This window comes from Thamnophis sirtalis, unplaced genomic scaffold (genome assembly GCF_051295495.1).
Source record: "Thamnophis sirtalis isolate CommonGarterSnake01/CBP01778 unplaced genomic scaffold, rThaSir2_p1.2 scaffold_1, whole genome shotgun sequence".
Classification (NCBI taxonomy): Eukaryota; Metazoa; Chordata; class Lepidosauria; order Squamata; family Natricidae; genus Thamnophis; species Thamnophis sirtalis.
In genome coordinates, this window is record NW_028261381.1 from 183545738 (window position 1) to 183613237 (window position 67500).

At 50.0% G+C, this 67500-nt stretch overlaps 3 protein-coding genes across 3 annotated transcripts; 2 read left to right on the top strand and 1 right to left on the bottom strand.

Moving 5' to 3' along the window:
- Positions 1–9059: 9059 nt before the first annotated feature.
- On the bottom strand, positions 9060–12485 carry POLE4 (DNA polymerase epsilon 4, accessory subunit). The gene is made up of 4 exons (XM_087703436.1): positions 12235–12485; positions 11501–11585; positions 9754–9795; positions 9060–9234 (listed from the first exon to the last, which is right to left on the bottom strand). Exons 1-4 carry the CDS (start codon positions 12448–12450, stop codon positions 9221–9223), a joined length of 357 nt encoding a protein of 118 aa, XP_087559562.1. The 5' UTR covers positions 12451–12485; the 3' UTR covers positions 9060–9220.
- A 1950-nt stretch (positions 12486–14435) lies between these two features.
- LOC106548832 (excitatory amino acid transporter 5) lies at positions 14436–38624 on the top strand. Its single transcript, XM_087703444.1, is given in 11 exon segments — positions 14436–15018; positions 19713–19792; positions 27674–27886; positions 28684–28726; positions 29197–29284; positions 29287–29364; positions 29367–29417; positions 33044–33143; positions 35022–35255; positions 37337–37531; positions 38483–38624. Coding segments are annotated over 11 exon segments (1398 nt in total). The 5' UTR covers positions 14436–14841; the 3' UTR covers positions 38622–38624.
- A 23016-nt stretch (positions 38625–61640) lies between these two features.
- On the top strand, positions 61641–65219 carry LOC148049992 (C-C motif chemokine 4-like). Its single transcript, XM_087703454.1, has 4 exons — positions 61641–61810; positions 61976–62014; positions 64501–64612; positions 65018–65219. The coding sequence occupies exons 1-4, from the start codon at positions 61747–61749 to the stop codon at positions 65103–65105; spliced, it is 303 nt and encodes a 100-aa protein (XP_087559580.1). The 5' UTR covers positions 61641–61746; the 3' UTR covers positions 65106–65219.
- The last annotated feature ends 2281 nt before the right edge of the window (positions 65220–67500 follow it).

The window sequence follows — 67500 nt, forward strand, 5'->3', positions numbered from 1 at the left end:
TTGGACCACAAGGAAGGCTGAGGGCCAAAGAATGGAGGCCCTTGAACTCTGGGGCTGGAGAGGAAGACTCCTGCATTGAGTCCCTTGGACCGCAAGGCCATCCAAACGGTCAGTCCTGGAGGAGATCCACCCTGGCTGCTCTTTAGAAGGCCAGATCCTGAAGAGGAAACTCAAGGACTTTGGCCACCTGATGAGAAGGAAGGAAGCCAAAGAATGGAGGCCCTTGAACTCTGGTGCTGGAGAAGAAGACTCCTGCATTGAGTCCCTTGGACCGCAAGGCCATCCAACCGGTCAGTCCTGGAGGAGATCCAATCTGGCTGCTCTTTAGAAGGCCGGATCCTGAAGAGGAAACTCAAGGACTTTGGCCACCTGATGAGAAGGAAGGAAGCCAAAGAATGGAGGCCTTTGAACTCTGGTGCTGGAGAGGAAGACTCCTGCATTGAGTCCCTTGGACTGCAAGGCCATCCAACCGGTCAGTCCTAGAGGAGATCAATCCTGACTGCTCTTTAGAAGGCCAGATCCCGAAGAGGAAGATTTTGGCCACCTAAGGAGAAGGAAGGACTCCTTGGAGAAGAGCCTCATGCTGTGAAAGATGGAGGGAAGAAGAAGAAGAAGGAGGAGGAGGAGGAGGAGGAGGAGGAGGAGGAGGAGGAGGAGGAGGAGGAGGAGGAGGAGGAGGAGGAGACAGAGAAGGAGAAGGCTGGATGGACTCCCCGAAGCAGCCGGCATGAGCTTCAATGGACTCCAGGGGATGGGAGAGGACAGGGAGGCCTGGAGGAACGTTGTCCATGAGGTTGTGATGGGTCGGACACCACTTCGCAACTAACAACAATAACAACCAAGTGGTTGGCTGGTTTGTGTTCCTGCGGCCAAGGAGAAGGTGAGGTTGTTACGTTGTGGAGTTTTGTGAGCTGCCCAGAGAGTCACCTGTGTATGAGTCGGGCGGCCCCATAAATTGGTTTCATTAATTGATCAATGGCTACTAATCAGCCAGGGCTGCTGGGAGACCTAGGAGTTTCAGCCTGGCCATTCAGGGGGCTTCCTCTCAGGGACCCTCGGAGGGCGATGGGGACTCGGCTGCCAAGATGGGGCCGAAGGGCAGCCAAGGGGACCCTGCTCTCGCCCGGACCCTCTGCCCACCCAGACCCACGGAGGAAGCCCCAAGACTTTATGTCTGGCGAGGAAGGGGGGAAAATGGGAATTGAGTATATGGCTACAGAAAAGGAGGATGAGGGGAGACATGATAGCATCTTCCCAAATTTGAGGGGTTGCCCCAAAGAAGAGGGAGTCAAGCTATTCTCCAGGGCACCTGAGGGTGGAACAAGAAGCAATGGGTGGAAACTAATCAAGGAGGGAAGCAACTTAGAACTAAGGAGAAATTTCCTGACAGTGAGAACAATTAACCAGTGGAACAACTTGCCACCAGAAGTTGTGGGTGCTCCATTACTGGAGGCTTTTAAGAAGAGATTGGACAGCCATGGGCCTAGAATGGCACATGGTCCCCTGTTTGAGCAGCGGGTTGGACTAGAAGACCTCTAAGGTCCCCTTCCAGCTCTATTCTGATTGAAATATTGGAAGTTTTCGGGGGGGGGGTTCTCCCATGCTCCAACCCCCCACCCCCAAAAAGAGCCAAGGATTCTCAAGCCGCTCAGAGACGCCTTGAACCGTGAGATGGGCAGCAAATAAATTTGATAAATGACATTTTTAAAAAAATTTCCTTGCCTCCCGCAAGGTTCCCACAAAGAAAAGGAAAGTAGAGGAAGAGAGGATTTGGGGTGATGTCAAAGGTCATCCTCCCCCAAATCGTCAGGGAGATTTGCAAGATTTGTCCGGTTGCAGCTGACCAATGGGTCAAATGACGGACGAATAAACACCCCCCCCCCTTTGCTCTACCTCCATCCGGAGTGATTTTACTTTCAGTCTTTCTCAGATGGGTGAAGGAAGCAAATGAAGGGAAACTTGTGTATTGTGGAGGGCTTCACACACACACACAGCCTCCTCTGCAGATGGTGACTGGCTCCAATGTTTGCAAACTTTTGGAGTGTCCTCTAAGCCAGTGCCAAAACACACACACACAGAGAGAGAGAGACAGAGACAGAGAGAAAGAGAGACAAAGACAGAGTGACAGACAGAGAGACAGACAGAGAGAGAGAGACAGAGAGAAAGACAAAGAGAGACACAAAGAGAGACAGACAGAGAGAGAGAGAAACAGAGACAGAGACAAGAGACAGAGAGACAGAGAGAGAGACAGAGAGAGCAAGAGAGACAGATAGACAGACAGAGAGAGACAGAGACACAGAGACACAGAAAGAGAGAGAGACAGAGAGAGAGAGAAACAGAGACAGAGACAAGAGACAGAGAGACAGAGAGAGAGACAGAGAGAGAGAGACAGACAGACAGAGAGACAGACACAGAAAGAGAGAGAGAGAGAAACAGAGACAGAGACAAGAGACAGAGAGACAGACAGAGAGAGAGACAAACAGAGAGAGACAGAGAGAGACAGAGAGACAGAGACACAGAAAGAGAGAGAGACAGAGAGAGAGAGAGAGAAACAGAGACAGAGACAAGAGACAGAGAGACAGAGAGAGAGACAGAGAGAGAGAGACAGACAGACAGACACAGAAAGAGAGAGAGAGAGAAACAGAGAGACAGAGACAAGAGACAGAGAGACAGACAGAGAGAGAGACAAACAGAGAGAGACAGAGAGACAGACAGACAGAGAGAGAGAGAGCGAGAAACAGAGAGAGACAGAGAGACAGACAGACAGAGACAGACAGACACACACACACACACACAGAGAGAGAGAGAGAGGGAGAGCGAGAGAGAGAAACCCAATTCTCTCCTGCCTCTTGATTCTGGAATTGGCCATTGAGTGAGCTTGGGGCGGGGGGGGGGGGAAGTGTTTGTACTTCAATCAGAATAGAGCTGGAAGGGACCCTGGAGGTCTTCTAGTCCAACCCCCTGCTCAGGAAGGAGACACTCTACCATTTCAGACTGATGGCTGTCCAGCCTCTTCTTCAATCCTCTTTGATCTTTGGATCTTCTTCATCTTTCTTTGATCTTTCCTCCTCCCAGGAGGGACGGGGGGGGGGGGTGCTGCTGGGGGGGGGGGGCTTGGCTTGCAAAGGAAACTCCCCAGGGGGAGCAAAGGAGGGAATATTCCGGTTTGTCCGGATGGGCTCCGTCCCAACTCACCGTCTCCGAGGAAGACCAGCCGACTTTCCCTCTTACAACAGCCTCGCTCGGCCGGCAGGTTTCGTCCGCCTTGTGGCCAGGCGGTCACTCCAGCACCTGAGGGGGGGGACGGACGGACACACAAATGGCAGATTGACAGCCTGCAGGGCGAAGCAGCTGAAAAGCCCAAGGGAGAATTTCTCTGAACAGAAGAAGAGAACCATAGACTGGGAAGGGACTTTGGGGGTCATCTAGTCCACCCCCCTGCTCAAGGCAGGAGCCTTACACCCTCCTGGTCAAGTGTCCGCCCGGTCTATTTCTGAAACTCCCCAGGGACGGAGCAGCCGCAAGTCCAGGAGAAAAACTCTCCCCCTGATCTGCGGCTCAGTCAGAACAGCAAATATAAAATATCCTAAGTTGGAAGGGACCTTGGAGGTCTTCTAGTCCAGCCTCCCTTCAAGCGGGAGACCCTGGACCATTTCAGACACAGGGTGGTCCAGTCCCTTCTGAAAAGCCCCCCGTGACGGAGGCACCTACAACTCCTGAAGTTTGGGGGTGTCTGGGCCACGCTGTCCCCCCAAAAGCCCTTTTCCCTCCAGCCCAAAACCTATTTTCCCCTCCAGAGCAGTGTTTCTCAACCTTGGCAACTTGAAGATGTCCGGACTTCAACTCCCAGAATTCCCCAGCCAGCGAATGCTGGCTGGGGGATTCTGGGAGTTGAAGTCCGGACATCTTCAAGTTGCCAAGGTTGAGAAACACTGTCCTAACCACTGCTGGGGAATTCTGGGAGTTGAAGTCCGGACATCTTCAAGTTGCCAAGGTTGAGAAACACTGCTCTGGAGACTTTTTCCGTCCTTCTGCTGGACCTTTGACCGTGCCCGAGCGGAGAAGCCGGGCTCCCCCCTGGCCCCGAGGGAGCTGAAGGGAAGACCCCCCCCCCAATTCTTCCTTTCCCCTTATTTATTTATTTATGGCATTTATTGGCTGCCCGTAAGATCAACTCTCCCAATCGCTCGGCCATTTGATCTGCATCCGATGAAGGAGCCGGGCAGCTGGTTCATTTAGTGACCGTTTACAGTTACAGTGTCACCAACTTAAGGCCTTTCTCCACACTTAACGACCATTGCAGCAGCCCCCCACAGTCACGTGATCCAAATTAAGCCGCTGGGCTATTGATTCGTACTTACGACGGTCACTGTGCCCTGTGGCGTGTGTGTGTGTGTGTGTGTGTGTCGCTTGGCCCACTTCTGCGACCTTCTGGCCAGCAAAGGCTGAGGGAGAAGCCCAGATTTGCTCAACAGCCGTGTTAAATAACAACTGTGGTGATTCACTTAACAACAGTGGCAAGAAATTGTTATAAAAAAATGGGGCAAAACCCACTTAGCCCGTGTTTTCACTTGGCGGGGAAAACGTCGGGCTCAGTTTTGGTCGTAAGTGGGAGACTCCAGAGAGAATCCTGGAGTTTCCTACTGTTTTCCTTCTTGCAGACGCCAACCTCAAAAACTCTGGGAACTTTTAAAGGCAAGGAGTGAATCGGCCATTAGTGATTAGGACAGTGTTTCTCAACCTTGGCGACTTTAAGAATTCTGGGAGTTGAAGTCCACGGGACTTAAAGTCACTAAGGTTGAGAAACACTGGAAAGCTGGCTGGGGGATTCTGGGAGTTGAAGTCCATTGGACTTAAAATCGCCAAGGTTGAGAAACACTGGACTAGACAGTGGATGAGGGTCAATTCGGGGGCTATTTTGGTATGCCCCCCCCCTTTGCAAAGGGAGGGGGGCTCTTGGGCGGAACAGCTGGAGGAGGAAGGGCCTTTGACACCGGGGGGGGGGGGGGGACTTCTGCATTTCTGCCTTTGTCCGAGAGCCCAGGGAGGGGTTGACGTCCTGGCCGAGAGATTCCTTACAGCCAGGGAGGGGGCTGAGCTGCCCAGGTGAAGCGCCGGATCTAATCTGGGATCAGGAAGGTCATTACAGCCCCCCCACTTGTCTCCCCCCCACCCCCCAACCTGTCCTGAGCTGCTCCCTCTGGTAATCTGGGGATTTAAGGAATGGAGAAATTCTTTCACTTGGGGTGTTTTGCTCTGAGAGGTCCATTAGTCTGGGAGCAGAAATAGTTTTGAGTTCAGGCTCCCCCCCCCCTCCCTGTAAGGAGAACTTTACAGAATAACAGCACACTTGGAAGGGACTTTAGAGGTCATCCAGTCCAGCCCTCTGCTCAAGCAGGAGACCCTAGAATAGCACAGTTGGAAGGGACTTTAGAGGTCATCCAGTCCAGCCCTCTGCTCAAACAGGAGACCCTTGCAGAATACCACAGTTGGAAGGGACTTTAGAGGTCATCCAGTCCAGCCCTCTGCTCAAGCAGGAGACCCTAGAATACCACAGTTGGAAGGGACTTTAGAGGCCTTCTAGTCCAGCCCTCTGCTCAAGCAGGAGACTCTAGAATACCACAGTTGGAAGGGACTTTAGAGGTCATCCAGTCCAGCCCTCTGCTCAAGCAGGAGACCCTAGAATACCACAGTTGGAAGGGACTTTAGAGGTCATCCAGTCCAGCCCTCTGCTCAAGCAGGAGACTCTAGAATACCACAGTTGGAAGGGACTTTAGAGGTCATCCAGTCCAGCCCTCTGCTCAAGCAGGAGACTCTAGAATACCACAGTTGGAAGGGACTTTAGAGGTCATCCAGTCCAGCCCTCTGCTCAAGCAGGAGACCCTTGCAGAATACCACAGTTGGAAGGTACTTTAGAGGTCATCCAGTCCAGCCCTCTGCTCAAGCAGGAGACCCTTACAGAATACCACAGTTGGAAGGGACTTTAGAGGTCATCCAGTCCAGCCCTCTGCTCAAGCAGGAGACCCTTACAGAATACCAGAGATGGAGGGGACTTTAGAGGTCTTCTAGTCTAGCCATCTCAGGAGACCCTAGAATACCACAGTTGGAAGGGACTTTAGAGGCCTTCTAGTCCAGCCCCCTGCTCAAGCAGGAGACCCTTACAGAATCACAGAATACCAGAGTTGGAAGGGACCTTGGAGGTCATCCAGTCCAACCTCATTTCAGGCAAATGGCTGTCCAATCTCTTCTTTAAAAACCTCCAGTGTTGGACAGAGAAATAAACAGTGATGAGGAACTTCTGGTTGCCTCTGGTGCACAGTCCCACACTAGAAGCAGAGGGGGGGGGGTTTCAAGGGAGCCCTCCCCCAGTGGCATTTCCCCAGTTCTCCCCATTAAGGTACAGTCACCTGCCCCCCCCAATTAATTAAATGTTCCCCCCCTTCTGCAGTCGCCCTTTGGGTGCCCAGACTGTGGGGCCCTGGGGACCCCTCCATAGTCCCCCAAATGGGTCTGGGGGAGCCAGTCAGGACTTACCCAGGAGGCTGGAGAGGCAGGTCAGCCAGACCAGGAGCTGCATGGTTCCACCAAGGGAGGCTCCCGGCTTGTGTCTGGGGGGGTCAGTCCTGGGCATTTATACTGGGGACCAGTTGAGGAGGGGGGGGTCGTTCAGCTCTGGAGCCAACTCAGGACACCCCCCCCCCCAGGCAGGACAGGAGGGCACCAGCCCCACTTCAAAGGTCGTCCAGGTGACAGGGGTCTCCATCCCCCCAGGGGGCAGCCGGCCTGGCCCCACCTGGAGCCCCCGTCAGCCTTTCAAGTCCCAAGAAGAAAGAGAGGCTGGGGTGGGTGGGGAGTGGGGGGGGGGCTGGGAGGGTCTCTTTGATCACCCAAAGATCAGAAAAAGGGGACTTCAATTGCCCCAAGGAGCTCATGCAGATCCTCTGGGCTTCCAAGAGGGGAGAGCAGCCCCCTCCCCAGTTCTGCAAGGGGAACTCTTGTCCCCCCCCTCCCTGCCTTCCAATGCAACTCGGATCGAGTTTTACATTCTTTTATATTTTATTTTTATGACTTTATTTTCGTTTGTTTTATTGTTTTGTTTCTGTTTCATTATTTTATTTTATTTTGCTTTTTGTTTATTTTGGTCTGGCTCCAAGTTTTGTGCTTCCTGTGAAATTTCACCTGCTTATCTCAAGAAAAGGGGGCACCCCAAAAGATGCTACGGGGGGTGGGGGTGGTTAAACCAGGTTGGGGGTGGGTGGCATACAGTCTGCAGGCTGCTGGTGCCCTCGGCAGAGGCTGCATTGGCGAGACCGGGCACCAGAGAGGCCTTGCCCGCTGCCCGTATTGATGCAAATATGCTGGGATTTTACACAAAGTCGGGAACTTTCCAAACATGGTGTGTGCGTGTCCGTCCGTCCGTCCATCCGGTGGCTGCTGAGAACCAACCTTCTCCTTAATTTGCCCCAGCAGGAAAGCCAAGGGAGGGGAGTTTTAAAGAGGGGGGGGGGCTGTTTCGTCAGCCATCCTTCCTGAGCTTCTGCCTCTGTGTGTGTGTGTGTGCAAAACCCCCCAGCTGCCCCACTCCAGACCCTCCCCAAAAGACACCTCCCCACACAAACACACAGCTGTGTTTCACCAGCAATACAAGTGGAGAGTCCGGAGGGTGCAAACCCCCCCCCCCCCAATTTCCTCCATGGATTTCCTCTGGTGGGGGGGGGACTCATGGCTGGTCCCAACCTCCCCTTGCCAAGAGAGTCGGTTCCACTCCCAGGGTTAAAGGAACTTTTATCCAATCTGCTTTTTCTTTCTTTCTTTCTTTCTTTCTTTCTTTCTTTCTTTCTTTCTTTTTCTTTCTTTCTTTCTTTCTTTCTTTTTCTTCTCCCCACTCTCCCTCCTTTCCTTTCCTTCCTTCCTCTCCCTCCTTCCTTCCACTTTTCCCCCCTTCCTTCTCTTCCCTCCTTTTCCCTCCCTCCCTTCTTTCCTTGCTTTCTCTTCCCTCCCTTTTTCTTCCTTCTCTTCCTTTTCTTCCTTCTCTTCCCTCCTTTTGTTCCTTCCCCCCTTCTTCCCTCCATCCCTCTTCTGTCCTTTCTTTTTCCCATGCATTCATTACCTTGTTATCCCACGTTTATCTTCGCAAATAACAAGGCGATGAACGTTATTGAACAGACCTCCCTCCTCCTCCTCCTCCTCTTTCCCCAGCACAACCACCCTGCGAGGTCGGTTGGGCCAAGAGAGAGTAACTGAGCCAAAGTCATCCAGTTAAACCTTTCACCAAGTTAACCTTTCAGGGCTTAAGGTGGGACCTGAACTCGTGACCTCTTGCTTTCTAGCCTGGTGCTCTAACCCAGTGTTTTTCAACCTTGGCAACTTGAAGATGTCTGGACTTCAACTCCCAGAACTCCCCAGCAGTGGTTAGGACAGTGTTTTTCAACCTTGTCAACTTGAAGATGTCCGGACTTCAACTCCCAGAACTCCCCAGCCAGCATTCGCTGGCTGGGGAGTTCTGGGAGTTGAAGTCCAGACATCTTCAAGTTGCCAAGGTTGAAAAACACTGCTCTAACCACTAGACTAAAGTGGCTCTCTGCTACCCTCCATCAGGAGGGGGCCATGCCAACGACGGGGACAAAGCTGCTCCCCCCCTTCCTTACAGGCCCCCTTTCTTCCCCTATTCCTGGGAGGGGGTCTCAAAGGGTCCCCTCCCCACCTATTTTATTTGCTGAAAATGAGGCTCTTTCCCTGCAGGCAAAGCCAGGGCAGGTGGCATCGCTTTCCAAGGTTTGGAGGTGGCAGTGCCAAGATGCCCGTCCTTCCTTGACCCCCCCAATCAATTTTCCTGCCCACCTGGAGGGACCCAGCAATTGCAAAGCAATTGGAAACGCACAGTGGGTGCAGGAGGAAGCAAGCAGCAGCTGAGATGCTCGACCCCCCCAAAACCTCGTCTCCCCCCTCCCCGCTCCCAGATCTGGGCACCTGGGGGGGGGTGCAGTCCTGGCCCCCAGGTGAATTCCCAGAGAGACGCTTGGAGGGAGCCATGTGTAATGCAGGCGATCAAACGCATATGGAAAAAAATACATGTATTCAGAGAAAATGCACCACATATGTACAAATCACACAGCTGGCTCTTTGCAAAGGGGTCCTTTCGGGGAGGGTCTTCCTCGGCAGGCGAAGAGGGAGGCAGCCCCCTCGGTCTCTCCTTCCGGGGACGCGTCTTTCAAACCGGTCAGTCCAGCGTTCCTGCATAACAACCCCCCCACACACCCAAAGAAACAAAATATATTTATCTCTGAGCTTCCTTGGTTAAAACTACACAGCATTTCTGTTCTCTTTGTTATGTAGAATAGAGAATAGAGCTGGGAGGGGCCTTGTGGGTCTTCTAGTCCAGCCCTCTGGGCACAAGCAGGAGACCCTCTCTCTCTAGATAAGCTTTCAAGAAGAGGCTGGGCTGCCCTCTGTCGGAAATGGTGCAGGGTCTCCTGCTTGGGCGCGGGGGGTTGGACTAGATGACCTCCAAGGTCCCTTCCGACTCTCTTCATCTGTTAAACAAACGAGTCCTTCGTGCCCACCGTCCTGATGAAGCCGTCCAAACCTTTCCATGTTATTTATGCTCCTTTTGACTGAAAGACTTCCAATAAAGCTGTTGTCAGTTCACACAACGACCCTGCAGGTGGTTTTTCTTGGCTGCTCGGGGTATTAAAACACCACCACAAATGTTTTATTTTAAGTCAGGCAGATAGGCACAAACAGATCCCTTACCTTCCAGAAAGGCAAACTCGTCCAGGGCCTCGATGGCATTGTCTGCAGGAGGGAAAAATCGACAACAGGCCATTCAATCGTTTTGACTCCAGGAAATGTAGAACAGGATAAAAAAATATAATAGAAATGGACAGGATGACACACCAAGGAGTTAAAAAGAAAAGAGAAGAGTCGGACCATTTATAAAATTGGGAGGAGGCTGTGCGAGTGGCTGGAAAAACAGAAGCCAAAAGAAGAAATAAAAGTTTCGAAAACTACTGAATGTGCTATGAAGAAAAATTATATACTGGTATGTAAAATTTGATAGTCTGTACTATACTACTATATTATAATATAACGATCACATCATCATTAGAATTATTAGAACTAAGAAAAGGCAATAATTGAATTGTAAACCACAAAAGTAGAATATATGTGTGTGTGTGTGTGTGTGTAGTATTTGTGCTGATAAATAAATAAAGGGAGACTAGTATAGATCTATTTCAAGCTATTTAGCTCTCATCAGCTACCTATACCCTGCCTAAGATGCAATACAGCACAGGTTCAAATCCCAATAAGGGTATGGCTAGCTGATGAGAGCTAAATAGCTTGAAATAGATCTATACTAGTCTCCCTTTATTTATTTATCAGCACAAATACAACATATATATATATATATATATATATATATATATATATATATATATATATATATATATATATATATATATATATATATATATATATATATATATATATATATATATATATATATTAGATTTTTACAACCCCTGGTAAGCCCCAATTATGGGAGGAAGCTAACTGCTTCCATCATCTGTCAATCGGCTCGTCACAAGAGTCCATCACGACAGAAACCCAATATTTTTACTGTTGCCTTTGTTATATTTGTGTTTTTTTTTAATTTGTGCTGATAAATAAATAAAGGGAGACTAGTATAGATCTATTTCAAGCTATTTAGCTCTCATCAGCTAGCCATACCCTTACTGGGATTTCAATACACATACATACATACATACATACATACATACATACATACATACATACATACATATACTGATAGCCTGTGGCCTAGTAGCTAATACAACTGCCTAATATGTAATACAGCACAGGTTCGAATCCCAGTAAGGGTGTGGCTAGCTGATAAGAGCTAAATAGCTTGAAATAGATCCATACTAGTCTCCCTTTATTTATTTATCAGCACAAATATAACACAAAAATATATATATATGCGGATACAGGAAGCTGTAAAAGTATATTATCTTGTTCTGCTGTTTTATGCTTTCATCTGTTTTGTGAGCAGCCGGGAGGGTTGGGAATGTTACCACCAGGTGATGGTTCTGGCCGTGGCTCTGACCCACTCGGGGGAGACCTGGGCCACCCACAGCCTGGACAGATGACCACGGCACAAGGGAAGCCCCTTCGATGGGCGCTGGAGAACTGTGAAAGGCTGGGGAGGGGGGGGGTTGTGTGTGCCACCCCCTTACAGGGCCGCAGCTTCCCCCTCCACCCCCTCCCCAAATGTTAGGCGGGGCTCAGCTGGAGCCAAGTTACACAGACCCCCCCGGCTCCTTCTGACTCCTCACCCGGCCCTGGGTCAGTGGGAGGAGGGGGAGGACGGTGGGGTCCTGGGTGCTTCCTTGTTCTCTTGCAGACGTTCGTGACCCAGCTGGGCAACATCATCAGTGCTCGAAGGGAAGGGGGGGTTGTGGAAAGGAGGAGGAGGAGGAGGAGGAGGGGGCTGACCCACCCAGGTCCTTCCTCTGCAGAGTCTTCCTCTTCCCCTGCTGGGTGTGGAGGAAGGCGTCCTTGGAGATGGTCTCTACAAACAGCTCCTGGGGAGGCAGAAGGGGGAGAAGGCAGGTCAGCCAAGAGACCCTCAGCGGTCCCACTGCAGGTGCCGAAGACAGCGCTCCCTATTGGGGGGAGGAGAATGCTCGGGGGGGGGGGAGGCAGCGTCCAGCCTCCGAGACCCCCCACCCTGGCCGGCAAAGGGTAGCTTCAGGCACCAGGGAGACCGAGGGAGGAGGGTGGGTGGATGATACAGGGTCTCCTTCCCTCCCTGCAAGGCAGCTTCCACCTCTTGGCCCTGCTTGGCCCAGCAAAACTGGCTCCCTCCATGCAAGGTAGGCCAGGTAAGTGGTTGAGAGTCCCAGCTGGCGGCAGCAGAGCATCCCCGCAGAGGCCAACCATGGGCTTTTGGCCGCCTGCTCAGCTGGTAGTCTCGTTACTCAACCAGCTCAGCCTCTGAGCCTGAGCAAAGGGCTTGTTCCAGTCTGGTGGGGGGATCTCCGCGTGGTGCCCCATCCTATCCACCTTCGAAGCCTGCTGCGCCCTTCGCTAGCCCAGAACGAGCGAGCGGGACTTAACTGCGCCCTCTGGCGGCCACAGCAGGGAAAAGAAGCGAGAGAGGGAGAGAGCGAAACCACGCCCCTCGCGCTGGCAAGGGGCTCCTGATTGGCCCTGGAGGCCCCGCCCACTCACTGCGGCGCGCGCCAAGATGAAGACCGCCTCCTGGCTGGCCAGGCTGACGTCCGGGTCGGCCTTCACCAGCGCCTTCACGCGAGACAGCGGCAGCCGAGCCGGACGCGAAGGCCCCGCCGCTGTGGCTGCAGCCGGCGCTGGCGCTACCGGCGCTACCGGCGCTTGGAGCTCCTCCGGCGCCGCGGCGCTTCCCGCCGCCGCCACGGGCGCCGCCATCTTGGCCACCTCGGGGCTGCTAGTGCGCCTGCGCCGCCGACGCCATCGCTTGCCAGCCACGCCCCTTGACGTCCTCCTGGAGGGCGGGAGGAAGAAGGAGAGTGGGAGTGCGGGCGCCCGCGGGCGCCACCTCGCGGCCAACGCGTGACTTCGCGGAACGTGCGAACGGGGCGCCGTGGCTTGCAAGGATTTCGGGAAGAAGGGGAGCCGCTGTCCTTGCACGGCTGCGCCCACACGACGCACACGTGGCGTTGCTGAATGAACAGCCCCTTTTCCGAAATGGCATAGATCCTCCTGCTTGAGCAGGGGGCTGGACTAGAAGACCTCTAAGGTCCCTTCCAGCTCCATTCTATTTTAACCCGAGTTCTGGGTTGGAAAATGCCCTGAAGCATTGGCCCCTCTCCTACACCCGTCTTACTCACTTTTTGGAAGATTTAAGAGGTGCGGGGGGGGGGGGGGAATTCCGGGAGTTGAAATCTTTAGAACAGTGTTTTTCAACCTTGTCAACTTGAAGATGTCCGGACTTCAACTCCCAGAATTCCCCAGCCAGCAAATGCTGGCTGGGGAACTCTGGGAGTTGAAGTCCGGACATCTTCAAGTTGACAAGGTTGAGAAACACTGTCCTAACCACTGCTGGGGAATTCTGGGAGTTGAAGTCCAGACATCTTCAAGTTGCCAAGGTTGAAAAACACTGCTTTAGAAAGTCAGACAGGCTGCCCCAAAAATCCCCAAATCACAAAGGGGTTGTGTTAATTATTGTTTTTTTTTTTCCTAACCTGCTTCATACCTGACACTTTTTGCCTTTTGATCCGTTTCATCTCCCGCCGTCTCGGGTGTATAAATTCAATATATAAAACTTGGCGGAAGCCTCACCCGGGCAACCCCTGGGGCTGTTTTTACAAGCGCCTGCCACATGTCAGGAAGAAGCGCCTGGCATCTCCCCCTCTCCACCCACTTTTTCACCCTGACACTTGGAATAATGGAGGGGAACAGGAGGAGGCCCCGTTTGACCATCTTTCTCGCCACGGTTGTTAAGTGAATCATCTGGTCATTAAGTGAATCTGGCTCCCCCCCCAAGAGGATCACATGACCCCGGGACACAGCAATCGTCATAAATACGACCCAGTTGCCAAGGGTCCAGATTTTGGTCACGTGACCTTGGGGATTCTGCAGTGGTCATAAGTGCGGGAAGTGGTCATAAGTCCCTTTTTAAGTGCTGCTGTAATGGTTGGAAGTGGAGGCCCAGCTGTGATGCCAGGCTCCGGTTTTTCAGCTGCTCTGTTAGGTGCCTTTTTTCCAATAGAAGAAAAGAGAGACAGACAGACAGACAGACAGAAAGAAAGAAAGAAAGAAGAAAGAGAGAGAAAGAGAAAGAAAGAAAGAAAGGCAAGAGAGGGTGTGAAGGGGAAGAGGCAGAGAGGAGTGGGGGGGGGGAGAAGGAAAGGGAGAGGAGGAGGAGGAAGTAGAGAAGGGAAGGAGGGAGGAAAGGGAAGGAGGGTGGACGTAGAACAAAATAGGCATATGGGATGGCAAGCAAAGCAATCCCAATCATATATTCTAATTTTTTTATATGGAAAAATAAATGTTTAAAAGTGTTAAAATGTGATAAGAATAATAACTAAGAGAATGTATACTTGTAAATGTGAGTATGAGACTAAAAATGAAAAAAAAACTTTAAAAAAAGAAAGGGAGAGACAGAAAGAAAGGAAGAGAAAAAAGAAAGAAGGAACAAAAGGGATGAAACAGAAGGAAAGAAAAAGACAGATTAAAAAAGAAAAGGGGAGGGAAAGGAAAGAAAGAGGAGAAGAAAAGAAAAAATGAAAGAAAAAGGGAAGGGAAGAAAGGAAAAAGAAGAAAGAAAGAATTTTGGGGGCTTGGGGGGGCCCTTCCTGAGAGCCGAGCAGAGGCCCCCAGTGGGAAGGACACATGCCAAGCTCTTCCCATTGGGGAGCCTGCTTTGCAAGCCAGCCCAGTTCCTCTGAGCACATGCAGAGTGCTGCAGGGGGCTCAGGCCGGCTGAGGGCTCCTGGCGGCCATTGGCGTCTCTTGGCAGCTGGCCGGCTTCTTAATCCACCCGGTCTTTGCAGTGGCCGGAGGAGCCTCGCTGCCCTTCAGACCTCGCCTGCCCCCCGCTCCCCCCCCCCAATCTCATTGCTTCCAAAGTTAGACTCGGATTACGACGATGACGAGGACACGTCATGAGGGCAGGTCGCTTCCCGTTAGGCTCAAAGGCTGCAGCCGGACGATTCCTTGCCATTCCCTGCCCAGGAGGGGGGCTGCGACCTGCTGGCCTCGGGGGTCCCCTCCTGCTCCCCACCCAGGCCACCAAGGGGATGCGCCCAGCCGTGCCCGGAGGGGCCTCCTGGTGCCCTCGGTGAGACCCGGGGCAGGATGTGGGGGCAGCCGAAACGGGGCCTGCTGGGCTCCCTCTCCCTCCGCCTGGGGGGCGCCTGGCAGAGCCTGAAGGCCTTCTGGAGCGAGAACGGGCTGCTGACCCTCTCCATCCTCTCCGTGGTGACCGGCTGCCTCCTGGGGTTCCTCCTGCGCTTGCTGGAACTCTCCCATCTGGTAGGTGGGGGGGCTGGGCTCTGGGGGGGGTGCAGTCGCCCGTTGGCCCTGGCAAGGGCTGGGCACCTGCAAAAGAGCCCATGCTGGCACCGTGCTCCGTCTCTTCCCTGCTCTGGCAAACGGTTGGCTTCTCCTCCTCCCTTCTGGCACTGACGATGTGCCCTAGTTGGGTTATGAAACGTCTGAATCAGCTAAAGGGATTTGGTCCTCAAAGAAGAGCCGAAGCCTTTTAAAGCCTGGGCCTTCCCCCACTTCTCAGCAGAAGCGCCCCCTAAATCTCTGGGTCTGGAGACATGAGACCCTCTGCCCACCCACCCCCTGCAGTCACTACCACCCCCATCTCCAGGAACAGGGGGCAGAGCCTCAGGATGGACTCGAATGTGGGGCGGAAGGGTGGTCAAAAGAGGGCGCCCACAGACTGGGGCAAGACAACAGCCCCCCCTCCCCCCAGGAGCAAGGCAGAAAAAACCTTCCCAGGCTAAGCTAAGCTGGGGGGGGGGCTGCAGGGGCTTAGGAAGATGCCCCCCTCCCTGGCAGTGCCCCACTGAACTCTTCTCTCTTTGGGTCTTCCGATGAGTCGCTCTAGAGCAGTGTTTCTCAACCTTGGCAACTTGAAGATGTCCGGACTTCAACTCCCAGAATTCCCCAGCAGTGGTTAGGACAGTGTTTCTCAACCTTGGCAACTTGAAGATGTCCGGACTTCAACTCCCAGAATTCCCCAGCCAGCATTTGCTGGCTGGGGAATTCTGGGAGTTGAAGTCCGGACATCTTCAAGTTGCCAAGGTTGAGAAACACTGCTCTAGAGACCCCTCCTTTCCCGGGGGAGGCCCTGAAAGGCCACCTCCCAAGGGGCTCCCCTCTCTGACCCATCGGCCTGCAGGCCCCTGTGCCCCCCCCCACCAGGGCCCAGGCCACTCAGGGGCCCAACCTTGCCTGGCAGCCCCACAATCTCCCCGCTGTCCCGGGTGGCCAGGCATCCCATTCCCCCCCCCCCCGGGCTCTTCCTCCCGTCTGCCCCATGCCGGCTTCACGGTTGGTGGCTCAGGCTGGGTCAAATGGAGGGGGGGGGTTGGCCCACCCAGCGCTTGAATGGGAAGAGCCTATTCTGCAGTGAGCCTCCCTCCCTCCCTCTGGAGACCCTTCCCCATTGGGAGAAACGTCCTCCTGGGTTCAGTTCCAAGTGGGGGAGGAAAAGACCATGGAAACACGGAGGCTGCTTTGAAAGACGGTTTAATGGTGGACAGGAGGATCACGTGGCTTGAGATCCAAAAGGGGGGGTCAGATGCTTCCAGATGTTGGGAGGAGGAGAAAAAGAGGCAGAGATGCTGAGAGTCCCTGGTTTTATGCCCTCTCTGGCCTTTGACCTTGATCTTGTCTTCTGATTGGTTGTCAGACTCCCGGGGGGGCCATGCGGGGGCATCTCTCTAGGCTGTGCTTTGAGTCCATGTTTGGTTGAGCCTCGCTTCTTCCCAGGTGCCCCGTGGGGAGATGGGTCAAGGGCTAATCCTATCATGCCTTAATCCCATCACGCTGGAGCTGAATGGGGGAGATCTTGGTTATGTAGAATAGACTGCCCCAGGCCTTTTAATTGCCCATTGACAATGGTGGGTGGCTATTAAGAGCGAGTCTACTTCCTGCCTAAAAACATGTTTCTCCGTTTCTGATCCAGGGAAAATATAACATTCTGCCTTTTTCAATATTTCCCAGGATATTTCATTTTGTCTTAGCAGAGGGCTGGGTTTTAACTCCCTACACCCAGAAAGGGCTGCAGCCCCTCCCCTCCCCCCCCCGGCCAATTCCAAATGGCCATCAAGGCCCAGACAGAATAACAATTGGGACTTTTGAGGGGTCTCCAACCTGGGCCCCTTTAAGACTTGTGGGCTTCAACTCCAACTGAATTGAATTCCCTGGGAAATTCCCCGGGGAATTCAGTTCAATTGGAGTTGAAGCCCACAAGCCTTAAAGGGGCCCAGGTTGGAAGTCCATCCCTCGGTCCTTGAAATGGCCACTGCTTCGATGCCTTGACGCTCAATTCTTACCTTGCCTTGGTGATGAGCTCAGCCAAGGGTGCCACACCCAAAAATGTCAATTCCGGATGGAATTACCAAATGGGACGGTGTCAGAGGGTCCCAAAAAGCACCCAGAATTAAATCAGAGTCGGAGGCAAAGGATTCCTCAAAAGTCCCAATTGATGAAGAGAGCCATCTTGGCACATCTGGGAAAACCCAAATCTGAAAACTTCCCAGTTTTCCCCACCCAGTTGGAAGTTCAAGATCTTCCCCCCCACCCACCCACAAGCCCATCCCATGGTCCAGTCTCCCACTGCCACAAAGACAGAGTCCTCCCATCCAGTTCCGGTCAGGTACAGAAGTGCAGAGACAAAGGATGACCTTGGCTTTCTAGAAAGAATGTTGTTATGGCTACATAGCATCCAACTCCATAGAAAAATGCGTAGCGGAATAACAGAAAGTGTGGCGGGCCAAAGACTCCACCCCTCTGTCCAGCTAGGCTATCTCCGGACACCATGTGACCCACGTCCAAAAGAGGCACGGGGGGCGTGGTGGAAGGGGCAGGGCAGAGTGGCATGGAGCGGGTGACTGGTAACCAGTTGCATGCTTGGCACCCATTTCTTTTATTTAATCCCTTTATTTAATGGAGTTTATAACGCCAGTACTGGCCGTATTGCAGTGGCCACTGACCCCCATTAATACAGATGGTGGGACATTCATTCTGAATCTGGGTGGACAGAGACTGCAGCCTCTGTGTGGGAGCCTTCCTTCTCCATTCAAGAGGAAGAGACCCCCGGAAAGCCCACCCACCCATCTCAGATCAAAGCTGGTTGGGGGCTTTGGGGCAGTGGCTCTCTCAGCCTAAGCCCACCTGACAGGGTTGTTGTGAAGAGGAGGGGAGGAAGGAAGATTAGGGATGTCCAGAATCATGGAAGGAAGAGCCCCCCCCCCCTGCAAGAGGGGCTCAGAGTATATTATATACATTTTAGGCAGATAGGAACAAAGTTTATCCAATCAGAGGCAAAGATTCGTTATCAACGTGATCTTTGAAGCATCCTTTTATTCAAGCTCCTGTCTCTGTCTCCCTTATCTATGGAGGGTTCCTATGGCCTTGAGTAGGGGGTGGCAGCCCCCCCCCACCCTTTGCCAAGTTGTTTTTTTAGGAAGAATGCTTTCAGGATTTATGACTCCCTAGTTTGGTTCCTTTATCTATGGGGCCCTGATATTCCCCTGTAACAATTTCTTCTATGGTTTCAAGAAGGTGCCTCGCTTGGAACCCAAGGATCGAAGGGAGAGGGAGCAGTGAGATAACATTCGCAGTCCAGTATTGAGGTTACAATTTGCTATGCTAGAAAAACAACTGATTTTCTGATTTTCTAATAGAAGCAGAAGCATATTGATTCATATTGATTCATCTAGTCCAGTGTTTCTCAACCTTGGCGACTTTAAGTCCTGTGGACTTCAACTCCCAGAATCCCCCAGACAGCACAGCTGTGCTGTCTGGGGGATTCTGGGAGTTGAAGTCCACAGGACTTAAAGTCGCCAAGGTTGAGAAACACTGATCTAGTCCTTCAGGACGAGGGTGAGGTACGTTCGCCTGTTCTTGTTATACAGATGTTACCCAGTGGTGGGATTCATCTCATTTAACAACCGCTTCTCTGCCCTCGTGATTTCTCCCAACCACCAGTTCACCAAACGGCTCGGAAAGTTAACAACCGGTTCTCCGGTAGTGGCAGGAACTGCCCGAATCCCACCACGGAGTTCACCCCATCTTTATAACAAGGATAAAGATGGGATTTGAAACAAAATAATATAAAAACAGTCCCAGGTTTTTTTTTGCAAAGGTGCAGAGAATGCCAGTTCAGAGGCTGGCAAAAATGAGACAAAACTTCCTATAAGATGGATAAAAACCCCCCCTTACCCACTCTTTGCAGCCCTCCATGGGGCCCCCCCTTCCCTTTACGTGCCGAAAATGCCTGGATTTCCCAAGTTTAGTATCTGATGTGGACCAGACGCTGGGTAGATTGTGGTTTGATTGTATGGTGCTTTGTGAAGTCCCTAACGTGGGTAAATTCAGGGCCAGGGTGTGCACCTCGTTGGCAGGGGGGTACGTGTGTATGTGGGGGTCTCTGCAGTGGAGGGGGGGGCATCACCCCAATGTCTCGTCCCAGCGTTTGGAGTAACCCCGTGGGCATACAGGGCCCACCCCTGATCCTAAAGAGAGATAAATCCCTGCTTCCTTCTGATGAAACAGACCCTGCTCATCTCAGGATCTGGGCCGGGGGGGTGGGGGGCAGGGCAAAATCCTTCTGACTTTTTGCTGACAATGCCAAAGCCGGAAAGTGGGGGGGGGGAGATTCAGGTGCGGAGGAAAGTTGGAATGTCCCCAGGGAGCGACACCCTCCATGCCAACGGCTAAAGGGATTGAGAGTGCTTAAAGGAAACTTCTTAAGGAAATTCGGGTGGTGGGCTCTTGGTGGGGAGGGGGCGGCCTAGGGAGCTTCTCCAGCTCAGGAGAGCCGGCAGCTGAATGGGGCAGCAGCCCCCCCCCCCAATATGGGTACTTGAGAAGAGATTTTTTTTCCCCCTTCCCGAAGTTGCTGAGAAAGTTTTGGGCCGCAGCTGCCTTTCTCTCCCTGTGGGGCCTCCCCTTGGCAGCCTGACGTGTTTACTTTCTGCCCGCAGGAGAAGCAATATTTCTCCTTCCCCGGGGAGCTCCTGATGAGGATGCTGAAAATGCTGATCTTGCCACTCATCACCTCCAGGTGAGTGCGGCGTCCCTGGGGAAGGGCAGGTGTGTGCAGGGAGGCGGATCAGAGAGGCTCCTGGAGGGCCTGAGTCGCCCGGCCGTCTGGCGGAATAATTGCTACTTGGCGTGGAAGAACCAGCAAACTCTGCTTGGCAGCTGGGGTCACAAGTCACGCCAGCCAACACACACGGAATTCCCCTCCCGGGAAACGAAACTTTCCAATTGCAGGGGTTGAGAAGTTTCCTGGCACAGCTGGTTCTCTTTCTGTACTGCAACTATAATCCTGTGGGAAAGATGGAAAGTAAACGTTGATCTGACGCAGGGCATCTGGGGGGCACCAGGCCAAGGGCAGCACAAACTCTTTGGAGCCAAAGCGGCTGGCATAAGACTCTTGTCCGACCCCTGGGCTCTTGGAGGGGTTAATTAAGGTCCTGGATTGGGCAGTCCGGCAGAGAGTTTCTGAAGCATGGACACTTTAAGACAAGTGGACTTCAACGTAGACTTCTAGACTTCAACTAACTTCAACTAACTTCTATATAGACTTCTTGATTTCAACTAACTTCAACTAACTTTTACATAGACTTCTAGATTTCAACTAATTTCTATGTAGACTTTAGACTTCAATTAACCAACTAACTTTTACATAGACTTCTAGATTTAACTAACTTTTACATAGACTTCAACTAACTTCTATATAGACTTCTTGATTTCAACTAACTTCAACTAACTTTTACATAGACTTCAACTAACTTCTATATAGATTTCTTGATTTCAACTAACTTCAACTAACTTTTACATAGACTTCTAGATTTCAACTAACTTCTACGTAGACTTTAGACTTCAACTAACTTTTACATAGACTTCAACTAACTTCTATATAGATTTCTTGATTTCAACTAACTTCAACTAACTTTTACATAGACTTCTAGATTTCAACTAACTTCTACGTAGACTTTAGACTTCAATTAACTTCAACTAACTTTTACATAGACTTCTAGATTTCAACTAATTTCTACGTAGACTTTAGATTTCAACTAACTTTTACATAGACTTCAACTAATCTATATAGACTTCTTTTTTTAATTTTTTATTGTTTTTATTAAACAAAAAACACACAAAAAAGAATCATCTTTCATTACATCTTGTAGAAAGCGTGTCAATTGGTTACAGGTACATTTCCTGCGTTCTTCCACAATCATCACATATATTTTATTCAGGTTGAGTTGTACATTTTAGAATTTATGTATTTTTACTATCATTGTACCACAATTTTCATTCAATTATAGTTACTTAGACATATTTTTTCTCTCCCCCCCCCCCCCAAGATCATTTATATTTGAAGACACAACTACCTACTGGCATACTTTCACAATCTCAATAAATCTGCCATAACTTTACATCTTTATATCATATTCTAAAAGAAAGTCAGTTAGGAGGATATCCAACATTCCCTCTCCTTCCCCCCCCCCCCCAATCTCACAGATTAACGCTTCTGTCCATTTAACTTTTACTGGTATAACACACCTGTATGTATCAATAAATATTATCCATCAACATTTCTTTGTTATTATTATAGTTATAACTAAAGATTATTTACTATTTATCTCACCTCCCCCCTCCACAGGCCCAAACGATATTATACCTGTATAACCATCTTTAAATAAAGATTTATTAATAAAATTTATAGGTCTTTTCCCTTAGTCCCAAATTAGTTAATTTTCGTGTTAACAAGATAAACATTAAAAATCTAAAACAATCTAAGAGATGTTAACATTTCTACTTAATAATCACCAAAAGTATACATTAGCATTTCCTTATTTTTTATCACGTCTCCTCTCTTCTGACCCAAATTATTTATACCTTCATAACAAGATCTAAACAAAAATTTATAAGATTTGTACATCTTTTCGCCAGATCCCAAATTACAATTTATGGCCCGGTTAATTATCCTAATTAAGGTTATCATTTCACTATTAGTATCATGAATAAACATTCAATGATAATCTAGAACAGTCTACAAAGTACTAAAATCTCTACTTGTTAATCATCAATAATTAGCTAACTTTTTATCATCAACTAGCATTATTAACCTGTGTCTTTCCAGTAGCAAAATGGTCTTTTCTCTCTCGCCAGCTGTTGTGTCAATTCTCTTTTCAGGACCTTTCCAGAGTTTAAGGCTTCTCTTTAAGCACTTTGTAGCTTAAAAGATCCCTCGTGTGTTTCATTGCCCTTGAATTGTTATTAAAGTAAGCTTAACTGTGGTTGTCAAACTTGTTTCTGGATAGATTTGTCGTATTAACTCCATCCTTTTCGCTCTTTCTTTTTCTCCTGCATCTTGGAATTTGGAATGAAGCACCAAATTATCAAAGTCACTTTTCCAGCTTCCCTTCTTTCCGCTTTCACTCACATTTACTCCATTAATGAGTTCATCTAACGTCTTATCTTGGTTTTCTGTATTTTCATTCTCTTCTTCAATTTCTGGGGCTCCAACCCCATCATCTTTTTCTGTGATACCCCATAGTCTGTCCCATTTCTTATCAAATCTCTCAAATCCTTCTAAAATATTTTGAAGTCCAGCCAGAATGTTTTGGATTATTAAGTTTTATTCATCTGAATATTGATCTATTTTTCAAAGTAAAAAGAAATGTAAAGAAAAAGAAAAAAGAGGAATTTGATAATTACTGCCACTCTAAATTTTTTTTTTGAAGAATATATCTATTTTATTTTAAATCTTAAGCACAGGTTCTTTTATGGTTTTCAAAGTAGAAGGGTTCTTATCTTTTTCTTTCCTTTTCCTTCTCTTGCCAAAATATTTTCCAAAAGCACCAGCAATATACTGTTCGTGTCCTTGAGTCTTTATCAGGTTTTAAAAACAAGTTCCAAAGCCTTCCGTTGCAAAGTCAGTGAGGTCAACTAGGAATGAACAAAGGATACATTGTTTCAATAAAAAACTTCAGTCTCGGGCTTCCAAGTGGCAGATTCAACTATTTTTTAATACTTTTTCCTTAAGTATCTTTAATATAATTTTATAACAAATAGGAGAAATTTGTTAAAATAAAAAATTTTAGTTGAAGCCAAAAAAAAATTAAAGTAGTAAAAAAAATGGAGGAAAAAAGATCAGTCCATTCACCTCAAGCAGAGAAACAGGAAACGTTGCAATCACTTCAATCCACAAAACATCATTACAAGCAAGAGCAGAAAACTTTCTAAGGCAGTCCAATAGGGATTAAATTCGCTGCTTTATTCTTACTTAAAGGACTAATTTAGCTTTAAAAAAGAAAAAAGTTTCATAGGGCAATCTTCTAAAAGTAAAAAAAAAAACCTCACCAGATGGAACACTTTCACTTCTTCTTTCTTTCCGAAGCCGTCTCCGACTATGTCAGCCTGGGGGCTGCCTGTTTGCCACCGGTTGGAAGCGCTTCCCTTGGGTCGATCAGGGACTTTGCGGTGTCCCTGTGACCAGCAAGGTTTTGTCTTCCCAGTCACCATCTCTTCGGGACGGTTTAGGTCCTGCCGGACCGTCTAGGGGCAAAAGTGTCATCGGCAGACTCGGACTGTCGAGTCCGCACGATGTAACGTCGTGACGTTGGCTCCTCCTCCCCCTATATAGACTTCTTGATTTCAACTAAATTCCACTAACTTTTACATAGACTTCTAGATTTCAACTAACTTCTACGTAGAGTTTAGGCTTTAACTAACTTCAACTAACTTTTACATAGACTTCAACTAACTTCTATATAGACTTCTATATAGAGCCGAGGTGGCGCAGTGGTTAAATGCAGCACTGCAGGCTACTTCAGCTGACTGCAGTTCTGCAGTTCGGCTGTTCAAATCTCACCGGCTCAGGGTTGACTCAGCCTTCCATCCTTCCGAGGTGGGTAAAATGAGGACCCAGATTGTTGTTGGGGGCAATATGCTGACTCTGTAAACCGCTTAGAGAGGGCTGAAAGCCCTATGAAGCGGTATATAAGTCTAACTGCTATTGCTATTGCTATTGCTATTCTTGATTTCAACTAACTTCAACTAACTTTTACATAGACTTCAACTAACTTCTATATAGACTTCTTGATTTAACTAACTTTTACATAGACTTCTAGATTTAACTAACTTTTACATAGACTTCTTGATTTCAACTAACTTCTACGTAGAGTTTAGACTTCAATTAACTTCAACTAACTTCTACATAGACTTCAACTAACTTCTATATAGACTTCTTGATTTCAACTAACTTCAATTAACTTTTACATAGACTTCTAGACTTAACTAACTTCTACATAGACTTTTAAAGAACTTCAATCAACTTTTACAAAGACTTCTAGGGAATATCAGCTAACTTCTAGGTGGACTTCAGGGGAAATCTTCCACCAATTTCAACATAGCTGGCTGGAGAATTCTGGGAATAGAAGTCCAGTTGTCTTAAAAGTGGCCCAACTTGAGAAACATTCCCCTAACCCCAACTTTTATTGTTATTTCCCAAGTTTCAAGTTTCTTCTTTTTATTTTCCCACACCCAAACCGACTTCCCTTTCTGCCTCTGTTGTGACCCGTTGCCAGATCCTCCTGCCTGGATTCATGGCTGCACCAATCCGTACGGGAAGCTGGTGGATCTTTTTCTCCGGCTGAGTGGCCGGGCGTTCTCCACATATCACCTGTGGGTCCATTGAGTCAGGACTCTGCTGGGCCTTGTGTATTTTGTCCCCCCCCCCTCTCAATCCAAGCCAGTTTCCCCCAAAATAAACACCATGCGAGGAAGCGAACATAGAGAGACCCCCGCAGTGCCCAACCTTTGGAAACTGACCGGACCATGCCCCAAAGCCTCTGATTAGGAGGCACTCTGGGGCAGCCAGGGCTTCTAGAGCCGGGTGGCTGAAAGTGACCATCTGTAATAACCCCCCCCCCCTACTTATTTGGGGTTCACACAACACAGGACAAGCCACCAGAGCCCCCTTCAGGATTAGCTGGTCATCTGTCAGGCCTGGGCTGGTGGCCCCTGTTTTCTGGCCCTCATGGGGGCCCTGATGTCCACCATCCAGGCCCTTCATTCCTTCGTAAAGTTTGGAGGTGACCCACGCATTTTTTAAAATGGATTTTTGTTTAAAATCCTGCCTTTATTAATTTTATAACTAGGTCTAGGCGGCCAATCTACCTTATCTCCTCCTTCCTTTTCCTATTTCCCCCGCCACAACAGCCCTGGGAGGTAGGCTCAGCTGAGAGAGGAGGACTTGCCCAGAGTCACCCGGCTGGCTTTCACGCCTAAGGTGGGACTAGAACTCCCCGTCTCCTGGTGATCGGCCCAAAGTCACCTGGGCAGATTTATTTTTTATTTCCATCCCATCTTTATTATTTTTATAAAAGTGGTGAATGTACCTACTATTCCTTCCTCCTGTTTCCCCACAACAATAACTCCTACCACCCTGTGAAGAGGGTGGAGGTGAGTTAGAGGGACTGTCCCCACACCAGCCTTTGCGCCTAAGGAGGGACTAGAACTCCCAGCCTCCTGGTCCAAAGTCACCCAGCCACTTTTCACGCCTGAAGTGGGACTAGAACTCACCGTCTCCTGGTCCAAAGTCACCCAGCCACTTTTCAGGCCTAAGGCGGCACTAGAATTCCCAGTCTCCTGGTCCAAAGTCACCCAGCCACTTTTCAGGCCTAAGGTGGCACTAGAATTCCCAGTCTCCTGGTCCAAAGTCACCCGGCCACTTTTCACGCCTAAGGCAGCACTAGAATTCCCAGTCTCCTGGTCCAAAGTCACCCAGCCACTTTTCAGGCCTAAGGTGGCACTAGAATTCCCAGTCTCCTGGTCCAAAGTCACCCAGCCACTTTTCAGGCCTAAGATGGCACTAGAATTCCCAGTCTCCTGGTCCAAAGTCACCCAGCCACTTTTCAGGCCTAAGGTGGCACTAGAATTCCCAGTCTCCTGGTCCAAAGTCACCCAGCCACTTTTCAGGCCTAAGGTGGCACTAGAATTCCCAGTCTCCTGGTCCAAAGTCACCCGGCCACTTTTCACGCCTAAGGCAGCACTAGAATTCCCAGTCTCCTGGTCCAAAGTCACCCAGCCACTTTTCAGGCCTAAGGTGGCACTAGAATTCCCAGTCTCCTGGTCCAAAGTCACCCAGCCACTTTTCACGCCTGAAGCGGGACTAGAACTCACCGTCTCCTGGTCCAAAGTCACCCAGCCACTTTTCAGGCCTAAGGTGGCACTAGAATTCCCAGTCTCCTGATCCAAAGTCACCAAGCCACTTTTCACACCTAAGGCGGCACTAGAATTCCCAGTCTCCTGATCCAAAGTCACCAAGCCACTTTTCACACCTAAGGCGGCACTAGAATTCCCAGTCTCCTGGTTCAAAGTCACCCATCCACTTTTCAGGCCTGAAGCGGGACTAGAACTCCCGGTTTCAACCATGGCGCCATCACCACCAGACCAAACTGCCTCTCTTTTGGCTTCCTCCCCCAACCCTCATTTCCCTCCAGGCTGTGCCATCCCCTCCTGGGTGCAGAGCCCACCCCCATTTCCCTTCAGCTCCAGACAGAAGGAGTCCCCTTCTGAGTGTCCATCGGATTTGACCCCAGGCAGCTCCTTGAGGTCAGCCGAGGTGTGCCACCTGTCACCTGGGCTGTGGGTCCATGTGCAGGAGCTCTGGGCAAGAGAGATCCTCCCCCCTCCTGTCCCCACACCCCACTGCTTTGCATCTTTTGATTAGCCCCCCTCCCTCCCCGTGCCTGTTTTCCGCTAACGAGATCATTGTCACCTCCGTAGATTAAATCCCTTTGACGAAGGCACATCGCCTGAGATGACCCGGATCAGATCTCACCCGTCCAGGCTTCAGAAATAGGGGTGGGTGGGTTTCCCTCTGGGGCAGATCCTGGGCCGGGTCTGCCCAGGGAGAACCACCCCCGAAATTTTCATTCATTCATTTATTCATTCATTCATTTCAATCATCTTTCCCCCCCACCCGCATTATGTTCCCTCTCTCTTGTTCAGCAGGAGGGCAGAATTCAGGTTTTACAGAAGAGCGGGAGTTGGAAGGGACCTTGGAGGCCTTCTAGTCCAACCCCCTGCTCAAGGGGGGGGGGAAACCCTCGACCAGGGGTGTCCAAACTTGGGAACTTTTAAGACTTGTGGACTTCAACTCCCAGAATTCCCCAGCCAGCATAGTCCGAACGTGGGAACTTGTAAAGCACGGCTGGCTGGGGAATTCTGGGAGTTGAAGTCCACAAGTCTTCAAGTTCCCATGTTTGCCCCCACACACCCTAGACCACTTGAGACAAACGTCTCCCCAGTCTCTTCTCTAAGAACCTCCTGGTGACCCCTAGAGAGCCTGTGGGGGGAGAGGGAAGCGTTTCCCCCTCCCAGGGGCTTTGCAGAAAGACCGAGAGTTGGATTGTGACCATTGCGGCCGCCATCTTGCCTTTTTTGACCTTGCCTTGTGGCAACCTGAGCCCTTGCTGTTCCCATGTGTGTAGAGCAGTGGTCTCCAACCTTGGCAACTTTAAGACTTGTGGACTTCAACTCCCAGAGTTCCTCAGCCAGCAAATCAGAATAGAGGTGGGCGGGACCTTGGAAGTCTTCTAGACCAGTGGTCTCCAACCTTGGCAACTTTAAGACTTGTGGACTTCAACTCCCAGAGTTCCTCAGCCAGCAAATCAGAATAGAGGTGGGCGGGACCTTGGAAGTCTTCTAGACCAGTGGTCTCCAACCTTGGCAACTTTAAGACTTGTGGACTTCAACTCCCAGAGTCCTCAGCCAGCAAAGCTGGCTGAGGAACTCTGGGAGTTGAAGTCCACAAGTCTTAAAGTTGCCAAGGTTGGAGACCACTCGTGGGGGGGGGGAGGCAGCCCAGCTGGTCTTCCTCCGTCCCCCATGCCAGTCTCTGCCCGTCTGTCTCTGCCCCCTGCAGCCTCATGTCCGGCCTGGCCACCATGGAGTCCCGCGTCTGCGGCAAGATGGGCCTGCTGACCATCACCTACTACCTCTGGACCACCTTCATGGCCGTCACCACGGGCATCGTGCTGGTCCTCAGCATCCACCCGGGCGCCGCTGCCCAGAAGGAGGAGCACTCGGTGGGCAAAGTGGTGCTCAGCTCGGCCGACGCCCTTCTGGACCTCATCAGGTAGCCCTGCCCGGACAGCCTCCCTCGGCCCCTCGGGCGGGTGGCAGCTTCAAGACTGCGGTTCTTCAGCTTCCTGGCAGTGCCCAGGGGGCTCGAGCAGGGAGGGCAGCAGTTGGGCGGGTGGGACCCACCCGGAGGATTTATCCATGGTGTAGAGACCGCCTGGCTGCGAAGGCCGAAGAGAAGATGGTCCTCACTCGATGGAATGGCTCCCCTTGACTAAACGCTGGTGAAGTTATTTAAAAAGTCCTCATTTCCCCTTGTTGGGAGCCGAGGCAAAGGACGGGAAGACCCCCAAGGAGAGGGAAAGGGTGGGAGGCTGACAGTCGAAAGGCTCTTCCACCAGGGGGGCTTCTGACTTCGAAGGTGGAAGTGGGTAATTTCTTGAAAGTGTTGAGGAGAAGGACTGAGTCTCCGTTGCTCGGTGAGGGGCCAATGGGGTCTTCTCCAGGGGGATCGTCCGTGGGTCCAAGGTTTGTTTTAATCCCAAGGTGGGAGGCTCTTTACTACACACACACACACACACACACACACACACACACACACACACTTGAGAAATGGGCCCAAGGGGAAGCAAGGGGGAGATCAGGAGAATTAGGCAGTTGAAGTGATCGTAAAGCTTAAGCTCTCTGCAAGAATCCGGCCAACTAACAGCCAAGGGAAATGAGCGGGAGAGAAGGAATTCAAGGCAGCCTAGACTGAGCTCTTTTGTGGGGGCGAAGAGACTCGAGACTTACGACGCGTTCGTTCTTCCTCCCTGGTCCTCTCCTACCCCCGTTCCTCCTCGTCTTCCGCAGAAATATGTTCCCTTCCAACCTGGTGGAGGCTTCCTTCCAGCAGGTGAGCTTCTGGCCCACAGTGGCCTCTCTTCACTCCGGGGTCCCAGCTGCTACCCCCTTAAGACTTGGGGGTTGGCAGGGAGGGGGAGGGGATGCCGTCACCTGCTTCCCACCACAACGGGAGTCAGACATACCAGGGAGGAGCCAATCGCCTGTAGGATCCCGGATGGAGGGGGGCCTTAGAGATCATCTAGCCACCTCAGTGTGGGGGGCCCAAACTTTTCCTGACAGGTGCCTTTTGTCAGATACATTTGATATCTGTGGGGATCCCTCCTTTCCTCCCTCCCTCTTTTTCTTCATCATTGGCCCCGATGAAGGGCTGGTGCGAAAATCATGGTGGAGGGGGAGTGAGGGAGGAGGGGCCCCCTCCCTGGTCCCTTCCGGCCACCCCCAACGCCCTCCGGTCCTCAGCCTGCAAGATTCCCACCACGTAAAATCCCAGCCGATCTCCCGACTTTCTTTGCCTTCCAGTATCGGACTGTCCTCATCCCCGTCGTGAAATCCCCCGGGGTCCCAAAGAAGGTCAGCTCCTCTTTCAGCTTCATTTACTTGGTTCCCGATCCCGGAACCCGGAGATCCAGCGTCCCGTTTTGCTGGAGATCACTCCCTCGCCAGAGATGATCTACGAGGCTCTCCCTGGAGCAACAACGAGATGAACGTCCTGGGCATCGTCCTCTTCTCGGCCACGGTCGGTACGTCCGTCACTGCTAGGGGCAGGGCAGCCCCCGCCCCATCTCTGGGGTTCCTGTGGGGGGGGAGGATGGAGCCTGCCCCTTTTTCTTCCTCCCCTAAAGAAGGACTCTGCAAGAATCCGGCCAACTAACAGCCAAGGGAAATGAGCGGGAGAGAAGGAATTCAAGGCAGCCTTGAATTCCTTGTCTTAATATTAAATGTCAGAAAATCCCAAGACTCTATGAAATCCACATACGTCGGTCAATATATAAGAGGAGATGTCGGCATCCTGTAAGCCCAGATGCCGCTCCCAGAAGCTTTGCTGGTGGGGATTATGGGTGCCGAAGTCCATGTCATCCCTGTCCCATCTTGGGCATTTAGGAAAGGAAGACCCTTGGCTGCATTTGTAGAGGAAAGAGATCCTTTCACCAAGGGAGCAAAGCCAGATCTGAATATTCCTGCCTGAACCCAGCAATTTTCCCTTCCCCTCCTCGGTCCTCCAGCCAGTCTCCGGTATGACTCGAATCAGGTGTTTCGGTAGCAAAGTTTGGTGCCTCTTTGGTGGTTCTTTTTTCAGGAGGCAACTGGACTGTTCTTTCTCTGAAGAGGTTTCCCTTCTCACCCAAGGAGCTTCCTCAGCTCTGACTGGATGGATGGAGAATGGAAGGGTTGATATTCCTTGCAGACAAAGCTGGCTATTTGCATCCTTTTAGAGGGTCCTTGAGGCCACTTGGAGGTTTATCCCAGGTGTCCCCAGGGTTACTTGAGTGGGGCAAATGGGGAGTGGGCTTCTTGGGACCGTGTTGTAGACTGGAGGGAGATGATGTCATATCCCTCCCCCTCTGTTGAGGGGTCCAAGAGGCCTCAACGTCCTTCTAACAAGGATGCAAATGACCAGCTGTCTGCAAGGGAGTATAATTCAGGGGAGAAATGTTACCGGTTCGTACTGGTTCGTCCAAACTGGTAGTAAAAAATGCTGCAACTGTGTTGTAGGCTGGAGGTAGATGATGTCATATCCCTCCCCCTCTGTTGAGGGGTCCAAGAGGCCTCAACGACCCTCTAAAAGGGTGCAAATGACCAGCTGTCTGCAAGGAGCATAATTCAGGGGAGAAATGCTATTCCGACAATCAGCTATGTGACAATCAGCTGTGCCGAACAATTTATATTCGCAGCATTTATAATCTAAACCAGTGTTTCTCAACATTCGCTGGCTGGGGAATTCTGGGAGTTGAAGTCCAGACATCTTCAAGTTGCCAAGGTTGAGAAACACTGATCTAAATCATGCGGCACAGCTCTTCCTCCCCCTCGTTGTTCTGCTTACCTTTGCAGAAAAGGCTTCTTAATGCTCCCTTTTCAGCGCCGCGTGGTAGCGCCTGCAGTGTGCCTGTCCCCCCAAGCGAACCGGTAGCGAAGCGAACCGGTAGCAGACTTCAGAGCATTTCACCCCTGGTATAAATTCTTCCATTCTCCACCATCCAGTCAGAGGTGAATAGCAATAGCAGTTAGACTTATATACCGCTTCATAGGGCTTTCAGCCCTCTCTAAGCGGTTTACAGAGTCAGCATATCGCCCCCAACAACAATCCGGGTCCTCATTTCCACCCACCTCGGAAGGATGGAAGGCTGAGTCAACCCTGAGCTGGTGAGATTTGAACAGCCGAACTGCAGATAGCAGTCAGCTGAAGTGGCCTGCAGTACTGCACTCTAACCATTGCGCCACCTCGGCTTCTTGGATGAGACTTCTTCAAAGGGGAAAAAAAAAACCAGAAAGTCCAGTTGCTTCCTGGAAAAGCACCTTTGGGGGCAGCCATGGTGTCAGGGTCCCAAATAGCGTCCAAAATTAAATCAGAGTCGGAGGCAAAGGATTCCTCAAAGTCCCAATTGATGAAGAGAGCCGTGTTGGCACATCTGGGGAAACCCGAATCCGAAAGCTTCCCGGTTTTCCCCACCCAGTTGAAAGTTCAAGATCTTGCCCCCCACACCCACCAGTCCATCCCATGGTCCCATCTCCCACACTGGCCGCTTCCACCCATCCAGTTCCGGTCAGGTGCAGAGGTGCAGAGACAAAAGATGACCTTGGTTTTCTAGAAAGGATGTTGTTATGGCTACATGGCATCTAACTCCGTACAATCCCATTTTCCCACCATAGAAAAAGCCATAGCAGAATAATAGAAAGTGTGGCAGGCCAGAGATCCAAAAGGAAAGATGGCTGCAATCCTGTCTCATGGCCTGGATGAGGGAGAATCTCCATAGAGACTCTCTGGCGGGCTTTTGCCTTCCGTTCTGCCCTCGTCCCCCTGGATCCCTCAACCTGTTTTCTCCGGTGGGCACCCAGTCTGGTCCCTGTCATCCCCCCTCCCTGATCTACGGCCCTCTCCCCCCCACATTTCTACGGCAGGAGGCCATCAATGTGAAGCGAAGCCGAAGGGCCATAACGGGAGATCTGACAGCACAATAGCCCTTAGACTTATATTTATTTATTTATTTATTTATTTATTTATTTATTTATTTATTTATTTATTAAGTAGACTTATATACTGCTTCACGTGCTTTGCAGCCCTCTCTAAGCGGTTTACGGAGTCAGCCTCTTGTTCCCCCCAACAATCTGGGTCCTCGTTTCACCCACCTGGGAAGGAGGGACGGCTGAGTTAACCTTGAGCTAGTCAGGAATGAACTGCTGGCAGTGGGCAGAGTTGGCCTGCAATGCTGCTTTCTCACCACTGGGAGGGACTGAGGGAGGGAAGGAAGGAAGGGAGGGAAGGAGGAAGGAAGGAAGGAAGGAACGAACGAACGAACGAACAAAATTTAGAGATGATGAGGGACGGACGGAGGAAGGGATGGAGAGCAATAGCAATAGCACTTAAGACTTATATGAGCCGAGGTGGCGCAGTGGTTAAATGCAGCACTGCAGGCTACTTCAGCTGACTGCAGTTCAGCAGTTCGGCTGTTCAAATCCCACCAGGCTCAGGGTTGACTCAGCCTTCCATCCTTCCGAGGTGGGTAAAATGAGGACCCAGATTGTTGTTGGGGGCGATATGCTGACTCTGTAAACCGCTTAGAGAGGGCTGAAAGCCCTATGAAGCGGTATATAAGTCTAACTATTGCTATTGTTATATACCACTTCACGGTGCTTTTACAGCCCTCTCTAAGCGGTTTACGGAGTCAGCCTTTTGCCCCCCACAATCTGGGTCTTAATTTTTACCCACCTCGGAAGGAGGGAAGGCTGAGTCCACCTTGCGCCTGGTGGGATTCCACCTGCTAAATTGAAGGCAGCCAGTAGAAGTGGCCTGCAGTACTGCCTTCTAACCACTGTGCCACACGGCTCACAACCCTCCTGGAGTCCGTTGGGCTTGGCGGGGAGGTGGATGTGCCTCAGGGAGGTCGTTTCCAATGCTGCCCTCCATGGCTGGCTCTTCCCCGCCCTGGCACCTCAACAGTGGAGGGGAGGACCCTCCCCTTGGGCGGCCGTCCTCTCTGCAAGACGCCAGGAGGTTTTCGTGGCCACGGGGGAGACGGGAATTGCCCTCCCTCCCTCCCTCCTTCCCTTCCAGCCTGGTTTTCACCGGGGGGCTCCTGGTGGTCTCCCTCCCAGTCAAAAATGAACGCCCCCCCCCATAACGAGGGCCTAACCCTGGTTCTCCTTCCAGGCCTCCTCCTGGGGAAGATGGGGGAGCGCGGGGCGCCCCTGGTTAACGTCTGCCAGTGCCTGAATGAGGCCGTGATGAAGATCGTGGCCATGGCGACATGGTAAGTCCCAGCCCCCCCCCCCCCATCCCCAGGCCAAACAGCGTTGCCCCCCGGTCGTCAGACGGGCAGCCAGCTGAAGGATTTTCCCCCTGCTAGACTTTCCAGCCCCCTCCCAGATTCCCCAGTCGTGTTAGGGGTACCTGCCCCAAAGCTGAAAATGGGGGGTGGGGGGGAGGTCTGGGGCAGCCCCTTTCATTGGGGGCACAATGCCAGTCCTTGCTAGAGCTGGCGCCCTGGGGTCGTGCTTGCACACCTGCCGGGAAGGAGTGTGCCAGCCGGGCGGGCTGGTGGGTCGTGGAAACGCTTGGGGGAAGGCAGGGCTGCCAGGCAGAGCCAGGGAAGGAAGATGGCCGGCTGAGCGAATTCCACGTTATGGTAGGTCTGCCTGAAGGGGAACGAGCAGCTCTGTCAGCACCAAATCTCCCCTGTCTCTTTTGCCGGCTGTTATGCCCCCCCCCCTCTCCGGCCATCCCTTGTGCTGCCCCAGCTCTACCCTGGGTCAGTGGGCAGCTGTGCCCAGGCCCCCAAGGTGGCGATGGCAAGCAGAAAGACGGAGGTCCTCCTGGATGACTGGTTTTGCCTGGAGGAATTCCCAGGGAGCCCTTGCTCCCCCCCTCTCTGGCAAGAGGGGCTTCCCTTCCCATACCTGGCTCTGCAACCTTCAGGACAGCCAGAGATATGATGGAGGAGGAGGAGGAGGAGGAGGAGGAGGAGGAGGAGGAGGAGGAGGAGGAGGAGGAGGAGGAGGAGAGGGGAGAGGAGGAGAGAAGGAAGGAGGAGGAAAGAGGAGAGGGAAGAAAGAAGGGGCGAGGAGGAGGAGCAGAAGGAGAGGAAGGGAAGAAGGGGAGAGGAGGAGAGAAGAAAGGAGGAATGGAGGGAAGAAGGGGAGAAGAGGAGGAGCAGAAGGAGAAGGAGAGGGAGGGAAGAAGGGGAGAGGAGGAGAGGAGGAAGGGGAGGAAGGAGGAGAGGGAGGGAAGAAGGGGAGAGGAGGAGAGAAGGAAGGAGGAGGAAAGAGGAGAGGGAAGAAAGAAGGGGAGAGGAGGAGAGAAGGAAGGAGGAGAGGAAGTGAAGGTGAGAGGAGATAGGAGGAAAAGAAGAAGGGAAGGAGGAGGAGAAGGGAGGGAAGGAGGGGAGAGAAGGAGGAGGAAGGAGGAGAGGGAGGGAAGAAGGGGAGGAGGAGGAGAGGGAGGGGGAGGGGAGAGGAGGAGCAGAAGGAGGGGAGAGGAGAAAGGAAAAGGGGGAGGAGGAGAAGAGAAAAAGGAGAAGGAGAGGGAGGGAAGAAGGTGAGGAGGAGAGGGAGGGAAGAGGAGGAGCAAAAGGAGAAGGGGAGGAGGAGAGAAGGAAGGAGGAGGGGAGGGAAGAAGGGGAGAGAAGGAGAGAAGGAAGGAGGAGAGGGAGGGAAGTTGAGAACAGATAGGAGAAGAAGGAGGAGGAAAGGGAGGGAAGGAGGAGAGAAGAGAAGGAAAAGGGGGAGGGGGAGGAGGAGGAGGAGGAGAAAGAGGAGAAGAAGGTCCTTATGGCTATTTGTGAGGTGGGCCAAGGGCCCCATGGAGCTTTGGAGACAGAAGGGGGGTACAAGGGTGAGGGAAAAACCCCTAAGAGAATATGGGGCATCAGCCCTTGTCCTGCTAGGAGGCCTCTCGGTGGCCACTAGGAGCCTCTGGCTACCAGGCCTTCAGGTGTCCTGGACCTCGGAGGGCAGATGGCCTTGAACAGCCCACCTTCTCCTCCGCCCGGGCCCCCTCCCCACCCAGCCTTCCTCCCCCCATCGCGCCCTGGGGATCCGGCCTCTGCCCCCAGCCACCCTTGCCCAGCAGAGGGGGGGGGAGCCCCCTCCCGACAGTCTCCCGGGCCGATTCCGCTGCCTCCTGTGTGCAGGTACTTCCCCTTCGGGATCGTCTTCCTGATCGCTGGGAAGATCTTGGAGATGGAGAACCCAACGCTGACGGGGAAGAAGCTGGGCCTCTACGCCATGACGGTGGTGATCGGGCTGGCCATCCACGCCCTCTGCGTCCTGCCCCTCCTCTTCCTCCTCCTCACCCGGAAAAACCCCTTCCCCTTCATCCGGGGGATCCTCCAAGCGCTGCTGATCGCCCTGGCCACCTCCTCCAGGTACCGACCCCCGCAGGGGCCGCCAACCGGTGGGTCAGATGGGCTGTTGGGCTTCTGCTTCCCTCGGGGCACTGTGGGCACGATGCTGCCCCCTTGACGGACCCACCGGCCTAGGAAGCCTCCGACGTCTCCGAGGGCAGCCAACGGGGAGGCCTGGCACGACTTCACCCCGATCCCCAAGGTGCTTTTTCAGGAACTGTCTGGTTTTCCTTTGAAGGCGTTTGGAAGGATTTATCCTCCTCGCAGGCAGCGAGTCATTTGCACCCTTCTTAGAGAGCCCTTGAGGCCGCTTGGAGGTTTTTATCTGTTGTCCTCAAGGTCACCAGAGAGGTGCAAATGGTTCCTGTAGTCTATAGTTTTTCTCGGGTCTCCAGAATACTCGCAGACTACAAGAACCATTTGCGCCACTCGGGTAACAGATAAATCTCCAAGCGGCCTCAACAACCCTCTAGAAGGCAGCAAATGACCAGCTGTCTGCAAGGAGGATAAATCGTTCCTCACCACCCAGTCAGAGCGGAAGAAGCTTCTTGACGAGAAGTGAAACGTCTTTCAAGAATAAGTCCAGAATAAGTCCATCCAACCATGAGTTGGATGATTGAGAATCTCCATAGACATTCATCCCTATGTCGGTCGTTAAACGAAGCTCCCCTGTTCAGAGGCAGTTTACCTGTCAAAGCCACATCCTGAGGACAGGCGTGAAGGGAGCAGCGTTCCTGGGAATGTCTCAGTGACACTTCAAGATGAGGTTGGGTCTCACTGGTCCCCTCCAGCGGAGCTCCCTCTGCAGCAGGGGTGGGTTTCAACCGGTTCGCGGCGGTTCCTGCGAACCGGTTGGTCGCCGAACCCGGAAGTAAGTAACTTCCGGGAACGGCGAAGGCTCCCCCCCGCGCCTGCGCGCGCCCACGTGCCCGCGCCCGCTCCTTACCCAGTTTTGATGTATTCTGCGCTTCCACGCATGCGCAGGACGCATACAGCGCCTGCGCGATCCTCCAGGAGCAGCTGGAGCATCGCACAGACGCTAGTACGCATGTGTGCGCCGCGCACGTGCATGCACGCACCGCACACGTGCGCGATGATGCCGCACACATGCGCGAGGACACCGCCGGCCTCGTTCCAACTGAACCGGTTGGAACGGGGCAAGAAACCCACCCCTGCTCTGCAGCCTTAACAGTGGGACCTTGGAGGTCCGCCAGTCCAGCCCCCTGCTTGAGCAAAAGCCCCCCCCCCCATTCCAGACAGGTGGCCGTCCAATGTCTTCTCAGAAACCTCCAGTGATGACGCAACCACAACTTCTGGTGGCAACTTCTGTCCCACTTGGACATTGTCCTCCTGGTTAGGAAGCTTCGCCTCAAACCCAGGTCGCTTCTCCCCTTGATCGGTTTCCACCTGTCGCTTCCCGTCCTGCCTTCGGGGACTTTGGAGAAGGGGTGGACCTCCCCTCACCTTCTTCTCCGTTTTTGGGGAGCCCCTCAGATGTTGGAAAGCTGCTATCGTGTCACCTCTAGTTCTTCTTCTCATGAAGCTGAGCGTTGGTCCTTCCAAGACCTTGGAGCTCTTGCAGAGGAATTCCAAAAGGGGGTGGGGGGAGGACGGGAATCATTTGGCTCCCCACTTCCTGCCCAGGGACACCCCCCACCCACAGGGTTTGCACCTTGAGGACGGAGGGGGAGGCCTTTTCCCAGGACCTTCTGTCTGCGCAGTTGTGTTGAGCAGTGGACTCCAACGTTGGCAACTTTAAGACTTGTGGACTTCAACTCCCAGAGTTCCTCAGACAGCAAATCAGAATAGAGGTGGGCGGGACCTTGGAAGTCTTCTAGACCAGTGGTCTCCAACGTTGGCAACTTTAAGACTTGTGGACTTCAACTCCCAGAGTTCCTCAGCCAGCTTTGCTGGCTGAGGAACTCTGGGTGTTGAAGTCCACAAGTCTTAAAGTTGCCAACGTTGGAGACCACTGGTGTTGAGGTCCCTGCCTGTCCTCCTCCCCAGTTGCTTCTGTTGCGTGTCCCCCGCCCTCTCTCTCTCGGTGCTGGGGGGGGTACAGGGCTTCCCCTAACAATCGTCCCCCCCTCTGTCTCCCCCAGTTCGGCCACGCTGCCCATCACCCTGCGTTGCCTCCTGGAGAACAACCGGATCGACAAGCGCATCGTCCGCTTCATCCTCCCCGTCGGAGCGACCATCAACATGGACGGGACGGCGCTCTACGAGGCGGTGGCCGCCATCTTCATCGCCCAAGTGAACGAGTACGACCTGGACCTGGGACAGCTGATCACCATCAGGTGAGGGGGTCTGGTGGTCTCTCCTCTGCCCGGAGGCCAGCTCAGCCCTTCGAAGACTATCCCAGACACCGCTGCCATGATTAGAATAATTCTTAACAGTCGGAAGGGACCTTGGAGGTCATCTAGTCCAACCCTCCTGCCCAAGCAGGAGACTCCACGCCATTTCTGACAGAGGGCAGTTGAGTCTCTTCTTGGAAGCCTCCAAGGGATGAAGCTCCCACAACTTCTGAAGGCAACTTCTCTTCCATGGGTTGATGGTTCTCACGGTCAGGAAATCCCTCCTTATTTCCAGGTTGAATCTCTCCTTGGTCAGTTTCCATCCATTCTTCCTTCTCTGGCCTTCGGGGGCTTTGGAGAACAGCTGGACCCCCCTAACTCCTCTCTGGGGCAGCCCCTTCCTCAAATATTGGGAGACTGTCATCCTGTCTCCCCCGGTCCTTGCAAAGTTCCTGCAACCGTTCATCTTATGTTTAAGCTCCATGATTAGTCCTGGCTGTGGGGGTCCTCCGTCTTCCCTTAAGGTGCCCAGGTGAAGAAGATGGGGGGCCCCACCCCACTGAAACCACGGGGGGGTGGGGGGCTGTCAGGAAGAAGCACCAGAAGAGCTCCGAGTGGGGTGGGGGGCCTAGAGGTGGAGCTCTCCACTCACAATCTGGAGTTCGATCCTGGGTAGAGGCAGATACTGTATTTCTCTCTCTGGGCACAATGAGAGTCTTGTCTGCCGAACAGAACTCCGCCCTGGCAACAGGAAAGGCACCCGGCCAGCATGCAGTCGGCTCCAGTCGCCCAGGCTCCACCCCGCGAGGGATCAAGGGGAGGTTAAAAGAAGATGGCAATAAACATTTGGGGTGATTTTACACGTGGGTCCGTCAGCTGTGTCTGGGTCAGCCGCCTACGGCCGAGCGTTCTTTGCAAGCCCGGCCCTCTGCTCCTCTCTCTCTGTCCCCGCAGCATCACAGCCACGGCCGCCAGCATCGGGGCCGCCGGGATTCCCCAGTCGGGCCTGGTCACCATGGTCATTGTGCTCACCTCCGTCGGCCTCCCCACCGAAGACATCACGCTGATCATCGCCATCGACTGGGCCCTGTGAGTCTCCCCCACCCCACCCCCGGGGAGGGCGAGAGAGACGCACAGCTCAGGGGGGGGGGTCTCTGGGGCTCTCTCTCTCTCTCGGCTGGCAGGCGTCTCATGGCCCGACTAGGTAACGGCATCAGTTATCAGCAGGCAGCAACCACCCCCCCCCCCCCCCCGCGAGGATGATGGTCGAAGGTTGTTGGGCCATGAAGAGCCTGCAAGTAAAGAAGGAGGAATTCTGCCAGATGAAGAGAGTGAAGCCCCATTTTCCCCTAGAGGGAGAGGAGGCTGGGGGGATTTCTTTTCTTTCTTTCTTTCTTTCTTTCTTTCTTTCTTTCTTTCTCCTTCTTTCCTTTCTTTCTTTCTCCCTCTCTTTCTCTCTCTCTTTCTTTCCTTTCTTCCTCTATTTATTTCTTTTCCCCTCTCTCTTTTCCTTTCTTTCTTTCCTTCCTTCCGTCTTTCTTTCTCCTTCCTTTTTCTTTCTTTCTCCCTCTCTTTTTCTCTTTCCTTCCTTCCTCCCTCTTTATTTCTTTCTTTCCTCCTCTCTCTTTTTCTTTCTTTCTTTCCTTCCTTCCTTCTTTCTTTCTCCTTCTCTTTTTCTCTCTTTCCTTTCTTCCTCTTTATTTCTTTCCCCCTCTCTTTTTCTCTCTTTCTCTTTCCTTCCTTCCTTCCTCTTTATTTATTTCTTTTCCCCTCTCTTTTTCTTTCTTTCTTTCTTTCTTTCTTTCTTTCTTTCCTTCCTTCCTTCCTTTATTTATTTCTTTCTTTCTCACTCTCTTTTTCTCTCTCTTTCTCTTTCTTTCCTCCCTTCCTCTTTATTTATTTCTTCCCCCTCTCTCTTTTTCTTTTTTCTTTCCTTCCTTCCTTCTTTCTTTCTCCTTCTTCCTTCCTTTCTTTATTTCTCCCTCTCTTTTTCTCTTTCCTTTCTTCCTCTTTATTTCTTTCCCCCTCTCTTTTTCTTTCTTTCTTTCTTTCCTTCCTTCCTTTCTTTATTTCTTTCTCCCTCTCTTTTTCTCTCTTTCTCTTTCTTTCCTTCCTTCCTCTTTATTTATTTCTTTCCCCCTCTCTTTTTCTTTCTTTCTTTCTTCCCTTCCTTTCTTTCTTTCTTTCTTTCTTTCTTTCTTTCTCACTCTCTTTTTCTCTCTCTTTCTCTTTCTTTCCTCCCTTCCTCTTTATTTATTTCTTTCCCCCTCTCTTTTTCTTTTTCTTTCTTTCTTTCCTTCCTTTTTTCCTTCTTTCTCCTTCTTCCCTCCTTTCTTTTTTCTTTCTTTCTCCCTCTCTTTTTTCTCTTTCTCTCTTACTCTTTCTTTCCTTCCCTCCTCTTTATTTATTTATTTTTCCTCTCTCTTTTTCTTTCCTTCCTTCTTTCTTTCACCTTCCTTTCTTTATTTCTTTCCTTCTCCCTCTCTTTTTCTCTCTCTCTCTCTTTTTCTTTCTTTCCTTCCTTCCTCTTTATTTATTTATTTATTTATTTTCCCTCTCTCTCTCTTTCTTTCTTTTTCTTTCTTTTTTCCTTCCTTCCTTCCTTCCTTCTTTCCTTGTCCAGCTTGGCACAAAACAGCCTTGGCGTCACTTGGAGAACATCTGGAGTAGATGCCTGCGGAGGTTCTCCGTCATCCTGGTCCTGCTTGTCCCAAAGGGGTTTTTTTTTTCAGGAGGTTTTTCTCTGAAGACGTTTTGCTTCTCATCCAAGAAGCTTCTTCAGCTCCAAGCGGCCTCAACGACCCCCTAAAAAGGCCGCCAATGGCCAGCTTTGCCTTCAAGGAGCATCAATCCTTCCCCTCCCTCCAGTCAGAGCGGAAGGAGCTTCTCGGATGAGAAAAGGGGGGAAAAGCAGAAACTCCAGTTGCCTCTTGGAAAAGAAAAAAACACCTTTGAGACCCCGAGAAATACGGAAACTCCAGATGTTCCTTCAAGCAATCCTCTTTTTCCCCCCAATAAAGTTTATTTATTTATTTATTTGTTACAAATTTTAAAACCTCTTTGCAAACAAAGTGTCACCTGGGGTTTTTCCCCCTTTTTTCCATTCTCTCTTATACATAATTATTTTTACACCACATGATCATTTCCAATTTCGGCCCCATTATTTTCCTCCCATATTTCCAATTTTTCTTAACAAAATCATTTTTCGCCCTTTCAGAGAAAAACTATACCGGCCTTATCATTTCATTTTCCATTTGTTATTCCCAATTTCTGTATGTAGCCGATATCATCAAGTTCCATTTTAATATAGCAAGCATTTTACTTAACTGATTATTGACACCTAACGACATTGTCTTATTTAACTATATATCAGCAGCAGCATCAACATATTTCATTTTCTACTAATATCTTTCTTTCCTACCACCTTCCTCCTTTCCTAGCCATTTTTTTCTTATCTCTTTGCTCCCTTTGGGGTACTATTTTTCTTCCGTTTTCTGTTTTTCCTTCCCCCCTTTTTCCCCCTTTTATACGTATTGTATCTTTTCTTCTGAGTTCCCCCTCTCATTCTTCTGTAACTTATTTGAGCAGCCCCCCCCCCTTCAAGGGATCCTCCTGGAGGAGGCCCTTGGGATCCATTCTCTGGAATCTCCTGTGGGGGGGGAGGAGGGATTCCCCCATTGATCCACCTGCGCTTCCCTCCCCAGGGACCGGCTACGGACCATGACCAACGTCCTGGGAGACGCGCTGGCGGCCGGGATCATGGCTCACATCTTCCGGAAGGACTTTGCTCCAAAGGTAACCCTTTGGAAGGGCCGGGTCGCAGAAGCCCCCTGAGCACCCGGGGAGGCTGCTGGCTCTACTCCCCCCCTCTTTCTCCTTCCTCTCCCCCCACAAAGGACCCCGTGAACGAGAGTCCCCATCCTCAGGACCCCAGGACGCCAGGGACGGAGGAGACCCTGGTGGGACAGAACGGCATCTGTGAGGTGTGAAGACCCCGCTTCCCACCACCTACGACATCCAGGGGGGCTGGTGCTGTGGCCAGCTCCCTTTGACTCTCCAAGACCCCCGAGAAGGAAGACAGAGGAGCCCCCCCGACTCTCCTCACCTGAAACCCCTTTAGCTAAAGCCAAGATCGGGGCCACCAGAAGAGACACCTGAGAGGCTGCTGGCCTCTTCTGAAAAACGAACATTGGACTGTTGGCTGCTTTTTTTAATTTTACTTTTTTGATAACAAAGGCAAAAACTTTTCACGGGCTCCCTTAGTCCTCATCCCTGAGACGCCTCCCAAAAGACCCCCCCCCCGGTGGCTTTGCGGTTCTAAAAAGGAAGAAATGTGTTTTTCTAAGCAGGGGGAGAAGATGATGCAAAGCAGGAACTAATCAAGGAGAGAAGCAACTTAGAACCGAGGAGAAATTTCCTGACAGGGAGAACAATTAATCAGTGGAACAGAAGTTGCCTCCAGAAGTTGTGAATGCCCCAACACTGGAAGTCTTTAAGAAGATGTTGGATAGCCATTTGTCTGGAACAATATAGGGTTTCCTGCCTAGGCAGGGGGTTGGACTAGAAGACCTCCAAGGTCCCTTCCAACTCTGTCCTATTCTATTCTTATTCTATTCTACATTCTATTCCTATTCCAATTCTATTCCTATTCCAGTGGTTCCCAAACTTTGCAACTTTAAGATTGGTGGACTTCAACTCCCAGAATTCTGGGAGTTGAAGTCCACAAGTCTTAAAGTTGCCAAGTTTGGAAACCACTGTCCTATTCTATTCCTCTTCTCTTCTCTGCCAGGAGGCTGCAGACCCTTCCAGGGGTCCAGGCACCCAGGGGGTCTTGCCAAGAGCTTCCCACAAGTATCCTCTCTGTCTAGCTTGTTCTTCGTGGTGCAAGCCTACTCACACAAACACACACACACACACAGAGAGAGAGTGGGCAGCAGAGGCCGAGGGTTGTGAGTCCATGGGGAACAATCCCTCAGTGGGACAATTTTCCTCCAGAGGTTGTGGGGGCTCCAATGACTGGAGGCCTTTAAGAAGAGACCAGGCAGCGTGGAGATGAACGGGTGAGACCCTTGAGAACAAAGAGGAATCTGTGTCCTTCGAGACGTGGGGGCGATTTCATGGTTGGTGAGAAAAGGGCTATGAATAAAAGATTACAGAGGGAGGGAAAGGGACAGACAGAAGAGCATTAATCTACAAATGTACAGTTAAAATATGGCATATGGGGAACTATTGCAATGAAAATAAAATGCGGAGGAGGGAATTTATTTCTATGGAAATATGGAACTGGGTTTGTTTGAATTCCACCCTGAAAATCCATCAGGGTGAAGGGGAAAATAAGTAAACACAACAACGGAAGGAGGGAGGAGAGGGTAAAGGAAGAGAATGGACAGCCACTTGTCTGGAATGGCAGAGGGTCTCCTGCTCGAGAAGGGGGCTGGACTAGAAGACCTCCAAGGCCCCTTCCAACTCTGTCGCCCTCTATGCTGAGTCCCCGTGGAAAGGGGCAGAAAGGAGAGACTCAGCGGGTGAGACAGTCCTGGATGAGATCACACTGGGAAGGCTGCAGGGAAGAATTGGGGGGGTGGGCTGATTGAGATGTTTCTCTGCCCACCAAGCGCCGGAATGTTCTCGACTGCTCCAAGGGGCTTCATGCATCAATTCCCACACACCCTCCGTGGCTGAGAAAAACATTTGTAGGTGGGCACAGCCAGTGTGGCTGACTTCCGGAAGAGACACTTATCTCTCTCTCTCTCTGCAGTTCTCACCTTTGCACAGGTGAAAGGCCCAGCCCAGGGTCTCTTCTGGCCCCAAGCCGGGACCTATAGCAGTTCGACTTATATAGCGCTTCATAGGGCTTTCAGCCCTCTCTAAGCTGATTACAGAGTCAGCCTATCGCCCCCAACAACATCCGGGTCCTCATTTCACCCACCTCGGAAGGATGGAAGGCTGAGTCAATCTTGAGCCTTGGATGGATAGATAATAGATAAGATAGATATAGAAGATAGATAGATAGATAGATAGATAGATAGATAGATAGATAGATAGATAGATAAGATAGCAATAGCAGTTAGACTTATATACCGCTTCATAAGGCTTTCAGCCCTCTCTAAGCGGTTTACAGAGTCAGCATATTGCCCCCAACAACAATCCGGGTCCTCATTTTACCCACCTCGGAAGGATGGAAGGCTGAGTCAACCCTGAGCCGGTGAGATTTGAACAGCCGAACTGCAGAACTGCAGTCAGCTGAAGTAGCCTGCAGTGCTGCATTTAACCACTGCGCCACCTCGGCTCTTGAGACCTCATGAGGAGAGCTTCCATCCTACAAACTCCACGAAGCGCCACCTTTGCTCCGTCCGGAGGAGCCCAGGGGTCCCGGAATCTCAAATGGAACTGCCTCGGCCCTCATTCCCAGTATTTCCAGCGAGGGGGCTGAAGGCGTTTCCTCTGCTGGCTCTGGGAAATGAGGCTGACCGAGCTCATCGCTCGGCCCAACAGCTTCAACAAGAGTCATGATTTTGATAGAGAAGGTCAGGAACCTCAGCTTCAGGAAAGGCTGAGGGACGTTATGGCCGATGTAACTGAGACCGCCAGGGGATTCCACAAAGAAGTGACCAGAGGTGGGTTCCTACCAGTTCAGTAGAACCGGTCCGTCAAATCTACCGAACCGGTTAGAAGAGGTTCCACCAGTGGACCCGGAAAGCAGGCCACACCTACAGAAGAGGGTCCAAAAAAATTTGAAACCCACCACTGGAAGCGACTATCAGTTTCAACCATTAATAGGGTTGGGGGTTTATGTGGATCACGCCAAGCGGTGGAACAATGCTAGAAGGTCTCCTTGTCCTGGATGGAAGCCAAGGGGGAGGTCAGGAAGCCCCAGAAAGCGGAGGGGCAGAGGGGCTCCAGGCTGGCGAAGAGGGTGGGGAGGGGGAGATGTCAAGGCCCTGAGGATTTAATAGCTGCCAGCTGGTGTAAAATGTAAAATTTGTAAGCTGATGAAACAAAGTGGATTCATGGCAGCTACGGAACAACCCATTTATCTATCTATCTATCTATCTATCTATCTATCTATCTATCTATCTATCTATCTATCTATTTATTTATTTATTTATTTATTTGACTTCTATACCGCTTCATAGGGCTATCAGCCCTCTCTAAGCGGTTTACAAATTTTTTTAGCAAATTGAGTCAGCATATTTGCCCCCCACAGTCTGGGTCCTCATTTCACTCACCTCGGAAGGATGGAAGGCTGAGTCGACCTTGAGCCGGTGAGATTAGAACCGCTGAACTGCAGATAACAGTCAGCTGAAGTGGCCTGCAGTGCTGCACCCTAACCACTGCGCCACCTCGGCTCTTTTAAGACTCTGATGGGAGGTCCACACAAGTCTATCTATAGGTGGCTCTTAGAAGGCGCTTTCCCTCTTTTTCTCAGCATGTATTCTGTTCTCTCCTTGTGTGCGGTGCAGTGGTTCCCAAACTTGGCAATTTTAAGACTTGTGGACTTCAACTCCCAGAATTCTCCAGCCAGCTCTGCTGGCTGGAGAATTCTGGGAGTTGAAGTCCCCAAGTCTTAAAGTTGCCAAGTTTGGGAACCACTGCTGTGGTGGATGTGGAAGTGGTTTTGTCTTCTGCATGTGTTTGCCTGTACATAGTTGTAAATAAACCACTGTTCATTGTCTTAAGGCTCTGTGTGCGCTGTTAATGCTCCTGGGTGCATCAAAGAATACTCAGCCACGCTGCCAAAACTCTGGACAGGAGACAAGTCTGAATCCACTCCCCTTGTTTTGTCAACCTCTGCGTAGAAGAGATATCAAGGAAGCCGGGTTGTAAGAAGATGCACAGGGCTTGAAAAGCCGAAGACAGAACATAGCAATAGCCATAGCAGTTAGACTTATATACCGCTTCATAGGGCTTTCAGCCCTCTCTAAGTGGTTTATAGAGTCAGCATATCGCCCCCAACAACAATCCGGGTCCTCATTTCACCCACCTCGGAAGGATGGAAGGCTGAGTCAACCCTGAGCCTACTGGGATTTGAACAGCCGAACTGCAGATAACAGTCAGCTGAAGTGGCCTGCAGTGCTGCATTTAACCACTGCGCCACCTCGGCTGTACATCAAACCGCCTCAGTGGTAGCCTCTGATGACGCTACGTATCTCGGTAGCCAAAAATCACATCCCATCTGCAAACTCTGCTAATAAAAGTTGAAGGAACAGAGTGAAAAAGGGGGAACCTGTTAAATTTAAGGAAAACTAAAACGATGATAGAACAGCCAGCCCCAAAATTCAAAATTAAATGAACCAAATGGTCCTTTTTTTTTTCCAAGTGGCTACTGGAGTTCCTGCTTTTTATTTGGAGACGTTTTGCTCCAAGAAGCTTCTTCAGCTCTGACTGGATGGATTTTTATCCTCGCAGACAAAGCTGGTCATTTGCATCCTTTTGGAGAGTCGTTGAGGCCACTTGGAGGTTCCCCTGTGTCCTCGGGGGTCACCTGAGTGCGGCCAATGGGGGTGGAGCTTTCTTGGAGCTGCCGAGAGAATTGTGTTGTGGAGTTGTGCTTCCCGGAGGGTGTTTTCCTCCCTGCTGTGTCCCTTCCCTGTTGAGGCCAAGAGGGGGCCTGGGCAACCCTGAGGACACAGGGGAACCTCCAAGCGGCCTCAACGGCTGATGTTGTTGAACGTTGGTGTCGGAGGAAGCTCTCGAGAAGGTCACAGATGGCCAAGAGAGAAAGCAAATTAACCTCAGGGATTCTCTCGTGGCAGAAACGATTGTTTCAAATTAACCGTGTTTAGACAAAGGCTGAGCTCCCTTGAAAAACAAATCCATCCTGCGGGGAAAGATGGAAGGAAAGAGAAGCGAGAGAAGAAAGAAGAAGCCGCTTTCATGTTGCGTCTCGTGCCAGATGTTCACCTTACAGAAATGTACAATTTTCTAGACAGATTCCAGAAATTCCTCTAATAGCAATAGCAGTTAGACTTATCTACCGCTTCATAGGGCTTTCAGACCTCTCTAAGCGGTTTACAGAGTCAGCATATCGCCCCCACAGTCTGGGTCCTCATTTCACCCAGATAGATAGATAGATGAGAGAGAGAGAGAGAGAGAGAGAGGGAGGGAGGGAGGGAGGGAGGGAGGGAGAGATAGATATAGATAGATATAGATAGGAGATAGATAGATAGATAGATAGATAGATAGATAGATAGATAGATAGATAGATAGATAGATAGATAGATAGATGATAGATAGATGATAGATAGATGATAGAGATAGAATGGATAGATAGATAGATAGATAGATAGATAGATAGATAGATAGATAGATGATAGATAGATAGATGATAGATAGATAGATGATAGATAGAGATAGAATGGATAGATAGATGATAGATAGATAGATAGATAGATAGATAGATAGATAGATAGATAGATAGATAGATAGATAGATAGATAGATAGATAAGATAGTTAGATAGATAGATAGATGATAGATAGATAGATAGATAGATAGATAGAAAGATAGATAGATAGATAGATAGATAGATAGATAGATAGATAGATAGATAGATAGATAGATAGATAGATAGATAGATAGATAGCAATAGCAGTTAGACTTATCTACCGCTTCATAGGGCTTTCAGCCCTCTCTAAGAGGTTTACAGAGTCAGCATATCGCCCCCACAGTCTGGGTCCTCATTTCACCCAGATAGATAGATAGATGAGAGAGAGAGAGAGAGAGAGAGAGGGAGGGAGGGAGGGAGGGAGGGAGGGAGGAGGGAGAGATAGATATAGATAGATATAGATAGGAGATAGATAGATAGATAGATAGATAGATAGATAGATAGATAGATAGATAGATAGATGATAGATAGATGATAGAGATAGAATGGATAGATAGATAGATAGATAGATAGATAGATAGATAGATAGATAGATAGATAGATAGATAGATAGATAGATAGATAGATGATAGATAGATAGATGATAGATAGATGATAGATAGAGATAGAATGGATAGATAGATGATAGATAGATAGATAGATAGATAAATAGATATAGATAGATGATAGATAGAGATAGAATGGATAGATAGATGATAGATAGATAGATAGATAGATAGATAGATAGATAGATGATAGATAGATAGATGATAGATAGATGATAGATAGAGATAGAATGGATAGATAGATGATAGATAGATAGATAGATAGATAGATAGATAGATAGATAAATAGATATAGATAGATGATAGATAGAGATAGAATGGATAGATAGATGATAGATAGATAGATAGATAGATAGATAGATAGATAGATAGATAGATAGATAGATAGATAGATAGATAGATGATAGATAGCAATAGCAATAGCAATAGCAGTTAGACTTATATACCGCTTCATAGGCCTTTCAGGCCTCTCTAAGCGGTTTACAGAGTCAGCATATCGCCCCCAACAACAATCCGGGTCCTCATTTCACCCACCTCGGAAGGATGGAAGGCTGAGTCAACCTTTGAGCCGGTGAGATTTGAACAGCCGAACTGCAGAACTAGCAGTCAGCTGAAGTAGCCTGCAGTGCTGCACTCTAACCACTGCGCCACCTCGGCTCTTTTTAATGCCAAATCAGAGAAAGAGAGATGGAAAGAAAGTTGCAGTACATTCCATGTTTACTTTGATTCAAGCTCTGGCTGAATTTATTTATTTAAGCAATTTTATACAATCACCCAACTGACCTTTAGTGACTCCGGGAAGCTTACAAAGAGGCTAATTTGGATGTTCGACCTCAGTTTCTATAGTTTCATACTAATGACATTGTTCCTATTGTTCAATTGACATTGTTCAAGAGCCAAGGTGGCGCAGTGGTTAAATGCAGCACTGCAGGCTACTGCTAGATCAGCAGTTCAGCGGTTCAAATCTCACCGGCTCAGGGTTGACTCAGCCTTCCATCCTTCCGAGGTGGGTGAAATGAGGACCCGGATTGTTGTTGGGGGCGATATGCTGATTCTGTAAACCGCTTAGAGAGGCCTGAAAGCCCTATGAAGCGGTATATAAGTCTACTGCTATTGCTATCCTACAGAGTATTTTTTTAAATCACTATAGTCCTGGTGCTTAGACTTATATACCGCTTCACAGTGCTTTATGGTCCTCTCTAAGTGGTGTACGGAGTCAGCGTATTTCCCCCAACAATCTGGGGCCTCATTTGAGCCACCTCGGAAGGGTGGAAGGCTTGAGTCAACCCTGAGCCTGGCGGGATTTGAACTTCCAAATTGCAGGCAGCCGGCAGTCAGCAGAACTAGCCTGCAGTACTGCACACTGGCCGCTGGGCCGCACGTTAAGAACAATTAACCCACCCCCTGAAAATGCAAATGTAAATAGCTGCATTAGCAATATATTCATAAAATAATGTTCTACGTTTATTTCTGAGTCATTTTATATTGGTATAATTATAGTCCGAGGCTTCCCGGGTCCAGCTGAGTCCGATTCGGGGGTTTGGTGCTCATCTCTGTTTCTTGGCCAAAGGGGGCCAATGTTGTCCAAGGACCGTGGTCATGTGGCCAGCCGTGGTCATGTGGCCGTGGTCATGTGGTCAAGCCGTGGTCATGTGGCCAGCATGGCTATTGGCCAGAGGTGCCCAGAAGGCTGTTATCTTCCCTGTTGTGCGTCTTTAACCACGGAGCCATCACAACCCTTTGATTGGTATAATAAAGGTATAAAGGTTCCCCTCACACATATATGCCAGTTGTTCCTGACTCTAGGGGGCAGTGTTCATCTCCGTTTCGAAGCCGAAGAGCCAGCGCTGTCCGAAGACGTCTCGGTGGTCCTGTGGCCGGCATGACTCAATGCCGAAGGCGCACGGAACGCTGTTCCCTTCCCACCAAAGGTGGCTCCTATTTTTCTACTTGCATTTTCTACGTGCTTTTGAACTGAAGCGGGGACAAGTAACGGGAGCTCACTCCGTGACACGGCGCTAGGGATTCGAACGGCCAGCCTTCCAATTCTGTTATTCCGTTATCACAGTGTTTTTCAACCTTGGCAACTTGAAGATGTCCGGACTGCAACTCCCAGAATCCCCCAGCCAGCGAATGCTGGCTGGGGGATTCTGGGAGTTGAAGTCCGGACATCTTCAAGTTGCCAAGGTTGAGAAACACTGTCCTAACCACTGCTGGGGAATTCTGGGAGTTGAAGTCCGGACATCTTCAAGTTGCCAAGGTTGAGAAACACTGTGTTATCATCAGTTATTCTGCTTACTCGCCAGGAAAGGACTGCTAAAATCCAAGTGTCGTTTTTTTTAGGACATCCTGCAGAAGTCTGAAATTTCATAGAAAACCACAGGAAGTCAACAAACGGAGCAACTGATGACCCCGGACTGTGTTGAGTTTGCAAGTTCTGCGTTGTGTTGCTGTGCCTGACACCAGCACTTTTATAGGGTAGTTACGGCTCCTAATTGCTCCCTATTCTCTTTCAGGAAAGCCAGGATCCCTGATTCTTTGCTTCTCTCCTGGCGATCTCTTGGTGAGAAGAGGAGAGGAGAGTTGGAAGGGACCTTGGAGGTCTTCTAGTCCAATTTCCTGCCTAGGCAGGAAACCCTATAGCGTTTTAGACAAATGGCTATCCAACAGCTTCTTAAAGACTTCCAGTGTTGGGGTATTTGCAACTTCTGGAGGCAACTTCTGTTCCACTGGTTAATTGTTCTAACAGTCAGGAAATTTCTCCTCAGTTCTAAGTTGATTCTCTCCTTGATTAGTTTCCACCCATTGCTTCTTGTTCTGCCTTCAGGTGCTTTAGAGAATAGCTTGACTCCCTCTTCTTTGGGGCAACCCCTGAGATATCGGAAAACTGCTATCGTGTCTCCCCTGGTCCTTCTTTTCATTAAACTAGACATACCCAGTTCCTGCAACCGTTCTTCCTATGTTTGACCCTCCAGTCCCCTAATCCTCCTTGTTGCTCTTCTCTGCCCTCTTTCTAGAGTCTCCACATCTTTTCTACATCGTGGCGACCAAAACTGGTTGCAAATATTCCAAGTGTGGCCTTACCAAGGCCTTATAAAGTGGTATCAACACTTCACCTGATCTTGATTCTCTCCCTCTGTTTATGCAATGGAGGCTCTTTCTCTCTACGTTTTTCCTCTGTACTCTCTCTCAGACGCTCCCCTCGCAGCCAGCAGCTCCTCCCACCAGCCTCAAATGAAATTGGGTTCTTTGTACTCTGATTTGCATGGGGTCTCCCGTGATGGATCCCATGGAGACCCTTAGGAGGGCTGGTGTGGGAGGGGGAGAGAGAGAGGGGGGCTGCTGTTTCCTTTCCCCCTTCCCATTTTCTACACTGCCTGGATTCTTCCAGGCACATCTATTCCTACGCGACGTTAATAGAGCCCAACCGGAGGCTTTGGGGTGCCTCAACAGCTCATCTCTTAGGCCCCCAGCCAGATCTTCTCTGCAGTGGTCAATCAGGGCTCGGACATTCCACCTTCTATTGCCAGCAAGTAACTTAACACCCGGAACGGATAACCTGACTCACCTCTGCCCTTGCTTGAAGCTTTTGGATCTATCGACTAGCAGTGATTTTCCAAATGGGACCGTAGACTCATGGGCTTTGGAAGAGACTTTGGAGGTCTTCTAGTCCAACCCTCTGCCTGAGGTAGATTCCTTATACCGTCCTGCAGGGACGTGCAGTCAGGGGAGGCAGAGCCTCACGACTGTCATCATGAAAAGAAAAGGAAATGTAAAAGGAAAAAGTCAAGAGCTGCTGAGGTCAGGCTGAGCTAGTTGCTGCCAGAGTCACCATGGATGATTCTGCTTAACTGTTTAAAAAAGCCTCTAAGAAAGCGCCCTCTACAGGAGGAGGCAGGAGAACGAGGTGCCTCATCTAGTCTGAATTAGGCGTTTTATGATCACTCGAGCAGAGTTAAGCAAGGGTTAAAAGCCAAAAAATTCCTGACGTAGGTGAGGCACGTTGTTCTCCTGCCTACTCCTGTAGAGGGCACTTTTTTAGAGGCTTTTTTAAACAGTTAAGCACTAAGCAGAGTCATCCACACGGTGACTCTAGCAGCAACTTCATCTTCAACCGCAATAATACTCAAGCAAACAATCGATACTCGAGGTCAACTGCTCCAAACTCGATTGCAGAAAATACAACTTTGGCAACTGAGTGGTCAGTCAACGCCTGGAATTCTCTACCTGACTCCGTTGTCACATCCTCAAACCTCCCACAGCTTCAGCCTCAAACTGTCCACCGTGGATCTCCTCACCCCGTTCCTAAGAGGTCCGTAAAGGGTGGGGCATGCATAAGTGCACCAGCGTTTATTGTCCCCACTTATTCGTACCCATTTCCTGTGTTCATGTCCATGTTCATATTAATGCCTGTTTTCTCATACATGTTTGACAAACTAAATAAATAAAAATGCCATGATGAAACCCATGTTCTTCTGACTGGTATTTTCAGAACCTGCGTTGAGGTTCCTTCCCCATCAGGAAGTCACGAGGTCCTTTGAGTGCTGCTCGGCTGAAACCCAGATTAATCTCCAGAAGGTCTTGAAAGCCACCTGAAGATGAGATAAGGCGCCTGGGGACGAGATAAGGGGTCTCGGGTGGGATTTCTTCTCAGAAACGCTCGCCCGCTTCTGCTGAAGGTCCCTCCTGTTTTCCAGATGCTCACCGAGATTGTTATTGTCAGCTTGAAATCTTTTCCAGATCTCAGTCAAAGATCAGCCGCTGGTTGGCCCTTCCCCTTTTTGTAGACCACCTGAGTCACGGTTCCAAGCAGCAATTTATATAAAATCAGAGTCGGAGGCAAAGGATTCCTCAAAGTCCCAATTTACGAAGAGAGCCACGTTGGCACATCTGGGAAAACCCAAATCTGAAAGCTTCCCGGTTTGCCCCACCTAGTTGAAAGTTCAAGATCTTGCCCTCCTCCCACCCACAAGTCCATCCCATGGTCCCATCTCCCACTGCCACAAAGACAAATTCCTCCCATCCAGTTCCGGCCAGGTGCGGAGACAAAGATGACCTTGAGTTTCTAAGAAGAATGTTGTTATGGCTGCATGTCATCTAACTCCATACAATCCCCCCTCCCATTTTACTCCCACAGTAGAAGTCCAAAAAATAAAAGATGGCTTGCAGGCATGACGCTCTGGTCTTCCCCCAAACATCTGCGGCTTCATCTGTTCACCAGGATCTTTCATTTTTAATGGTAGCATTGGAGGTCTGGCCAGGCCATCGGCAGGTTCCACCAGGAACTCTGGACGCAATGCATCTGGTCCCGGGAAACTAAGCTCATCGCCACGTAAAGAGAGAGCATCTCCATCAATCTTCCTTGTCCATCTGAAGAACGAAGCCTTTTGGTTGGAGAAGACGGACGCAGTTCCTGCGGGAGACGAAACACCTCCGATACTCCTGAGCCCTTGAAGGGTTGGGGCAGTGGGTCCCAAACTTGGCAACTTTAAGACTTGTGGACTTCAACTCCCAGAATTCTCCAGCCAGCAGAGCTGGCTGGAGAATTCTGGGAGTTGAAGTCCACAAGTCTTAAAGTTGCCAAGTTTGGGAACCACTGGGTTGGGGGAATCTCATAATCAACACCTTAAGTGTGATGGTGGCAATGACTCTGCTGCCATTAGCAGGTCCAGAATCAGTTCCGAAAACAGCCCAGGCCTCCAGAGGATGGGATTCTTCTGCAATCCCCCTGTCAGCATTCCCAGGAAGACAAAAGGCCCCTCCCTGCCCTCTTTCCATTTCTCAGAAGGAGGGAAGAAGGGAAGAGGGGAAAAACCACCATCTCGAACGAGGGACTCTGGGTTCGGTGGCAGCAGGCTTTGAAAAAAAGAATTAAAGAGTTAAATTAAACCACAAGGTCCCTTCCAGCTCTATTCTGATCCTAAAGGAAATTGTCGTGTTTTGTTCCACTAAGCAATGGGTGGAAACTAATCAAGGAGAGAAGCCACTTAGAACGGAGGGGGAATTTCCTGACAGTGAGAACAATTAATCAGTGGAACAGAATTTGCCTCCAGAACTTGTGAATGCCCCAACACTGGAAGTCTTTAAGAAGATGTTGGATAGCCATTTGTCTGAAACAGTGTAGGGTTTCCTGACTGAGCAGGGGGTTGGTCTAGAAGACCTCCAAGGTCCCTTCCAACTCTGCTATTGTATTCTGTTCTATTCCGTTCCATTCCTCTATTCTATTCTATTCTATTCTATTCTATTCTATTCTATTCTATTCTACTTTCAACCCAGCACGGCATCCTATCGAGATGGTTTGGGGTTTCCTCTCTGTCTTCTAGAATATTAACACTCTCATACAGGGGGGGATGACTGGCACCCGGGGGGGGGGGGGGCTACTGCCTGCATTACTGCTGGTTTGGTGCCTCAAAGATTTTGCACACGGGTGCTCACTTCACTCACGCCCACGGCAAACGCACTCTCTGCACATGTGCACATTTGCAAATAAAAAAGTCCGAACATGTGCAAAACCTTAAAAAATGAAAAATAAATTTTTGCAGTGAAAACTGTCCTGTCCATACGCAGAACCAAAAAACAAGATGGCAGCCCCGTAGGAGAACCGGTTCGGGGGCGTGGAGGGCCTGGGTCACTGCCGGTTCCAGTGACCCAGACCGCCAAGTTACTACCGGTTCGGCCGAACTGGTCTGCTGGCACCTGCCCCCTCCCCTCTCCACAGAGGGGTTCCCATGGAGGACCTCTAGGGAGCCCCCCAGCCAGCGGCCTCCTCCTTCGTCCTTGGGCCCTGCAGCCCTCAAAAACCGAGCTTGCAAGAAAGGAGGCTGTGAGATACTTTATCAAGCTTGCTCAAACCAAGATATATTTTATTTACAAGCATTGCACAATCTTTTCAGGAAGCCTTTTGATCAGAAGGGGAGATATGATAAGCCAGCAAGGCCAGTTCCTGGCAACCACGGAGCCACCAACTTCCGCTAATAATTGCCTTGTTTTTCAAAGTTCCTCTCTGCCTGCGTGACCCGCTCTAGAACTTTCCCCCAAGTCAACATTTTGCTGAAGCCATTTTTAAAATGCTGAGATCCGCATTCCTTGTAAGTTGTAACACAAGGAATCTGTCCTGCCAACGAAAGGAAGAACATCTGGGGAGAGAACGAAGGATTCTGGAAGTGAACCACTGGCTAAAGGGTTTGGATTCCTGGGCCACGATCTGCACTGCCTCCAAGATGGGCTTTGGGCAAGGGATGACAAAGACTGGGAAGAATGTTTTCGGAAAACGACCGAAATTGTTGGGGGAGGGTAAGCAGCCTTTAGGATCTCCAGTACCTAATTCCAAGCAAAAAAAAACCAGAAACCAAGGGAAATAACGAAGGAAGGTGGGATGGCAAGGAAGGCAAACTCCAGGAGATACAGGAACCATGCCCAGAATCAGGTACAAAGGGCCTTTATACATGTGGGAAGTTTATCACCCAGCCCTCTCCCAGAAAAATGAAACATCCTAGGAAATATTGAAAAGGCAGAATATTTCTCTGGATGTGAAAAGAAAGAAATGTGTTTTAAAAGACAGAATAGTTGCCTGTAGCTTCCTGCCCATCCCCAGTTAATGGGCCATTGAGATGGCCAGGCTAGGCCACTTTACATAATAAAGACTTCACCAGCAGCTACAGAAAGGCATGATAATATACTCAACTGACCACAAGGCATCTGAGAACTCATCACAGCCTAGAGAGTAGCCCCCTGCATGGCCCCATGGGAGTCTGACAACCAATCAGAATACATTTCTTACACAGGAACAGGAAACAGAGAGGTGGGACTAAACAGGGTATAAAAAGCCTAGCAAGCCCCTCCCTCAGCCCTTCTCTTCTTCTCCACCAACATTGAAGCATGTGATCCCCTTTTCTGTTCAGGGCTCAAGCCGCGTGGTCCTGTCCACCATTAAAACCATCTTTCCAAGCAGCCTCCATGTCTCCAGTGTCTTTTTCCCCACTTGGATCCACTTGGATCCGAACCCAGAAGGACATTTCTTTCAACATACAAATGCACAAAGTCTGGGGAACAAACAGGATGGACTTGAACTATTAATACATGAAGGTAGATTCAACCAGGGACGTGCAGTCAGGGGAGGCAGGGGAGGCGGGGGGCCTCTCCAGTCTCATGAGGAAAAGGAAAGAATTTTTAAAATAATTAAAAAGGCCAAGGCAGTTGCTGCCAGACTCCGAGTCACAGTGACTCTGAGTCTGCTTAGTGTTAACTGTAGCGGGGAGGCGAGAGAACTATGGGCCTCCTTTGCATAAGGAATTTTTCGCCTTTTAAGAGTTAAGCAAGGGTTAAAAAGCGCAAAAATCCCGCATGCAAAGGAGGCACGTGATCCTCCCGCCTCCTGATCTGCCTTGCAGGCTTGAAGTTGAGCGACTGTGGGAAAAGAAATCGCTTGTTGGTCAAGAGGAGCCGCGAGGAAGACACGCTTACGTTGGGCGGGTTATTTCGGAGGGCGCGGAAGGGGCACCTCAACGGCAGCAAACCAAAGACGGAAACCTCCTAGACTGCACAGGGGTCGATATAAAAGTGGGGAAAGGTGTATACCAGTGTTTCTCAACCTTGGCCACTTGAAGATGTCTGGACTTCAAGTCCCAGAATTCCCCAGCCAGCAAATGGTTGCGTGATTGATTGATTGATTGATTGATTGATTGAAGTAGTCTATTGTCTCCTGCTTGAGCAGAGGGTTGGACTAGGAGACCCCCAAGGTCCCTTCCAGCTCTATTCTGGTTGCATGATTGATTGATTGATTGATTGATTGATTGATTGATTGATTGATTGATTGAAGTAGTCTATTGTCTCCTGCTTGAGCAGAGGGTTGGACTAGAAGACCCCCAAGGTCCCTTCCAGCTCTATTCTGGTTGCGTGATGGATTGATTGATAGACTGAAGTGGTCTATTGTCTCCTGCTTGAGCAGAGGGTTGGACTAGGAGACCTCCAAGGCCCCTTCCCACTCAACAAATGTCTCTGGGTGGCAAAAACAGAATTAAAATTGAACAAAAACTATAACAATTATAACAATTAAGATGCCGGCAGCCGAAGAACCAACCCCCCCCCCCCCAATCATTACGAGGATGAAGGAGTGGCTGCCACTGGCCTTTTGAGCCCATGAGGAGCCCCAGATTACACTGGCCAAGTAGCCCCCCACCCACCCACCCATCCAAGATCAAGGCTGGACGGTTCCCAGCATCAGAAGGTCCGAGGACCCAGAGCCGCTCCGCCTTGGGGCAGGAGTTGCCTTCGGAAGTTGGGGGATCTTCTCGGAATGGACACAGCTGGCAACCTGAATGAACAGAGGGACACAATTGAGATCAAGGGAGGAACCAAAGCCACCCTATGAAGCCCTCGCAAGGCCCCACCTGGAGTCCTGCCTTCAGTTTTGGTCACCAAACTTTAAAAAAGACTTTGGAAAAAGAGGCAAAGAAGAGCAATTAAGAGGATTAAAGGCCTGGAGGTGAAAACGTAAGATGAACGGTTGCAGGAACTTTGCAGGACTGGTCCAGTGAAGAGAAGGACCAAGGGAGGCAGGAGAGCAGCCTTCCGATACTTGAGGGGCTGCCCCAGAGAGGAGGAAGGGGGTCAAGCTCTTCTCCAAAGCCCCCGAAGGCCAGAGAAGGAAGAATGGATGGGAATGGACCAAGGAGAGATTCAACCTGGAAATAAGGAGGGATTTCCTGACCGTGAGAACCATCAACCCATGGAACAGGAGTTGCCTCTGGAAGTTGTGGGAGCTTCATCCCTGGAGGCTTTCAAGAAGAGACTGGACTGCCATCTTGGCAGAAATGGTGCAGGGTCTCCTGCTTGGGCACAACTAGATGACCTCCAAGGTCCCTTCCAACTCTGTTAACCTGTTCTGCCTTGCTTGGTTTTTTCTGAAGGGGCTACACCCCATCCAGACCCCCCCACAGCCTAAGGCACTCGGACAAAACCGCCAGGCAAGCCGTCTGCGGTGGAGATAAAACCTGGATATAGCAATAGCAGTTAGACTTATATACCGCTTCATAGGGCTTTCAGCCCTCTCTAAGCGGTTTACAGAGTCAGCATATCACCCCCACAGTCCGGGTCCTCATTTAACCCAGATAGATAGATAGATAGATAGATAGATAGATAGATAGATAGATAGATAGATAGATAGATAGATAGATAGATAGATAGATAGATAGATAGATAGATAGATAGATATAGAGAGAGGGAGAGATAGATATAGAGAGAGGGAGGGAGAGATAGATATAGATAGATTAGATAGATAGATAGATAGATAGATAGATAGATAGATAGATAGATAGATAGATAGATAGATAGATAGGTTAGATAGATAGATAGATAGATAGATAGATAGATAGATAGATAGATAGATAGATAGATAGATAGATAGATAGATAGATAGATAGATAGATAGATAGATAGATATAGAGAGAGGGAGAGATAGATATAGAGAGAGGGAGGGAGGGAGAGATAGATATAGATAGATTAGATAGATAGATAGATAGATAGATAGATAGATAGATAGATAGATAGATAGATAGCAATAGCAATAGCAGTTAGACTTATCTACCGCTTCATAGGGCTTTCAGCCCTCTCTAAGCGGTTTACAGAGTCAGCATATCGCCCCCAACAACAATCCGGGTCCTCATTTCACCCACCTCGGAAGGATGGAAGGTTGAGTCAACCCTGAGCCGGTGAGATTTGAACCGCTGAACTGCAGATAGCAGTCAGCTGAAGTGGCCTGCAGTGCTGCATTTAACCACTGCGCCACCTCGGATATCATCAGGATGTTGGTGGTATCTCACCCCAAGCTGCCCAACGTGCTTCCTGGTGCCTGGAGCTGACGTCCACCCATCTTCTTGTCCCTGTGAATGAGCAACACCGTCCTAGAGTGTTTCTCTATTTCCAGGAGACATTTCCAGGGGTGTCTACAAGGAGGGGGACCAAAAGAGCAAAATGGCCCCCACAACCGTCAAAGCCCCTTTCATCTCAAAGAAAGAAACAAAACAGACAAACACGAAAGAAGAGAGAGGAGGAACACGGGAGACTGGAAATAGAACCACAAAGAACCCCACAAAATGTTAAAATTAAAATTTTGATGGACCTAGAAAAACACAAATTGAATTTAATGGAAAACGAAGAAGTGGCAAATAAAGTAAAAAGCCACAAGAAAAAATTTCTTTGAAGACGCAAATAAACCAGGACGATGGTTGGTGTCAGATCCTCTCCATTAGATAATTAGGAGAGTAGACCACGAGACTCCATGAGTAGAAATTGTACTTTTACTAATTATAAATGATTAAAGGCATAGCGAAGCGAAGTCTGATTATTTAGGCGCGAAAGCGATTGATATATAGAATAGCCCATTCCCCACCCCTTGGCATCACAGTTACAGTCCAATCATAATTCTCCCAAATGTCAGGTGTGAGATAACTTCAAAAGGCATCACGAAGATGGAATGTCGGTGGCGTTAGTCCTGGCGGGAATCTCCTACGCATGCGTAGTCCGACAGGCAGTTGAGCTCCAGAACCTTCCTCCAGCACAATTAGTAACCCTTCCCAAATACCAGGCCCTCCCTCCCCGTTTCATGGCAGCCGAAGCAACAGCAAAGCAGAGGCTGACAGTTGGCAAACAAGATGAAAAAAGAGAAAGAAAGAAAATTCATAAATCAATTATCAGACCAAGAAGGGAATATTTGTTATCAAAAGGAGGAAAAGGAAAAAAATAGTAGTAAAATATTATAAGGAATTATACCAGCAAGACACAGCGGCAGATCAAAAGATAAAACAGTATTTAGAGAAGGCAGAAATACCTAAGATTCCAGAAAAAATTTAAAAAGGCACTAGAAGAGAGAATAACAATGATGGAAGTAATAGAAGCAATAAAAAGACCAAAAAAAGGAAAAACACCAGATCCAGATGGATTACCAGCAGAATTCCACAAAACACTACAAGATGTACTAAGCAAGATCATGCTAGAAGTATTCAATGAGTTGTTATTGAAAGCAAAAATACTGGATTCCTGGTCGGAGACTTATATAACTCTTATCCCAAAAGAAGAAACAGACTTACAATAAATAATGAACTATAGACCAATTTCTTTATTAAACGTGGATTATAAAATTATTGCATCGATAATAGCGGAAAGACTCAAAAGACTGTTAAGTGAATTTATACACTCAGATCAAAATGTTTTTTTTACCCAAGAGACAAATTAGAGATAATATGCGAATTATATTGAATGCATGAGAATATTACGGAGTACCCCATGGGGAACAAATGGCATTGCTATTTTTGGATGCACAGAAAGCTTTTGACAATGTAAATTGGCAATTCCTGATAATGCAACTGCAAATGATGGATTTTGGGGAGGGATTTATAAACATGGTTAAAACTGTCTACAAAGAACAACGGGCTAAAGTGATAGTAAATAGAGATATGACAGAAAAAAATGCCTATTAGAAAAGAGACTAGTCAAGGGTGCCCGCTGTCTCCACTATTATTTATATTGACACTAGAACAGTGTTTCTCAACCTTGGCGACTTTAAGCTGGCTGGGGGATTCTGGGAGTTGAAGTCCACGGGACATAAAGTCGCCAAGGTTGAGAAACACTGCACTAGAAGTTATGAATGGAAAGATAAGGCAAAATAAAGATATAAAAGGAATGAATGTTTAAAAAGAAGAATATAAATTGCAAGCAGTGTTCATTATTGAAGATGCAATAGAAACAGATCCAAAACTACTAGAACAAATAGAAGAGTATGGGGAGTGGCAGGATTGAAAATTAATAAAGATAAAACAATTTTTTTTATTGAAAAATATAACAGAAATACAGAAAAGAGAAATAATGGAGAAATTAGATATTCAAATAGTGAGAAAAAGTGAAATATTTGGGAATACCGTTGACCTCAAGATGAGTAACTATTAAAGAAGATAATTACTATAAATTAAGAAACCAAATTGAAATGGATATAGAGAAATGGAAAACTTACAATTTTCACTAATGGGAAGAATAGCGGTAATTAAGATGAATATATTACCAAGAATATTATTTTTATTTCAAACAATACTGATAAAACTGGGAAAAAAGTACTTCCAAAAACTAAATAAAATAATAGGAAAATATATTTAGCAAGGAAAGAAAGTGAGAATTGATATAAGAATATTACAAGATTCAAGGATCAGAGGTGGATTTGGTGTACCGAATTGGGAATTATATTATTCAGCAGCAGCTCTGACGTGGATAAAAGAATGGATATTACTAAGAAATGCAAGGTTATTATCCTTGGAGGGGCACACACAATATGCACCTGGGTTGGCACACATTTTTGTGGTGTGGGAAAAATAGAACACTTGGTTACTTTCAGAGACACTGTGTAAAAAATGGTTTATACGCAGAATGGGGAAAAATAAAATAAAAGCATTATATGGAAGTACCAATGTGGCTTTCAACAATGGAAACTTTGACACATCCGAATATTAGTAGTACGAAAAAGGTTATTGGGTACAAAGATATACTAACAGCGCAGGGAGAACTAAAACAGAAGAAAGAATTAGAAGAACAAGGGATTGATATAGGATGGGTTAAACAAATGCAAATACAAACAAGATACGAGAAAGATGTTAAAGATTATGGTTTTAATATGGAAGATTCAGAATTAGAGAGGATACTCATGGGAACAGATGAAAAAATGATTAAAAATTGTACAGTTATTAGAATAAATTTAGAAGAAGAAGAGGTCAAAGAAACAATGATAAGATGGGCAAAAAAACCTTTGGATATACAATAGAACTAGAAAAATGGCAACAACTATGGGAAAGGAATTATAATCTGACAACGGCATATAAAGAGAATTCGTATAAAATGTTTTATGGATGGCACATGACACCTGAAAGATTAGCAGAAATGTTTAAGGATAAATCAGATGGGCTTCCTGACGATCAGCCATAACGTCAGTCAATCAGACTCAGAACAGAGCTGGAAGGGGCCTTGGAGGTCTTCTAGTCCAGCCCCCTGCCCAAGCAGGAGAGATCCTAGACCGCTCCAGAGAAGCTTCAGCCGGGACCTTTCATGCAAACGAAACCCTCGTCCGTCCGCAGCATCCGGGAGCCTCCCTGGCCCCCACAGCCTTCGCGGCCACACCCTGCTGGTGGAGCCCCCCCCCAACCTCCCCGCCCGTTTCCCGTGGGTGCAGCTGCTGGTTCCTATAAAGGGGCATCTGGGCGCCCAGTGCCAACGCCACCGAGGTAAAACCGGAGCGTCTCTTGGAAGATGAGGAGCCTCTTCGCCCTTCTGTTCCTGGGGGTCTCTGTCGCCCTGGTGGTCGAGGGTCTCAGTGAGTCCTTCCCTCCCTTGGTTCCCTCCAGCCCTTCCCCAACTCTCGAAAGGCCCCCAGGGCTTCCTCCTGGCACAGCTGGCTCAGCTCTCAGCTGTGATGGGGGGGGCAAGGGGAAGGGGGGTGAAGGAGTTACAATGCCCCCCCCACCTTTCTCTTTTTCAGGTGTAGCCGCTGAACCGGCCCAGTCCAGGGACCGGCATGGTAAGCCTCTCGTCCCCCCCCCCTTTGCGGCATCCGAAAATCCCCCCAAATCTGCCTCCTGACCCCCAGCGGTCCCAGCCCAGCTTCTTCCTCAGGGGAGAGCTATTTGGGGGGGGGGGTGGCTTCTGCCCCACGGCGATGTTGCTGTGGGCCGGACCAGGGTTGGGGCAGGCAGGGACGGTGGGAGATGGGGGGGGAGGATGCCGCCCCAACCGCAGATGGGCTTAAAGGCGGGGTCTCCCGTGGCAGCGCTTGGGGGATTAGAGGGAGGGCAGGCGCCCCTCTCCCCATAAGAAGAGTCATGCAATGCGGCACAGCTGGGGACCCCCAGAGTCCGGCCCGGGAGGGGTCTGGGCATAGCAGCCTCCTTGAAGGTCCAGAGAGGGCGTGGTCAGCCCCATCCACACACACGGACGCACGTTTCTTCCTATAACTTGGAAAATAGAATCCTAGGCTGAAAGGGGCCTCGGAGGTCATCTAGTCCAACCCCATGTCTAAGGAGGAGACCTAGATACCATTCCTGACAAGGGGCTGTCCAAGCTCTTCTTGAAAACCTGCGGTGTTGGAGCATTGGCAACTTCCGGTGGCAAGCAGTTCCACTGGTTCTCTGTTCTCACTGTCAGGAAATTTCTCCTTCATTCCAGGTTCCTTCTCTCCTCGGTCAGTTTCCATCCGTTGTTTCCTTGATTCTGCCCTGAAATGCTTTGGTGAAGAGGTTGAGCCCCTCCCTCTTCCCCCTGGCAGCCCCCCCCCCCACCAGTCCTTCTTTCCATTAAACAAACCTGGAAGTTCTTAAGAAGATGTTGGAGAGCCTTTGTCTGAAGTGGGGTTTCCGGCCTAAGCAGGGGGTTGGACTAGAAGACCTCCAAGGTCCCTTCCGACTCTGTTATTCTGTTCTCTCCTATCTCTTCTCCTTTTCTCTTCTCTCCTATCCTATCCTCTTCTTCTCTTCTCTACTCTATCCTATGCTCTATATCTGTTCTGTTCTCTTTTCTTCTCATCCTCTCTTCTCTTCCTTTTCCTATCCTATCCTATCTCTTCTTATCTTCTCTTGTCTATCCTATGCTCTATATTCTATTCTCTTTTCTTCTCTGTTCTCCTCTCCTCTCCTCTATTCTCTCCTCTCCTCTCTTCTCTGTCCTATCTTCTCTTCTCTTCTCTTCTCTTCTCTTCTCTTCTCTTCTCTTCTCTTCTCCTCTTCTCCTCTCTATCCTTTCTATTCTATTTTGTTCTCTTATCTTATCTTCTGTATCCTATCCTCTATTCTGTTCTGTTCTCTACTCTATCCTATGCTCTATATTCTATTCTCTTTTCTTCTCATCCTCTCTTCTCTTCCTTCCTATCCTATCCTCTCTTCTGATCTTCTTTTCTCTATCCTATCCTCTATATTCTATTCTCTTCTCTTCTGTCCTCTCCTCTCCTCTCCTATTCTCTCCTATCCTCTCTTCTCTCCTATCCTATCCTCTATTCTATTCTCTCCTCTCCTCTCTTCTCTGTCTTCTATTCTATTCTGTTTCTCTTCTCTATCCTTTCTATTTTATTCTCTCATCTTATCTTCTGTATCCTATCCTCTATTCTATTCTGTTCTCTACCCTATCCTATGGTCTATATTCTATTCTGTTCTGCTCTCTTTTCTTCTCTTCTCTTCCTTCCTATCCTCTCCTCTCTTCTGATCTTCTCTATCCTGTCCTCTATATTCTATTCTCTGCTCTCCTCTTCTATTCTCTCCTATCCTATCCTCTCTTTTCTTTTCTTCTCTCCTATGCTCTCTTCTCTGTCTTCTCTTCTCTTCTCTATCCTTTCTATTTTATTCTCTCATCTTATCTTCTGTATCCTATCCTCTATTCTGTTCTGTTTTGTTCTATTCTCTTCTATCCTCTTCTCTATCCTTCCTATTCTATTTTATTCTCTTCTCTTATCTTATCTTATCTTATCTTCTGTATCCTATCCTCTATTCTATTCTGTTCTCTACTCTATCCTATGCTCTATATTCTATTCTGTTTCTGTTCTCTTTTCTTCTCATCCTCTCTTCTCTTCCTTTCTATCCTATCCTCTCTTCTGATCTTCTCTTCTCTATCCTCTCCTCTATATTCTATCCTCTTCTATTCTCTCCTATCCTCTCTTCTCTGTCTTCTATTCTATTCTTTTCTCTTCTCTATCCTTTCTATTTTATTCTCTCATCTTCTGTATCCTATCCTCTATTCTGTTTTGTTCTATTCTATCCTCTTCTCTATCCTTCCTATTCTATTTTATTCTCTTCTCTTCTGTATCCTGTCCTCTATTCTGTTCTGTTCTGTTCTAACCCAGTTCCTGCAACCGTTCCTCGCTTATTTTAGCCTCCAGCCGCCTAATCACCTTGGTTGCTCCTGAGCTGCCAATCTCACACCAGAGAGTTTCCTGCCCACTCCGGGGCGGCTGGAGAGCTTCTCCCCCACCACCCCCAACGGTGCGGCATCCCTCATTCTCTTCTCCCTTTCCTTCCCCAGTGGATCCCGCGCCCAGCGTTTGCTGCTTTGCCTTCACGGCACGCCCCATCCCGCTGAGCCTCTTGAAATCTTTCGAGTACGCCAGCGGGAGATGCCCGAAGCCGGCTGTCATGTAAGTTTCCCAGGAAGCCTGTTGTTGTGATTCAGCTCTGAAAGAAATTCAGGAGAATCCTTAAGCTTTTTTTCTCAAGAAAAACGCTAAATCGGGGCGTCTCAACCTTGGGCGTTTTAAGAGGGGTGGGCTGCAGCCCCCAGGATTCCCCAGCCAGCTTAATTCTGGGAGTCGCGGTCCACCCGCCTTAAAACGCCCAAGGTTGAGACGCATTGGGCTAAACCAGTGTTTCTCAACCGTGGCCACTTGAAGATGTCCGGACTTCAACTCCCAGAATTCCCCAGCCAGCATTCGCTGGCTGGGGAATTCTGGGAGTTGAAGTCCGGACATCTTCAAGTGGCCACGGTTGAGAAACACTGGGCTAAACCATCATCTTGATTAAAAACTGGCATTTCTCCTTTGCAGATTCCACACAAAAAAAGGTAGAGAGATCTGCGCCGATCCTTCAGAACAATGGGTCCAGGATCGCATCCGTGACCTCAGCTCACCCTAAACGTGTTCCCTGCAAGGGGAGAGCAAGACCACCACCACCCCCCCGTCTCTTGGCAGACCCCATAATCAAAGGAGGGGAAAAAAACCATTATTAAAGGGGGTTCTGTACCCTGAAGCATGTACAGAGTGCCTTCTGTTTATTACCACCCCTCGGAATTAGGCTGAGGGGGGTGGTGTGCGTGCGTGCGTGCGTGCATGTGTGTTAAATCTAGCTGAATTTTGTGGAAGCAGACTGCGGGGGGGGACAAGAGGGGGGCGGCATCACGCCCAAAAGTAGGGAGGAGGAGGGAGGGGTTTCAACCCCCCCCCATATCTGAAATTCCCTTCCCAGCTGAGGAGGAGCAAGGAAGCAAGGGGCTGGACTAGAAGACCTCCAAGGTCCCTTCCGACTCCGTTGCTCTGGTTTATTGCACGAAAGGATGTTATGGCTGTTTGGGGACCAATTCGTGGGGTCTGCTAGATGATCCCCCCCCCGTCACCCCACCCCCATTTAATGTGAATTTAAGTGGCGTTTCTTGGCGGGGTCTGAAAGATTCGGACAGTTGGGCGGATGAAGCTGCCCACAAGCTCCGCTTTTCTCAACTTCGGCGACCTGAAAAGGCCTGGACTTCAACTCCCAGGATTCCACAGCCAGCACAGACTTCTGGGAGTTGAAGTCCAACCACCTTCCAGCTTCCAGGCGGAGAAACGGGGGCCCGGGGGCTCCCCGCCCGCCCGCCCCTCCATTGCGTGGGGTTTGGTTCCCTTCCGCTTCCTTCCCGGGGTCTCTTTCCAATGAGGACCCCGGAGGTCACGCGATCACACGGGGGGGGGACAGGTGTGGGGGAGGGACAACAGGGGTCGAACACCCCTCTCCCCTGCAGAGTTCCCGGTCTCCTCATTTATAAGGGGGGGCTTGTTGCAAGAGAAAAAAAGGGGTGGGCAAGCAGGAAAATTTGCAATATCTCCATCTCAAACCCCCCCCCCCCCCGAGTACAATTCAGCATACTCAGACGGAGAAGGTCCCTTAACTCCTGAAGGGGCAAAGCCCTGAAAATCAAGGGCCGGTTTTGGGTTGGGGGCGCTCCAGGAGGAGAAACAGAGAGCAGACCCTTACCCTGAAATTGCACCGTTTCAAACTGGCTTCCTGAGGAATTCTGGGGGTTGAAGTCCACGGTGCTGAAGTTGCCCAGGAGATCAAACTCTTGCCCCCCACCACCACACAAGGGGCGCCCTTCGGGGGGGCATGGCTCCCCCAACCCCAACCCCCCCCACGAGCCCAATCCGCGCCTGACCTCGCCTGCTGGCGCCGCTTGCTTCGTTTCCTCCGGGACGGAAAAAACGGCCGAGTTGGATCGCCCCGTGGCCCCCTTTCACCGGAGGGATCTTGGCTTTCCTCCACGGCCCGGCCGCCTTGGCAACGCGGTTGGCGCTGCTGCCTCCCCGCTCCCCGGGAAAGATAAGAGACCCTTCCCCAGCAGCTGCCCCTCCTTCTAAGCAAGCCCACTGCCTCAGACCCCTCGCGGCCTGGGGGATGTACGGGGGAAAGAACTGGGGACGGGGTGGAAGCTCGAGGGGGGGGGTCTGGGCAGCCCCTGGACAAGGAGTCGGACTCGGGAAGGCCAAAGGGGGGGGGGTCGGTCGGGGCACCTGGATATCCTTACCCCCGTCTTGCTCCCCCATAGACCGCACGCTTCTCCCCGCCGAGCGAGCGAGCGGACTGCGAAGGCGGCGCTGGGCGATCCCCGGCGGGCGCCACTTGCCGAAGGAGGCGCTGGGAAGCGCCGCCCTCCCCCTCCCGCTCCCCCGCCCCTCCCCTGCCAGGCCCTCCTCCCCCCGCCAGGAAGGCTTTGCGGGCGCCTGCGATGGCTGCGGAGGGGCCGAGCCGAGAGGCGGGCAGCGCTCCAGCCGCCCCCAGGCCACTCGCGAGCGGCCGGCCCGGCCGGAGGGACCCCCGCCCACGCTCGACCCCCGACGCCGGGAGGGGGCGGACCGGGCCGGCGGCGCTACGCTGAAGGGACCGGCCGGCGGAGCAGGAGGTGAGGGCGGCGGGCGGGCAGCGCGGGGAGACGCGGACGGAGCCCTCCCCGACCCAACCCCACCGTCAGCCCCAGCGACCCCAGACCCGCCCGGCTTTGCGGAGCCCGGGGGGGCGACGATGCCCGCTGGGTCCCTCCGCCCCCCCCAGGGCCCCCGGGGAGATCTGGTGGGCAGAGGCGGCGGGGCTGCTGCGGGAAGAAGCCCCCCGCCCCATCCCCGCTGTCCCGCTTCGCCCTCGGCCGCGGGTGCTGAACGGACAGCCGCCTTTGCTCCGTCGGCCGCCCGATGCCCTTGGGGTGTCCCTCGGCGGCAGAGCCCCGGCTGGGCTGACGGTGGGTCGAACCCCCGGGCGCCGCAGCCTCCGGAAGGGCCCTTGC

Excerpts from the sequence above, each read along its gene's own strand:
- LOC148049992 (XM_087703454.1), top strand. The coding sequence starts at position 61,747 with ATGAGGAGCCTCTTCGCCCTTCTGTTCCTGGGGGTCTCTGTCGCCCTG. Across the intron at positions 61,811-61,975 it reads CCTGGTGGTCGAGGGTCTCA|GTGTAGCCGCTGAACCGGCC; the intron begins GTGAGTCCTTCC and ends TCTCTTTTTCAG. Across the intron at positions 64,613-65,017 it reads TGCCCGAAGCCGGCTGTCAT|ATTCCACACAAAAAAAGGTA; the intron begins GTAAGTTTCCCA and ends TCTCCTTTGCAG.
- POLE4 (XM_087703436.1), bottom strand. The coding sequence starts at position 12,450 with ATGGCGGCGCCCGTGGCGGCGGCGGGAAGCGCCGCGGCGCCGGAGGAG. Across the intron at positions 11,586-12,234 it reads TCATCTTGGCGCGCGCCGCA|GAGCTGTTTGTAGAGACCAT; the intron begins GTGAGTGGGCGG and ends CTGCCTCCCCAG. Across the intron at positions 9,796-11,500 it reads TCTGCAGAGGAAGGACCTGG|ACAATGCCATCGAGGCCCTG; the intron begins GTGGGTCAGCCC and ends TCCCTCCTGCAG.